This window comes from Diplotaxodon limnothrissa, linkage group LG1 (assembly GCF_057381915.1).
Source record: "Diplotaxodon limnothrissa isolate DT_005_m linkage group LG1, D_limnothrissa_male_GT1.1, whole genome shotgun sequence".
Classification (NCBI taxonomy): Eukaryota; Metazoa; Chordata; class Actinopteri; order Cichliformes; family Cichlidae; genus Diplotaxodon; species Diplotaxodon limnothrissa.
The window spans coordinates 14,238,421-14,299,368 of record NC_140596.1 but is presented as its reverse complement, the minus strand read 5'-3'; the positions used below and the strand labels follow the sequence as shown (position 1 = coordinate 14,299,368).

Genomic DNA, 60,948 nt, shown 5'->3' with positions numbered 1-60,948 from the left:
TAGTTGGTCAGGGGTTCATCCTGCAGTAAGATAATGACCCAAAACATAAGTCGCAGCTATGCCAGAACTATATCAGGAAATAAGAACAAGATGGTAAACTTGAAAACATGGAGTGGCCAAAAACAGTCTCCAGACATAAACCCCATCGAGCTGGTTTGGGATGAACCGGACAGAAGAGTGAAAGCTAGCTATTTTGATGAGTCCAAAATTTCGAATACATTTTGGTCTATAAATTGATTTCATGTTTTCTTTTTTAACTCCAATTGCTTATTTGTAGTATGCTTTCATTTCAGAGTGCAATGAGACATTAAACTGCATAACCGTCAATAAAAACCTGTAACAAATTGGAGTGTTGATATTTATCAAAAACCAATTTTAGTCTCTTTGAAGGAAGTGCCAATATATTAGACATTTAAAACATAGTAGAGAGACCCAAGATTGTATTCATAAGGGGAGATAAGTAAAATAGCTGAAAACCTTAAATTCTATCGGTGTATTGACTTTTAGATTTTTTTTTTAAATTAAGTAAAAAAAATAATCCTGCATTAAAATGTTGGGGAGTAGAAGGGTTATAAGACACAAAACAGGTACAACATTTTTTAAATTTTTACTTTTCACCCACTACATATAGCAGGCAAACAAATTAAAACTTCAGCACACTGGAATGTGGTGTTTTGGTTCCATTGTGGGGATAAAAAAAAGCTGTAGTTCCACCTAAAGTAGGGCACCTGATCACTGTACAACTCTTTGTACCTTTTGAACAATCACATTGAGCGACATATTTTTTCTTGTACTCATGGAAAAAATGGGATAGCTCAAACTCTGTGCAGATAAAAAAAAAAAGGGTTTCTCTGGTCCTGCAAACTTGTAGTGATATATTCAAGTGCAGTTTCTTCAGTCTGTTAATTGCCGACTATGGCATGTCTTAATCAAACTTTGCATTAGTCCTGTGATAGATTGATTGAACATTAATATGCCAAAAAGTCTGATGAAATTGAATGTGCACCCTTATATACACAAGTCTGGTGCATAGACATTCAACTGCCAGCACACACACACACACACATTGCACTCAAATATCATCTCATTAATGGATAGACAGCTCTGATGAGAACTCATCTGCATATCATTATCATCACATTACTGTGCTTTTCCAATCAGTTACTGAATTAGCATTTGGATTAGAACCTCGCAATCATCCAGCGACCTTTCGAAAAACTACATTATAATGCGTTGCTAATGAACATATGCTACAAATGAAGTCTGTGCTTGTTCTGAAGGCTTTTGGATTATCAGAAATAATACTTTATGAATTTGGGGAGAAAAGTATTTGGTTGCTTATTTTAATATTAAAAAGTTTTGAGTTTAAATTTCCTAGCCCACCGTTTATCTGACATTCATAATATCTGGCTTGACTTATTCACTATGTTCACAGAGTATTTTGTGATGTTCAATGTGGCTTAATGGTTAGATCCGAGGTAATGTCCAAGTTTAACTCTGAAGCGCCTCTAGAACATGCACTCAGCTCACTTATTTGGGCACCTAAGGGCAGAGAAAAGTCATGGTGAAATTTAACTTTGCTGAAGAGTCCAAACACAGAAGCCAGAGAAGCACTGAAATAGAACCAAGTATCACTTAAACTGCCAGCATAGGAGTCTATTATGTCAACATGACCTGTTTTCCTCCATTGGAGGGCACACTTGAATAAACAGAAGCAGTGAAGGGAACCCAAACCACAACATGCACATGCCGACCTTTTTACATATTTCTATTTACATTTGAACACATCCCTGTAGATTTGTGACTTATCCCCACCTGGCACTGCTCCCAGAAATTTTCTGGGACTGTGTTTTAATGTTAAGAACATAGTTTTAAGAACAAGATATTCATTTTAATTATTAGGTTTCAAATGATTATTCTCTTACAAATGTCCCTTTAATAGCTTTGCTTAACCCTTTAAGACCTACCATAGAACCAAGTTCGCCAGAGCTTATATTATATTTTTACATGCTGTGGAGCCATTTTTGGGAGCATTTCAAGTTGCTATACATCAATACAACCATTATAGCCCAAACTTTAATAATATGTCTGCATTAGGTGCATAGTAATTACATAAATTGCAAAAAAGTGCAATAAACTACAAAAAAATTGAAAATCGTTTTTGTTTTTTTAACATATATTTCTAGTTAGAGAAATTTAAGAGGCTTATCCCTCAAAACTGTAAATACAAAAAAGTTACACAAACTAGTTTCCCACCACAGGAAATTTATTTTGAGTGTCTTCATAGTTTTATTTTTGAAATACACCAATTTTTATATACTGCAGGAAAAACGAAAATAAATATTATAGTGCAAATTTGCAAAATAACAGCATATGCATCAAAATAAACTATTTCCAGCAGTGCAATATGAGTCTTAAGCATCCCAGAAACGACACAGAAAGTCATAAAGTCAAACATAACTTTTTAAAACACATAACAAGTAAAACACAAGCTCATAAGGCCCCGATCGTAAAAAACTACATTTCCGCAAAATGACGTCACTTCCGGTTTCGGGCAGGTCATGCGGTCATGTGATAGTTCGCGCTGATGGACGTAGGAAGTGTTACAAACAGCTGATGGATCGGCGAAGCGTGTTTCTGGAATATCATGTTTTTGTTGCTGCAAGTGATTTTTATGCAGTTTTTGCAAAGCTATATGTGGAAGGAAACTGTGACCTAGGACAAGCTGATGGCATAAGATGTAAGTACAACTCCTCCAGTTTCATATGCAAAAAAAATTATTGCGCTAGCTTACTTGGTTTCAGAGCTACCGGGATTTAAAAATAGTTACGCAAAACAGAGCGTGCCCGCTCCGATCGGCTGTAAAGGGTTAATAGCCTTTCACTTGTCATCATGGATGTCTTTCTTTTTTTCCCATCCTGCTGCCGATTTCTTACAAGTGTCATTTCTTAATTTTGCAGTTTAACAGCACAAGTACCTAAGATTATTACATCCAGTGAATCAACTCAGTCATGTCAGATACAGTAATATCAGTAATTAGGTTTGATCATTTTAGCAGCCATACATTATGTTACCAATCACGTGAGACTCTTACAGTCTACTGAAATGATCAAGTGTTTGTTTTATATCTTTTACATTGAGGCTGTAGTTTGAATGTCAGGTACTGTAACAAGGGTCCAAAAGTAAAATATATTTCACATTGCTAATGAGCCTTACAAAAAAGATGCCCCCAGAACAGCTTTAATATATCTTGGCATGATTGTCAGGAGCACAGATCTTCTATAGGGTTTTCCCACATTTGTTGTTTTAATGATGCTGTTAGACAGTGCTGTCAGTCCAAAATCTCCCATAAGTGCTTAGCATATGATTCATTTTCATACCTCTTCTGACCTATAGATGGGAACCTTGCATTCCCATCAGGCTATAAATCTTTAACCCCATGATAAAGGTGATCAGCAACTTTATATTGATTTTAAGTGACCCTTTCCGTAAGGAGCAAGCAGACCCAAACATAAGCAGCAAAATACCCCTGAAAGCACAACAGGGTGTGGTTTGACTAATTTTTTAGTCCAACTGTATGTAAGTAGTCCTAAAAAAAAGTCAGAACTAAATTGAAATTGAAATATCTGTTTTGTAATTATTTAAACTCTCTGGCACTCAGCATTGTTTTCACTCTGCACCACTTGGCATTTTGAGTTGCTTTTCACATGTTCATCATTCTTATCTCATAAATGCATGTTTTTTATTTGCTTCGTGCTTCATACGGTTTCTGCTGTAGATGGGAGTGCTGCTGTTAATCAGCTGTTAATGACACGAACTGACCTCTGCTTTCTCTGACAGCTCAACAGGGTCAAACGATTAAAAAAACAATCACTAAGTGGAGAAACGATTGTGAGTTTGGGGATAGAAATGTGGTGCCAGCAGAGAGACAATTGCCTCTCAACTTATTTTTTTCATACTGCTATGTCTTATCTGTTTTTGCATGCAAGCTATTGTTCTTCCATCAATATAAGAAGACGACAGTGGATAAGATGGGTAAGATGGATAGCCTAACTGTTTTTTCCACTGTGCTCTCCTCTTCTGAGATTTCTTAGCTCCTATTCCTATCATGATCTCTCTCTGTGCACTTTCTCACACGTCCCTTTTCTCTCCCTGTTTTTCTAGCAATGATTTTTTATTATATTTCCTTTGATCTTCCTCTTCCTCTCCAGTCGTTGCTCTGCTGAGGCTCTTCACTCACTTTAATTGAGCAACTTAAAGATCAGTGGCTGATGCTATCATGAGCAGTCACTCAAAGGTGAAACCACAGTTGATTATACTTTGAATATATATGCGTTAAAAATATTTGGAATAAACAGACATGTTTGCATGTTTATATTTTCCACATTTGTATGCACATAGCTGCGTTTGCTTCTGAAAGTGTCTGGGGTAGGGAGTGGAATTCAACATGTAAAAAGAAAAAAAAAAGTGGAAAGCTGCTTGCTAATTGTATTGCTGTGCATGCTCTCCTTTTGCACCCACTGTAGTTTCTGTCTGTTTAGCAGCTCTTTGATCAACAGATGAGATAGTAGGAAGGCTGCCTATGCTGGATTCCCCGCCTGATACACGGGTGGCTTCACTACACATTCTGCACACAGTGGGAGGCTGGACTTTTAGTGTGTGTGTGTGTGCGAGTGTGTGCAGGCATAATAAATGTGTGTCAGAGACAGAAAAGGAAAGAGGAAGAGATATTTAACTAAAGAAAGACAGTAAGTGAAAGAGAGGAAAAGACACATAATAAGAAAAACAATTGTGGGGTGGGGGACTCGGATAGGTAGTTGTTACACCCCGGCCTAGGCAACCGGGGTGCAACGCAGAAAAATAAAAATAAGGAAAACACACGAGAAAAAACTAATACGAACTTCCACAAAAATAATCCCCAAAACAAGATTTAAAGCAAGATACCACATTTATTTACATCACCAAACACAAGACGTCAAACTATTTACAACGGGGGGGAAGATCGCGACCATGACATACTGAAACACAAGGCTTAAATACATAGAAGGAGCAATTAGGGAATGGACCACAGGAGGGAAACACAGCTGGGGCAAATTAGAACTGACGAGACAGGGAAAATGTAAACTGAACACACTAAGATAACAACAGACCTTCAAAGTAAAACAGGAAACACATGACAGTCACGCAAAAACAAAACACTGACACACCGAAACGTAACATTTCCCCCTACCCAAAAATCAAACATGTAACCCCAAGTGAAATGTTTTGATCAAAACCGGATGAAGGCTGGTGGAGGCTGGAGTGGTCCCACCGACCCTCCAGCAGACGACGAAGGCTGGAGCGGTCCCACGGACCCTCCAGCGAAGGCGGAGGAAGGCTGGAGCGGTCCCACCGACCCTCCAGCAGACGACGAAGGCTGGAGCGGTCCCCCGGACCCTCCAGCGAAGGCAGACGAAGGCTGGAGCGGTGCCTCGGACCCTCCAGCGAAGACAAACGAAGACTGAAGCGGTGCCCCGGACCCTCCAGCAAAGGCAGACGAAGGCTGGAGCGGTGCCTCGGACCCTCCAGCGAAGGCGGACGAAGGCTGAAGCGGTCCCTCCAACGGACCCTCCAGCGAAGACGGACGAAGGCTGATGAAGGCTGGAGTGGTCCCACCGACCCTCCAGCAGACGACGAAGGCTGGAACGGTCCCACGGACCCTCCAGCGAAGGCGGATGAAGGCTGGAGCGGTCCCACGGACCCTCCAGCGACGACAAAGGCTGGGGCGGTCCCACGGACCCTCCAGCAGACGACGAAGGCTGGAGCGGTCCCTCGGACCCTCCAGCGAAGGCGGATGAAGGCCGGATCGGCCCTCAGACCCTCCAGCGAAGACAGACGGCTGAAGCGGTCCCTCCCTCGGACCCACCAGCGAAGACAAACGAAGGCTGGAGCGGTCCCTCGGATCCTCCAGCGAAGGCGGATGAAGGCCGGACCGGCCCTCGGACCCTCCAGCGATTGGACGAGCCCCCATATGTTACACCCCGGCCTAGGCAACCGGGGTGCAACGCAGAAAAATAAAAATAAGGAAAACACACGAGAAAAAAACTAATACGAACTTCCACAAAAATAATCCCCAAAACGAGATTTAAAGCAAGATACCACATTTATTTACATCACCAAACACAAGACGTCAAACTATTTACAACGGGGGGGAAGATCGCGACCATGACATACTGAAACACAAGGCTTAAATACATAGAAGGAGCAATTAGGGAATGGACCACAGGAGGGAAACACAGCTGGGGCAAATTAGAACTGACGAGACAGGGAAAATGTAAACTGAACACACTAAGATAACAACAGACCTTCAAAGTAAAACAGGAAACACATGACAGTCACGCAAAAACAAAACACTGACACACCGTAGTGCGCATTGTTTTTACTGGCTGCCTGGCAGGGTCCTCTCTGATGTTTATCCTCGCTGTGTATACTTCTAAACACTGCCTACAGTCACCGCTGCTTCACAGCCAAGTTCTGATCTCTCAGCTTGTTGTCAAAGGTGTTTTTCCTCGTCTGTCAATGAGCGTTTGTGCAGCTGAAAACTGCACATTGCTAAAAAGGCATTTGCACTCAGTGTCATTTGACTGACTTCAATCAGCACACAGCAAGTGCAATATATTACACTGCATTACCAAGTGTTTTGCAGAAAGTTCACCGCAAGGAATGATGTGACAGACTCACATTGAAATAATAGGAAGAGTGCGCCAGCTTTTTTTCACTACAGATCTTTAGTTAGTAGTGTTTATGTCATTGCGCAATTATAAAACTTCCCCAAAACTTTGCAACTGTAAATATCACAGACAGACATCCCATAAAAGAACCAGTGTTCAAACTCAAGATGGTGCACAGTGCTTACGCAAATCAATAATGCTGTTGACTAAACTGTAATTGTGTTTTTTGATACACCCCTCACACTACAAGCTTAACAGGCTGCTTGTCTCCAGTCAGTAATAGCCAGCCTGCCTATCTGGGGATGTCATTAAAAGATAACAAAGACTCATTTATGTACAAATGTATTCACATAGATTTCCCATACAATCCATCTTGTAGAGGGCCTGTCTCTCATAATAGAAGTCATGAATCAACTCCCTTTATCGACACATGGGCTAATGCAAGTCCAGCTGGTTAATCAGCATATTGTTTAGGCAGTGATTTGTTACTATACCTATAAACAAAGATATTACATTGGTTACACAAGGGGTATGAAATTTGAGATATTAGATTATACTGGTTTACCCTCAACACATCTGTTTTCTTAACTACTTATCCAGTTCAGGGTCATGAGGGTGCTGGAGCCTGTCCCAGCTGTCATTGGTGAGATGCAGGGTATATCCTGGACAGGTTGCCCGTCTGTCACAGGGCTAACACAGAGAGTGACAGACAATCATTCACACTCACATTCCAAAAATTAGATGTACTGTAAAATTAATGAACCTTCACCTCTGATCGAACTCTGTGAAGATTCACAGATTATCTTCTGCTTCTTTGAAGTGAAAATACATTTTAAAACTTCCTTTGTGACTAGAACTTTCTTTAATGAACAGCCCTTCAAGGAGCCAAGCTGTATCAAGGATGTTCCTCATTGCATTTTTACAGGGCGATCATGTTATGTGAGGAGTAAAGCCTGCAAAATACACAATCCATATCCCTCAGTGAATTAAAGAGGGGTCAAGAGACTGCAAATGCATGTTATCTTACTGGATCTACATGCATATCAAAGATAATCCATAACAAGGGGTACAAGGGTTTGCATGTGACATCACTGTTATGGATATTTTAAGTGAGCTGAATTTTCTAACCCATGCTTGATTTAGTGTCTAATTAATTCCTTAAGTTCTTGTGTTTATTGCAGGGGAGGGGAGAGAGGATGTATGGCATGTGAGGAGAGGTGGTGGTTCTTTGAAGTGGTGTACACCAAATCTCTAGAGGACAGCCAAGCCTGAGGCTGGACTGAGGCTTTGGAGAGAAGCAACAACTGCTTTTTCACTGTGAGGCCAAAACTGGGGCTTGTCATGGCCATGTTTGCAGCACTGAACTATTACCTGTTTATTTGAAATAAAGCATCCCATCAGAAATACAGTATCTTAAGATAGTAAACTGTCAGTCAAAACTATTTAGCTTTGGGTGAGACAAAACTACAAAAAACAACTAATCTGTGCTAGCTATTGTTACATTCTCTACTCGAATAAATGCTCTAAGCAACAGTGAAAAACGAGATTCTGCAATTCTCTGCGGCATCAACCTCCCTGTGCCTACCAAGCTAATGAACTATCATCTATCTATCTTCATTCCACCCAAGGCCCACTTGTCCTTCCCTGCAGAGAGTAGCTACTTCTTGGCAGGTCTTGCTGAGGGGAATTCAAGCCTCCTGGCTCTAACGTAAAGTGTTGTGTTTTTCTGAAAGTCACTTTAAGGTGAGAAACAGAATTCAGTAATGCTACTTCTTGGCACCATCAAGTCACAAGAACATAAAACAACTCAATTCCCAGCAAAGTCTGTAATGATACTTCAAGTCAGCAAAAAAAAAGAAAAGAAAAAAAAGAAAGAAAGAAAGCTTAGTTAAGATTAACTTGAAAGGAAAAAATAAAGTGCACATGCTAATGAGCTAACATCAGCATAAAAAACAACAACAGGTGCCGTGTCTTGCCAAAAAGAGATAAAACACAGGTGTGATTAATAAAAAAAAGGTTTCAGCCAGGGAAAATATTTTTTGATGAATGTGGTTCTGAAATGTGTTATACAAGGAAGTCTGTTCATGAGGATGGTCAAACTAATCACCACCATTTATTTGTATTAAGCCACTGAATTGCAAGATTGATTTAACAAAAGATGGCTAAGAAGTAAGCTTAATGTTCAGGTAATGCTACAAAGAATGAAAAACATTAAATACATAATTTGTAATATTAATCCTGCAGGGAGACATGCATTTTTGTCCACCATTTGAAATTATAAACCTTGAATTTGACTCACTGCATACTTTTGATTTATGATGAAAACATATCATGTTAAATGACAATAATTAGGTGTAGTAGCCATTTATTGCATTTTTCGAGCAATATGTCCCAAAACTTGTTGTAATAGTAACAGTGGTTACTATTAATACTAACAGTTCCTGCCTTGTACTCAATATGAGTATAAGAATGACTTTAAGCCAGCATGTACATTACCATGGCCCTAAAAACCAACTTTTAAGGAATTCAGCATCATCTTCTATTTTCATGCTTTACAAAATGGAGCCAATGACTCAACATTTTTGATCGGGAACTGACTTTTTTTCTCACATGTTTCAAGTACACATGAAGCACTGACTTACTTTTAGCCTATATGAAGCGATAATACTTCTGACAGAAATCACGCAAATCAACTATTCTTGAAATGAAAAAGATTAAAGTTTACTAATCTGATGAACTTTTTGTACTTTTGTGCATGGAGTGAAGCTGTGGAAGCAATGTGTACATATATATGTAAATCTGTTAATATAACTATATCCCTTGATGTGTTACAGGGTTACAAAACCAAACCCAGATAGCAAGGAAACATTGAAACAATGTTGAGTCAATATCAGGCTGTGTCATTGAATCAACGTTGAAGTGTGACGTTGACCTGACGTCACTCTTGCACCCTTTTTTAACGTTGAAACAACGTCGGGTTTTGATGTTGAATCAATGTTGAAACCTGACGTTGATTCAACGTTATATTTTCTAATACTGCTGACATTGAAACAATGTCAGATTCTGATATTGAAACACTGTTGAGCTATGGTGTTGATTTTCCACCTCTTTCGCATATTTGCTTTTTATTAAAACAACAGTTAAATCATGACTGTCTTTATAGGTATTTTAACCAATACTAAACTACTGCATGTTTCCATCAATACTTCAACCACCTAAACACATAATTGTACTTATTCCTTAAATTGGACACCCTTTATAAAAAAAACCCAAATGTCTCACAATGTATCATGTCAATATTATTATCCTAAAATAAGAAAGCATTGCATGTGATGTAACAGAGAAAAAAAATAAACAAAAAAAGGTCAATAGGCATGTTTCGTTTGCTAAATACTTTATTAAAAGACAGTTTCCTATTTACGTTTATATGATTCACATATTAATATATGTAGCAAAATGTAAATAAGGATTGATGATAGGACAGGACACAAACCGGAAGTTAAAGAGATAATTATTATTTACTAAATAAGGAAGATTAATTAATAATAGAGATTATTATTTGCTAAAAGTGGCGAAGGGTGGGATTAAATAACCGCATGCTTCTTTTTACCTCTTATGGGAAGTTAAGTTATTTATTATTATTATCGTTTTCCTTACATTTTGTGCTATTCTAACATCTTAAAAATAAAGCCTTATCTATCTTTTTATCTATCTAGATTTTTAAATTCAGATGTTTTTGTTTGTGTTTTAAATATTCCTTTATAATAACTATGCATACTACAGTTTTAATTTTGTTACATGTTTTTGGGGGCTTTGTTTTGTTTCGTTTTGTTTTTTTAACTGCTACCGAGACGCGTCAAAATATGTCCAGTGAAAAGGGTCTGTCACAGCCTATCACATCATTTTACATTTCTAAGATACATCCTGGGAGGATAACTTTGTTTTTAAGTGAACAAAACACTCTCAGAGACACTTTCAGAGCTCTGGGCTTTTTAACTGTGGTTTTGTCTGGATCATACCATGATAACGCTTCTAAAATGAATTATTTTAAATGAGTCATTTACCGAGTTCAAATGTTATTTCTGTATACACAATGCTAACAATTATTGTGTCGTTATTCCGTGTCCCTTAACAGTTTGTACAAACACGTCAATCTAACTTTTGTCTTTCGTGTTCCTCACACACCTCCCCCTCTCTGCCAGTGGTTCGTTCCTCACTCCAGCTGATCGGCCCAGGATCCCCGGTGGTTCCGTCCGTTGCTGGCTTTGACGGCCCCAGCGTCTTAACGTCGACTTCAACTACTTTAATTTGACGGACTAGGTGGCTGCTTGTGTCGTCAAATTGTCCACCCTACACTGAAACTCGGAAGAATTATCTGGGCAGAGTGACGGTTGTATGCTTATCAAAGCCAAGGGGATCTAAACGCAAATACGAGGCCCTCACTCCATCCACGGATTCACCTGCTACACCGACAGCTTGACACGGGAGACAGACATGGGCGACACGGGGAGCGAGGGCAGCAAGCCTCCGAGTAACGTTAACGTTATACCCCCTCGCTGCCCCTGTGGGTTCTGGGGGTAAGCAGAATAACCTGTCAAACGTCTCGCTTTCTTTCTCTGCCAGTAGCTAGCAGAGTCGATAGCCACTAGCATTAGCAGCTCAAACAGGGATGAGCTGCTTTTCTCCTTATTACCCCCTCCCCATTGTTTTGTAGCATTAGCTACTAGCTAACACCAGTTGGCCTCGGTAACCTTCTCCTGTAAAGGAAGGAAGCAGGGTAGGGAATCTGGGGTAAGCCTTCCAGGTTACGCGACAGGTGTGAAAGTGTTAATCAACTGGATAGTTAACGTGTTAAGTTCATGCATGAAGCAGTTAGTTAGAGACATCAAAGTGTCGCCATGAACCAGACTCTAGCAGAAAGAAACGGGCAACTGGTACTTTAAACTGAATGTGCCGGGGTGGCACAGACAAACTGGCACTGTGCAGTAATCCTGCTGTGTACAATTTGATTCATGTGTGTTGAGGCATATGTTAACTTTGCAACACATATGAGCCCAAATTAGGTTTTGTAATATGGACCGGTTGAAAAATGTATTAGTGTTATCACTCTTTGGCTAGTTCTTCAAATGTCGAATTTTAAAAAGTAGCCCACATTGTTGTATTTTAGGAAAAAATGGATACAAAATATTGTACTTTAGTGGACGTATTTATGATAGGCATTTATAAACACTTGCAGTCTTGAGTTTTCAGCTCAGTGGTAAAAAATCAGAGAAATGTAGCACTTAGCCAGACAAGAGAGGACCCCAAAATTAGTTCTCACAAAGTGAAATGAGACTATTGGAACTCACAAGTATCTCATTCCGTTTGTGTATATTTTACAAAAATGCCACTTTATTCACTAACCTTTGGATTAGTATGGAAATGATGTACAATACAAAACTTGACTTGACTTGACACTGCAATGTCAGTCACCAGCTCTCATCAGAGAATGTGTTTTCCATGACCAAAGGCATCAGTTTTTTCTACCTGACTAGAGTTTATGAAGTATTTAAATATCTGTGGAGTTGGCACGCAAATAATCATATCCATACCGCCTTGGCCTTTGGAGAAGCGTTTAAATGGGTTTGTTACAGTACCAAACTAAGCATGATGGCTCAATATTTAATTTTTTTAGTACATCAAATGTCTTTAATTTTTAAATGTTTTAAGTAGACCAAAGATTTGCTTTAAAAACAAGTTAATAAGTATAAACAATTATGAGTGTGGACTGCATAAGTTCTGTTACTTGGATAGCTAGTATTATTTATTTAGACTCATTTTTTATGCCATCCTCCAACAACTTATCTGCTACCAGTGGTGGTATCCGTTGTAATGGTACCAAGGACACAGGCACATATCTTGGCCAGAAATAACTGTTTGCTGGGCTGTGAGGATGCATAAATTGATTGAAAACGTCTTGCACTGCTTCTGAAAATATTTGGCTGTCATACATAAATATGAGTATTCCAAAAGTTCATATTGGGTAAATGAAAGTGAATACTGTCACAATTAGTATCAGACACTTGCTCTTTCTAAAAAGTTCAAAGTTTTTATTTATTTTTTTTCTCAGACAAATTTGAGAAGGTCAGGTGCGAGGTATTTAATTAAACTGACAAGGAATAAGTCAACGCTAACTTAAGCTTTTAGTACATTTATGGTAACATAGCATGTTGTCGTCAGCACTTCACCCATTTCCGTGACCTCCACTTGTAGTCCGTATGTGAGTAGGTGCGAAAAAGGGCACATTTATTTTGTGCCTTCTGATTATTTTATTATTTTACTAATGAATGATTTTCTGAATTTTGCAGTTAGTTGTCTTTCATTTACTTGCTCATGTCAAGAAAAATTGTTAAAAACTAATTTCTTCAAAACATTTATCACCCTTCCAATATCTCACTCCTTTGTGTCACTCAAGCTGAATCACAAAGGCAGTGGAGCCTGTCTTCCTGTCTGTTCCAATCAGATATTCTCATTAGTAACAGCAGTAGGCCAACTATGAAATAGACATGTTGTGTGCACTCTGTTCAGGCTTCAGTCAGCTTAACAGCCATGGAGCTGTTTTTTCTCCTGCATAGTTTTTCTCACCCTTCTTCACCCTTTTAATTTCCTTAATGAATCTGTAGTTTGATTACCTCTGATTGTAAGGTTGATAAGAGGATATGACTTGATGTTTACCCAGCATTGGCTTCCTCCCTGCCTGCATGTAATGATGAGGTTTCTCCTCTTTCCTAACTTCTTGCTTCATCCTTTCCCTTTTATACCTGAGACTACACACCAGGAGACTGACAGAAAGCCCTCAGGTTGACTGCAGCTGACCCCACATTTAGAAATGAGGACAAAGGTGTGCAATGGAGCGCCCAAAATAAATAGAATGTGACTGATAGCAGTGACCGTCACGCTCAGTGCACAGACAGTAAGGACGAAGGCTGCAGAGGAAATGAGAGGAGCCTTTCTCAGACTAAACCCAGAGCCATCTGTTGTGAAAGAGCTGTGCCACTGAAATCAGCAAGGCTCCATGACAATAGATAACTTATATCAAAAGTCTTTATTTCCTTCAGGAAGGAAAAGTATGTTGAGAAAACTCTAACTACCACACTGATACTTTAACCCTTACTGCTAACCACTAGCTTTGAGTCTGTATCCCCATTAACATACTATGGGGAATTTCATAACAATCAGAGGGAACTAGTTGACTTTTGTTCAGCTCATCTTAAAGTAGTTTTAAGAACCTTGTGATCAAAGTGAGACAGAATCTAAATCCAAAACACAGAAACATAATGTAAATCTGTACTTATATTGACTGTTCAGATTGTTCTGGTAAATACGTTGGAGGACTGGCATGTCCAGTGTGTGTCAAAAAGAATTATCCAATTTCTTTAGGTAATGAACATAAAAGTTTGTGGTACATTTTAAAATACATGACTGACTATAAAGTTTTACATACAAAACCTATGTTTTGTATTCACAGCTGCTCAATATGTCCCCCCCAGACGCACTTATGTCTGTACAATCAAACTGATCAAACTCAAAGATAATTCTGTTATGCTATATACTGGCAACCAGATGAAACTCAGAAAGCCCCTCTCTCTAACAGTACGTGTTTCAATCGTTACTGGTGAACGTCTGCAGAATTAAAGTACTTTGAAGTCAGAAGATTCTTTTTGATACGCCCTGTATTTGTAGCAATAATCCATACTTTAGTTTGTACTGCAACAAATCAGTTTATTTTACATTGTACAGACACTGTGTGACAGGTTTGTTTTCTTGAGTTTTGAAAACTGGATAGTTGTATGAAATGTGTTTAAAATTGATTTAATAAAGAAAAAAATAAATAAAAATAGTCTTTGTAAGTTTTTGTAAGTGTACATGAGCAAAAATATAGCCAAAAAGATACATTTCACCGCTCACTCTCACTTTTATCTTAGCCTCTTGTCTGTTTTATCTTATACCTTTTACTGCAAAACTGTTTTTAACACCCAGACTGCTCTGTTAACACAATTGCGTCGCATTCCTTTTCCTCAGGTCAAGCAAAACCATGAATCTCTGCTCAAAATGTTTTGCAGGTAAGTTATTGTTTTAGTGGGAGTTTGTTGACTGATTTTTCTGTCTTAAAACCTCCAAACAAAGAAAATGTCCTCATGTCCATGTTTCCATAGACACTCAAAAGAAACAGCCAAACGACGACTGTGCTCCAAAGGCCTCTTCAAACTCTAACACCAGTCAAGCAGACATGTTCTGTAATGAAACAAACAACAGCATTAGTCAGTCCCTCATATCAGACGACCCTTTGCCCGGAGAGATAGGAGTGACATCTCTACCTGTTCAGGACGGTAAGACAATCAGCAAGTTTTTCCTTTGGATCTGTGGGTTGTGAACATTTACACTTTAAAATATTATGAACTTAAAGGCTTGGTAATATAATGTGTGTAATTTGTAATGTGCGCCCTACACATGGAAACAATGTATGATTCATAGATTTCAAATTTAGAAGTGAGTTAATGTGTGCCTTTATAAAATTGAGTTGTCAAAACCAGAGCTTTTAGATGAGAGCATTTTTCTGTGGAACACTGTTAGTAGATTCTGCCAGCTCAAGCAGCAGCTGCAGTATCCCTGTCCTGGCTATATTTGTCCTCATGGCACAGATAGAATGATAGGAAAGGGCATCTATTCAGAAGTGAAGGTTTTAAGAGGACACCTACAATTGCCAGGGCATCAGTCATTGCTATACAGTGACAAGGTTATTTGTGGAGGCCAATTCATAACAGAAAAATAAAGTGGCTACAAAACGGATGTGCAGAAATGGTATAAAAAATGCCACACTAACCTGGTCTTTTATTATGTTATTAAAATAATAAAAGACCAAAACTGTAAGGCTAGACCCCCTATGCTAAGTGAGCCTACCGCAGACATGAGCGAGACAGATAAATATGAAGACATGCCGGCTCGGACGTCGCCCGGATCAACAATGTCCACATCAAGTGTTGAGGAACCAGGGCACCCTGACGAGAAGTGGGCTACTTGAACAAGAAAGCATCGGTGGGCAAGAGACGAAAACAGGGCGTTGTTGGAATGCTACTACGCAAGTAACCCTGGCGGAAGGGGTTACATGAATAGGATGAGGGACCTATGGATTCTTCAATACCCAACATCCACAATGAAGGCGAAACAACTAGTAGCTCAGCGTTCCAACATTCAAAAGAAGGGACTGCTCTCACAGCTAGAGATTGATGAGGTACAACATAAATGCTACAGCAAGGGGGAGCCAGGACGCCAGGTCAGGGGGGAGATATCATCACCCCCACCCGAGATTGGGTACAAAGCCCCAAGTACGACAGGAGAAGGATCGTTGAGTGCGAGAGGAACTGACCTGAAAGATAGGATCATGGCCAAGCTTGAAACCTGGATCCCCCGTAGCTGGTTACCAAGATTACGGGAAGTACCAGAAGGTCTGCTCGATGATGTTAATGCAGCACTACGGATGTTACCTACAGCCACGCTTACCGAGACTAACAAGCTGATCTACAATATGGCAGCAGTGATCATTGAGATGCTTGGCTACAAGTTGAACAGCCACAAGGGGCAGTACCCTCCATGGAGAAGGAGGCTAGAGGGCAAGATCAAAGTAGCACGGAGGGAGGTTAGCCAACTAACGGAGTTGCAGAAAGATGCGACAAAGAAGGTGCATAAAAAATACAGCAAGCTGTCCATACCTGAGGCCTTGGAAACTGCCAAGCAAAGACTCACAGCCTTGGCCAGCCGCTTGAGGAGGTACACCAGAGAGATAGAAGGCAGGAGAATAAACCAGCTGTTTTCCACTGAACCAGCAAAGGTGTACTCTCAGTGGCAAGGGAACAATAAGAGAACAGCACCACCAAGGCTGGAGACGGAGCAATACTGGAAGAGCATATGGGAGACGGACACAACCCATAACGGCAATGCTCAGTGGCTAGTGGATCTGAGGGCAGACCATAGCAACCTCCCTGAACAGGGTCCAGTAACCATCACGGTGGCAGAAATCCAAGCAAGGGTTTCTAGTATAAAGAGTTGGACAGCACCAGGCCCTGACATGGTTCACGCCTACTGGCTGAAGAAGCTGACTGCACTCCACGAGGGTCTGGCAGCACAAATGAACCAGCTGCTAGTTGACGAGAGACACCTGGAATGGCTAACCGAAGGTCGGACAGTCCTGATCCCCAAGGACCCCAAGAAGGGACCGGTCCCCTCCAACTACCAACCAATAACCTGCCTCAGTACTACATGGAAACTCCTGTCAGGCATCATATCGGCTAAGATGAACAGGCACATGGGTCAATACGTGAGCGGAGCACAGAAAGGGATTGGCAAGAATACCAGAGGCGCAAAACACCAGCTACTGGTAGACAGAACAGTCAGCCGAGCCTGCAAGACCAGACTGACCAAACTGTGCACTGCCTGGATTGATTACAAGAAGGCCTATGACTCAATGCCCCACACCTGGATCCTGGAATGCCTAGAATTGTACAAGATCAACAGGACCCTGAGAGCCTTCATCGGGAACTCAATGGGTATGTGGTGTACAACACTAGAAGCCAGCTCCAAGCCCATAGCACAAGTCACCATCAAATGCGGGATCTACCAAGGAGATGCTGTCCCCACTGTTGTTCTGCATAGGCCTGAACCCCCTCAGTGAGATCATTAACAAGACTGGCTACGGATACAGACTATGGAATGGAGCAGTTGTCAGCCACCTCCTGTACATGGATGACATCAAGCTGTATGCCAAGAGTAAACGAGACAGGCAAGACCCCAGGTGCAGGCTGTGTAAAGATGCCCCTGAGACAATCCAGCACATAACAGCAGGGTGCAAGATGCTAGCAGGCAGGGCATACATGGAACGCCATAACCAAGTGGCCGGCATAGTATACAGAAACATCTGTGCCGAATATGGCCTGGAAGTTCCGAGGTCAAAATGGGAGAAGCCCCAAAGGGTGGTGGAGAATGACAGAGCTAAGATCCTGTGGGACTTCCAGATACAGACGGACAAAATGGTGGTGGCTAACCAACCGGACATAGTGGTGGTAGACAAACAGAAGAAGACGGCCGTAGTGATCGATGTAGCGGTTCCGAATGACAGCAACATCAGAAAGAAGGAATACGAGAAGCTGGAGAAATACCAAGGGCTCAGAGAAGAGCTCGAGAGGATGTGGAGGGTGAAGGTGACGGTGGTCCCCGTGGTAATCGGAGCACTAGGTGCGGTGACTCCCAAGCTAGGCGAGTGGCTAGCTTGCATTGGAGATCATTGGAGATCTCTGTCCAGAAGAGCGCAGTCCTGGGAACAGCTAAGATACTGCGCAGGACCCTGAAGCTCCCAGGCCTCTGGTAGAGGACCCGAGCTTGAAGGATAAACCGCCCGCAGGGGCGAGCTGGGTGTTTGTTATTTTTTATTTGTTTGTTTGTTTATATATATATATTTATTTATATATTTATTTATATATATTTATTTATATAGATATACATACACTGAACAAAAATATAAACGCAACACTTTTGTTTTTGCTCCCATTCCCCATGGGATGGACGTAGAGACCTAAAATTCATTCCAGATACACAATATAACCATCCCTCCCAAACAGTGGTCACAAATCAGTCCAAATGTGTGGTAGTGGGCACATCTGCTATATTGAGATAATCCATCCCACCTCACAGGTGTGCCACATCAGGATGCTGATCTGACATCATGAGTAGTGCACAGGTGTACCTCAGACTGCCCACAACAAAAGGCCACCCTGGAATGTGCAGTTTTGTCTCACAGCAAAATGCCACAGATGCCACAAGCAATGAGGGAGCGTGCAATTGGCATGCTGACAGCAGGAATGTCAACCAGATCTGTCGCCCGTGCATTGAATGTTCATTTCTCAACCATAAGCCGTCTCCACAGGCGTTTCAGAGAATATGGCAGCGCATCCAACCGGCCTCACAACCGCAGACCTCGTGTAACCACACCAGCCCAGGACCTCCACATCCAGCAGGTTCACCTCCAAGATCGTCTGAGACCAGCCACCCAGACAGCTGCTGGAACAATTGGTTCGCACAACCAAACAATTTCTGCACAAACTGTCAGAAACCGTCTCAGGGATGCTCAACTGCATGCCCGTCGTCCTCATCGGGGTCTTGACCTGACTCCAGCTCGTCGCCGTAACAGACTTGTGTGGGCAAATGCTCACATTCGATGGCGTCTGGCACGTTGGAGAGGTGTGCGCTTCACGGATGAATCATGGTTCACATTGTTCAGGGCAGATGGCAGCTGAGAATGTCCCAGTTCTTGCATGGCCAGCATACTCACCGGACATGTCACCCATTGAGCATGTTCGGGATGTGCTTGACCGGCGTATACGACAGCGTGTACCAGTTCCCACGAATATCCAACAACCTCGCACAGCCATTGAAGTGGAGTGGACCAACATTCCACAGGCCACAATTGACAATCTGATAGACTCCATGCGACGATGTGTTGCACTGCATGAGGCAAATGGTGGTCACACCAGATACTGACCGGTTCTGGGTCCCCAGACCCCCAATAGCGCAAAAAACTGCACATTCCAGGGTGGCCTTTTGTTGTGGGCAGTCTGAGGTACACCTGTGCACTACTCATGATGTCAGATCAGCATCCTGATGTGGCACACCTGTGAGGTGGGATGGATTATCTCAATATAGCAGATGTGCCCACTACCACACATTTGGACTGATTTGTGACCACTGTTTGGGAGGGATGGTTATATTGTGTATCTGGAATGAATTTTAGGTCTCTACGTCCATCCCATGGGGAATGGGAGCAAAAACAAAAGTGTTGCGTTTATATTTTTGTTCAGTGTATATATATACACACACATACACACACACTTTTTTTTTTTTTAAAGATTTGTACATGTAGCATGTACATATAACTCTTCGATCTGGCTATTTAAAGCTTCACAAACTCCTGGTTTTGATCCTTTATCTGCCACTAACAAATTATACTTGTCTGACCAGTGACTGAAAGTACTTCAATTTAATGCCTGAAACTGATGCTCAAATATTTGGCTCCACAGCAGAAAATCATTTGGATGTAATCATAGAATCATATTGCTTAGACTGAGTAAATAATACCACATTACTAGCTAGGAAAGTGTTTAATGTCACCATTCTTGAAAAAGTCAAGATATTTGACTCTGTTGCATTCCTAGTGTTACACACTTTTTACAAACTCCTTTAAAACTATATAAGGAACAGGTGGATCATATAACACATTTGGTGCAACTCTTTATCTTTTTACCACCTTTTTACCACCCACAGCCACACTGCCTCTTGGCTGGCTCCAGCCTGTACACATGCACACTGCGGCCTTTCCTTCACAGATATCTATCATAGTTGCTGCAAGGAGGGAAAAAAACCCCTCATTGCATAATAAAGGATTTCGCACGCCTCAGTCACAGTCTTTTCATCCTGCTTCCATATTGAAGATGGTACCCGAGTATCTGGGCAACCACCAGCAGATTCCTCGACAGCTTTTGTCCTCAGCCTCTTAGGGTTTTAAACTCTGGGCCTAACAGTGTCCCTGTAACACATCACCTAGTCTGTCAATCTAATACAGTTTAAAATTTCATTTACATGTCTAAAGGGCTTGAGATATTTATACAATTAGTAATTTTTGATCTTTAATTGCAGATTTTTTTTTTTTTACATTTTTTTTTAAAATTGCTAAATAATTAATTTTTTCAGTTGAAAAATCACATTAAAGTAAGAAACTAATCTTCTTTTCCTTCCTCTTTGGTTCTTTTACTCATTTTGATCCCTTTCCCTTCTTTTTTTTTTTTTCTTCTTTTTTCTAAAAACTATTTTCTGCCTCAGGAGCATCCAGCAACGACACAGTCTTGGGTTCATTCTCCACTCCGACAAAACGTACATTTGAGTCAGGTATACCTCAGTTCTATACTACTACAATATGCACTGTTGCATTTTGTTTGTATGTTTTAGTCATGTGCACTTAGAAAGTTCAAATTGGAGGACCCATTAGCGTCAATAGCATATAACTGATCCAACATGGCTGGGTTAATGGTTCTTCCAGGACAAGTAGCGGACAGCAGGATATTACTGATGCAACAGAATGTGCCAAGGCAAATGTAAAGCCAATCATGCTGTACTAGAGTAAATGAACACCATGAATATGCAGTATATCCACATGTAGTTGTTGCGCGGAATGATAACATCGACATGCAGTATGGAGATTTAAATGGCAAAAGTCACATAGAAAGAGAATTGTAGCTTCATGGTTAGCAGCATCTTCATTTGATTCTATAGATTAAAAACATAGATTTTGATTAATGAAGAGGAAATGGGTCACAGTGGCACACCACATGTGGATCTGTGAAGGACAGCATTATCATTAGCACTAATGGGAATCTACTGAATGAGGTCTATAAAACAGCCAGACTATTTCCTATTGCAGATTGCTTTTATTGTTCTTTTACCATTAGGTGGCACAACTTGCTAAACTCATGCGGGCACACTCACACACGACAATGTCTAGTACAGAGTAGGATAGGCTCAGTAAAGGTGTGTGAACATACTGATCCCTTGTCTAAAAAAGCAGGATCATGTCTAGTAATACACATACTCACACAGCGTCATTTAAACCTTTTACTGTTGGTTGAGTTGACATTTCACTTTTTACAATCTCTCTAAATTGGGGCCATCTGTATTTCATTTTAGACATTGGATACACTTTGACTTTACCTTTTGTACAATATTTAATCTTGAATTAAAACGACATTAAGTCAACCAACCGCTCATCAGTTTACAGTGCAAATGCCCTGCCTTCACATATTTTCCTCCTTTAACTTATAGTTGTTCACTTACATTTAAATTTGATGTTACAGCTTGCTAAATTGGGTGCCGAGATCTTCTAGGATAACAAAAAGCAGGCAAGAATGAATTTTTTTTCCACAACATGCAATTGCACATGTGCAGACACACATACACACAAAGGGATCGATGGAGCAGACTAGGAGGGGATCTAACTGTTCAGCTTGGCCTAGTTCTCAGAGATTTATTGAGCGCTGATCTGCATTTCGGCCAGGCCAGTGAAAAAGTCTGCAGGATTGATGAGAAAAGCTGAGTTGAAATTCTAGCCAACCAGTGAAACCTTGCTACATTCTCTTGCTGTCTCAGGTGCTGGGCTGCACATAATTTAATGCAGGAGTACTATCAATCTCGCTCTTCCTTTTTTTTTTTTTTTTTTTAAATTTATCACAAAGAAGAGTTTAGTTCCAGTTTGCCATCGTCTGTGCAATCCCAGTTACAGAATAGACCAATTCTGACAATGGTGTATTGGAGTTTTTCTTAGGTTCCTCAGGTTTTGTATTGTTTATTCCATGGTAATAAAAAGTAAAGAAGAATTTTGGCTTCAGTTGCTTTAGATTTATTGTATCAAACCATTTTAAATTTGTTACACTTTGCATTTTTGTGTCTGCCGTACAAAACAGATTAATTTTCATTGAATGAATTTTTACATGTAATGTAATCACAGTCTAGTCTGATTTAACTCAATAGAAGCAGAAAAAAGATGCAAAATACTCTTAAGCTATTACAATATTGCTAGTCATTTTGCTGAAAGTCAGCTTAATGTAGCTCCAGACTTTCAGTGTTTCATTGCATTAAGAGAATCTCTAGGAACTATTTTTCTTAGATGTATAAATTTTATTTGTTTAGCACCATTTAAAACATGGCTACAAAATACATACTAAAGCAACAACAACAGTCTTAGTAACAAGTAAAATAAACAAATAAATTAAGAATGAAAATGTGAAAGTGGGTTTGAAAGAAAAATGAAAAGCTGAGTTTAAGTTCAGTTCCTTTGTTGCAGGGCTCTGGCAATGCCTGATCTAAAAACAACAACAAAAAACAACAATTAAGCAAAACAGTTGTAGCCAAATGTTGTTGTTTTTTTTTTTTTTAACTTATTTTTCTCTCTCTTCTAAGCCTCAGATTCAGAAAGTGATGTTTCACCTGAGAAGCGAGCGAGAGTAGGTGGGATCCCAGAGGGTGAGGAGTCTTCATCATCATCATCGTCTTCATCCTCGTCTCGCAGTGGCTCTAAACAGCGGAGCCGTAAGCGTTGCCATCGCTGCCAAACCAAACTGGAGCTGGTACAGCAAGAGCTGGGTTCCTGTCGCTGTGGTATGATGACACATTTTCATATGTACAGTATTAACATACGCATCACATGAACACTTACGCAAAGGAGCATTATCATTAAGTACATGCATAATACTGTTAACTTAAAGATATCACCTTAGACCATGTTATTACCTTATGTTAATATGCAGATACATACATAAGTACACTTCGGTTAGCTTAATAATAGTTTTGTGAATTATGTGTCCAGCACAGCACCGTTACCTGGACATTTCTTTGTGTGTTGAAAAAAATATATATATATATTTTGCAAGCCTTGAGGGACCATTACAGGAAAGCCTCAATGTTTCACATTGCACATAAAACATAAGCCAATTACCACAAACACTAATGTAGTTCAAACCAATACTTGGCTTGCTAATCAACTTGTTTGCATACAAATTAAAGTACTTGAAAAGTCAGAGCTCTTCACTACTTAAAGACCAATCTGCTTAAACCAATGCAATAATTTCTAAATTGGAAATTGACTTGCCTTTTTTTTTCCACCAGGTGCTGCTTAATACACGGGCTATCCATCCTTAATAGTCCAGTGCTTACTATGAAAACATGCTTTTTACAGATTGAAAGGGAAAATGGTGGCAATTATAGTGATTTCTGACTGTTGCAGTAATTGCAGATTACTTTGCTAATGGTTCTGCAGAATGTTCCACAGTGTAAGCCAAGAAGGTCTGATAATGAGCTGAAAGGATGAATGCTTTTCAGATTGTATTGGGGTGAAAAAATAGCTCAAGTAGTGAATCTGATCCGATGCTGTTAGTCTCAGTAGTTTTCTGCTTTTACACAGTTGCTATTTATCGTACTAGGTATTAATATAACACAGAGTGGAGGCACTGGAATTGAACAGCTAATTATATCATATCTTTTAATGTGGAGACCTAACAGATGAAGGAACCAAAGCATTTCCTTTTAACCTAATAACAGTGGTCCTGCTAATTTCTAAACATTACTTCTGTGATTTTTCCCATAATGGGGAAAATGCGAAATCTCTCTCAATTATATGTGTGGCTAAAATGTAAAATTCTTCTAAAGTCAGAAAGACAATCAACAGACGATGAGAACAGGGAGTACTACAACCTTAAAACTTGATTTCTTGTTGGCCTTCTGACCTTACTTCAAAACATGACAGTAAGCTTTGGTTTAAGTAATTATTAATCTGGGCATACAACACGGTTTAATCACACAGTGGCTGCAGTTTGTTTGACCTTGCTAGCCGGCTGCATGTTGTAAAGCAATGGGGACAATGAAAAAACACTTTGTAAATAATTAGCCTATTAATTAATGTCTGCCATACAATAACTGGTGACTCACTCACTGGCAATTAGATTTAGAGGTTAGATTAGGACGAAGCACCCAAGACCAAGGCATAGATGTTATCCAGAGAAGAACCCCAGAGGTGAAGGTCTTCATCTGCTATGTTTCTAACCAAGGGTGGTATGCTGCAGGTGCAAGAGACAGTTTGGGCCTTGGTAAAGAGGCAGTGCAGCCAGGTCTGTTTTTGGTGTACAGAAGTAGGGATTGACAGGTCCAGACACACAAGCTGTTATTATACTTGCAGTCTGACATTTTCCAGGCATATAACTGGATATGTTTAAGGGTTTCCTTTACAGCGTGTGTGCACACATCAGCTCTTCCTCATCCTTTATTCATTTTTGCCTCTACGTAAAATAAATATTTTAGACATGTTGGATTTTAGCTGTAAAATCTTTGAAACTTACAGTATACTCAGATTGTTTTTTGCATCACAAAATACATTCTCAAGTCACAACGTCTCTTCCCAGTTCATTAATTTTACAGAAGAACTCAGTTCACCATTTTGTTAGAAAATACCAGCAGTGAGCAGAGGACAAAATTTTTGATTTGTGGTTTCTAATAGGGGGAATATTTTGTCCAACGTGACACAACTTTCCTCCCTTCTAATCCACTCGCGTGTGCTGTAATTGTATAGGTTTTAATTGCCTAGAAACCAGATGTTAAACTGGGCCTTTAATCACTACTTATTAAATGCCAGTAGCGTTATTATGTGTATTAATGAATGAATTTAAGATGATGAAAGCTAACGAGCTTCCCTGAGCTTAACGAGCCTCCACCATTGGCAGGGCTTTTTGTTGAAAGTGCTACAGTAGTTAGAGGGAGGAAACACTATCTACTGAAAAACGGAAAAGCATTGAAAGAGGAAGCGATCAAGTAGAATGTCTTCTTTGACACACAGGCACTGTGGCAAGTACTACATGTTATCTGCCCTTGACCATTTAAAAAGTATATCTAAAGACTAAATGTTTATCGACCTTTACTGGCATCTAAAAGTAATGCTACTCTTTTGATTTTATTTCTCGTTAAATTGTTTTAGGTGTGCTTTATGTAGCCATATCTTTTTTCTTTAGTTCATGTATTAACTGCGGTGTGTACAGTTACAACTGCAATATTTGTGCATTTACTTAAGGCAACAAATTAATCCCTCCTTGTCTCTTTTATCCACAACCCCAAACCCGTCCTGTAGGTTATGTCTTCTGTATGCTCCATCGGCTTCCAGAGCAGCACGAGTGTCTGTTTGACCACATGGGCCGTGGACGTCAGGACGCCGTCCTCAAAATGGTTAAGCTAGACCGCAAGGTGGGCCGCTCATGCCAGCGCATCGGGGAAGAGTGCTCTTGAATAGTCGTTCCCTCAGAAGAATCTTTAACAGGGATATTATTTTCTTGTCTTTTTTTTTTTCCTCGAGATTTTTGCTTTTTTTTTTTTTTTTTTGTGAGAGTGGAGATACAAACCTCCACCTTTTTTCTCTTAAAACTATGCTTGCTCTTTTTGAATTCCACTATCGCCTATCTTGGTTGTTTTCTGCTTTTGTTGGCTTGATTATATCCCTGCTGCCTTTTGGAAAAAACCAAACCAAGGAAAGACAAAACAATAAAGAGCAAAGGAAATATACAGTTTGTTCCCTTTTGTTGCAAACTCTCGACTTCATAAAAATGAATCAAGTAAGATGACATGAATAAGACAAGAAATGCAATGCTTTATACAAGTGTATTTCTTGGAAGCCAGACTTTACTCTTTACCTCAGAAAAGGAAAGGAAGAAACTGAGGAGGAGGAGGAGAAAGAAAAGGTTATCTTTCATGTACTCCTTGGCTTTGGCGCTGTTTATAGACTGTGCTCTTTACCTCAAAATCAGACCAGAGCTGCTTTGTACTCTGCGCCAAGCATGGACTTTGTGAAACAAACGAGCAAGCGAGCCTCAGTTTAATTCAGTGTCTTACCCCCCCCTGGCCATCGATCACCCATAACCCTTAACCTCTAGAAACACAAACACCTGTTAAAATCATCCACCTCAGGATACTGAAGCTCAGTCTTCCCTCCTCCCATCAACTTCCATCCTTCTCTCCTACTCTACACAACACAATTTTCTCCATTCATTTAGGATTCTGTGAGGCTGTTTCTGCCACTGTGGATGATAAAACTGTTGGTGGAAGTCTAAGTCCATATATTCAGAACTTGCAGGCTGTCTTGGACTCAGACACACACAGTGGTGGTGGGAACCGTAAACCGTTTGTCCTTGAATAACTGAGACCTGTCTTCAGTGTCAGGATGTGACTGAGGAAGACTTGAAGATTTTGTCTTCCTCTTTTTGTCTCTCTTATCTCTTTATTATGTGCAAACCTTCCACATAAAGACATTTCCTCTTCACATCCATAATCTTTTTCAGGATGTGTACAAACTTCAGCACGACAAAATTTACAGGATGTGAGGGATAAAGCGTTCTTATGATTTGGACTTGGACCTGCATTGCTACACATTACTGTACTTTTGCTATCATACACAGTTTGACTCTGGTGATATTTTATGCGCTCAGCTGTTGTTCACATTGAGCACAAACAGGTAAAATCTAACGTTGCTGTATACATAATTTGATCTGAAGCTGCAGTAGCAGTTTCTGATGGCAGTCTGGGTCTCATCATGTTTTTTAGTTATCTTTGTTCCCAGCTTTGAAGCAAGATTTTGTATGGGCGTATTTGATTCCTTTTTACCAGTACTTTAATATCCCTTACTATAAGTTGCGATTTCTAGCTAGCATGATGAGATCACATGCGTTCTCCTCTTCCTGTGCTTCTCTTTGGTTTTCTCATCTTTCCCTGTATTGATTGCTCTATTTTCTCTCGTTTAATTCGTTATCCCTATTTCTTGTTGCGCTGTAGATGGAGGGCATAGGGCTGGAGTCAGTGTGCTGAAAGTTAAATTCAGTAAATAATTACCTTCCAAAGGTTTTCCAGATGGAGTGTAGAAAAAATGAAAAGAGAATGCGTAATGAATGAATATTTGGTATCCTAAATAAAAAAACTTATTTAACCTTGTTAACATTTTGCATTTCAAACTTACATCGAAGTTTAGAGCTGAATTTTCTTTTGGTTGTTAAGATATCAAGTGAGAAGGTCACTTGTGTAAAATTCTATAATTTTTCTTTTGCTTTACCGCTTGCTTCTCCTCTTCACCCTTTTTTGTTTTATTGAAGAAGAATAAACTGGATTAGACAAAAATAAATCAATCTTTGGTGTCTTTACTGGCTTAGGAGTGTTATATATCAGGTACATCTTGCCTTTTTGCCTTCAGAACTACCTTAATGCTTTGTGCCATAAATTCAACAAGATGCTGGAAACATTCCTCAGAGACTTTATTCCATTTTGGCATGATGGCATCACGCTGTTGCTGCAGATTTGTTCACTCGGCATACAAGATGCAAATCTCTGGTTACACTGCATCCCTACAGTGCTCTATTGGATTGAGATCTGATGACTGTTGAGGCCATTCGAGTACAGTGAACTGTCATGTTAAAGAAACCAGTTTGAAATTATTTGAGCTTTGGTGTTTTTATCCTGCTGGAAACAACCAGCAGAGGAAAACAAGGAACGGACATGGTCAGCAGCACCGCTGTGGCATTTAGACAATGCTCTGTTGGTATTAAGGAGGCCAATGTGTCCCAAGAAAATATACTGCTGCTAGTTTTTATACTATAAATATCTGTTTACTGCTGACAGAGAGCTGCTATAGATCTACACACATTCGTTTGTGTGTGGCTAATGGAGAATTTTAACTAAAGAGGCCTCTGACGGCAGCGGTGAGTCTTGTGGGTTGGCTGAACTAATTAATGTAGTTTAAGAAAAAGAAAACATGCCGCTATGATCAAAACAAATCTTCAGATGTTCAAGTTGGTCACCTGCCAGCCTGAGTGTAATCTCTTATCCTGCTCTCACTCAAAGGGAGTCAAAACTATGTGAGATAGCATCTAATGTGAAGTAGGTGTGAGGAGTTTCTTCTCTGTAAGTGAAACTTTAAAAAAAAAAAAAAAAAAACTGCTTAAAAACTTTATAAATCACTTGCAGTTTACCTCATCTTTAGCATTGCAACATGTTAATTTTACATTCAGTTCTGTATTGCGAGAGCCTTAAGTTAATAGTTATTTTGCTACTTGTCATTATTTTGGATTTGGCTCAAGTACATTGTTTTGATTTGTAATCTTTTAAGCCCCCCCAAAGCCTGGTTATATATTTATGTATTTTTATTTTTTATTAAAGTTTGGCAGGGTCTATACTTTTCTTCTTGTTTTATATTGTGCTGATTATATCCTGCACCCTAGATAGAAAAAGTTCCTGGATCGGGTGGCAACAAGGAGCATAAAATCTGTATTCGCTGCAGGCTGCCTGGTGTTAGAGAGGGATTTAGAGGATAAGATGTTGTGGCCGGTGGTAAGTAATCTCCTTACAGCTCACCAAACAAGGAAGCCTGCAGTTCTTTCCACCTTCATTGGCTTCCAACTGTTATATACACCATCCTTGTATTGACTATTGCCTTGTTAAATGCTTGCTCTCCACGCCTCTCCCTGTGTCTTTATGTTTCGACTGATATCACTTTCTCTATGTGTCTCAGAAGCACTCACAAGTTAGGAAAGCGCTGACGTGTTTCTTCCTGCTTTAAAGAGCAGGCACCAGTTTGAATAAGAGTTTAGTGAAAGAATAATCTCAGATATACAGTAAATGCAATAAAGGATAATGAATTTAATGTCCGATGAAGCTGTTTTCCAGGCAGAGCTGGTTATTCAATATAATTGTAAAGTCACTTATTAGTCTGATTACATTTGATGAGCACTCATTGGTGTGAAAGCATGTCTGTAATTACATCTGATGCATTACAGCCACTTAAAGACAGAGGATTCCTTATTTATAATTCAAATAAATGATACAAGCGGACACCTCGTGTCAGATCTTTGAGGAGGGAAATTATATACTTCATATACTTTTTAAAACAAGTTTTTTTTAAAAAATGCATATGTCCAAGATATTTTAATTTAATAATAATTTAATTTAATTTCTAAAGTGCTCCTGTGCAATAGTTGCACAGGATTTCTGAAGGCTTTTTGATGGTTTTCTTTGGATACTGGCTGCTTTTCATGACTTTCTACAGTCATTGGTCTAGCCCAAGGGTCGGCAACCTCCGGCTCCGGAGCCGCATGCGGCTCTTCAGTCCTTGTACTGCGGCTCTGCGTGGTTTGGGAAAATAAATTAGAAGTATTTAGCTGAAGTGTATTTTATTTATGTTAGTTCTTTTTTAACTTGTACTTCTAAATTGGAAGATTATTGTGATATTGAAATATAAAAATAAAATTATATTTTATAATTTTTTCATCGCTCAAAATACGTGTCACACTCACAGAAGCCTAAATGCCGTGCCTTTATCGAGACTTTCAACCCCAGGTAGGCCAATTATAGATCTTCGGATCCACATTATGTCAGCAGCTGTTCTCCACCGTGAACTATGTTAAAAACAAACACCGCTCACGCCTCACAGACGACAGCTTACAGTCCTGCGTAAAGATGAAAGTGACTTTGTACAGCCCCGATTTGCAGACGCTGTGCGCAGAGGTTCGGGACCAGAAGTCCCATTGTAAACATACCACGGCAGCAGTGGGTCATTTCGGACCACTTTTCACACACGGTTGCTGTACGCATACAGCTGGCTGTAGCTTTTCAGCTCACAGCCCGACAACACAACAGCATAGATGGCACAGACTTTAGGGCGGCGAGGCGTGATTGCGGGTGCTGCTCAGGTGCGTCCGCCTCCCATGCAGCGGCGCTGCAGACCACGCCCCGCCACACACATTAACCAGGTAAAATATATATTTAGGCAGAATTTTGCAAATATCTAATTTTTTAGCAGCATAGTGCTTTTTTCCCAATTATTTTTTAAAAGTCAGGTCAAGGCTCCAAAAGCCCAAAGGCGATATGAGGGTCGCGGCTCACAACAGTTTTTGTTTGCTACATGGATCATTTTAGTTCAGCTTGGGTGTCTTTCCTTTTGTTATATTTCTTTAGGAGTTCAAAATGTGTTAGTTACATAAATAAAATGTAATTTTCTCTGTAGCACTTCATGGATTTCATAAGCAACACACCTTAGTTGCTCTGTGGATTCTTTTAAAAAGCAGTTGAAAACCTTTCTGTTCAAACAAGCCTTTTGTTGATCTACGTATTTTATATTCTTTACATTATTTCCATTTGATCTTTTAAATTGTGTATAATGTCTATTGATTGTATTGTTTATTTTAATCTTTGTGTACAGCGCTTTGTGACTGCCTGTCTGTGAAAAGCGCTTAATAAATTACTTACTTACTTTAGTTGTTCACACAAAGCATAAAAGTAAAAAACAATATATACAGTGTTATCTTCATTTTAGATGTGAAAAAGTATTTGCAGCTCCCAGTGTTTTCTTTTGCGTGGAAACCGGGTCCAAATGGCTCTTTGGGTGTTAAAGGTTGCTGACCCCTGGTCTAGCCCTTGTACCTCAATATTTTCAGAGTATTTATTTATTTTAGCCATTTTGTTTATTTGGTTAGCCTTTTTTTTTTTTTTTTTTTTAAATTTAGGGACAGTGGAATGATGTTGAATATGGAGCTTCCAGGAGGAGAAGCGGAATACTCAGAGGATAAAGTGGTAATGAAGGACATGCAGAGGGCTGGTGTGACAGAAGAGGCAAATAATCTGCTGTGGTGACAGATAAAGGGAGCAGCTGAAGGAAGAGGTTTGTTTAACCACTAATTACCAAACGATCAATCTAACTCAAGAGATGAACTACTGTTTTGTCTACAGATAAAAGGGAAACTTGGCAAAGAACCTGTTTCAACCTCCTAAGACCCGAACTCTTCCACGGCATGCATTTTTAATTTCTCTTTGATATTTGGGCTGATTGGGAACTGAGAAATGTAAAAACGAAGAATTACCAGATTTTTTTTTAACTTAATTTTTCTTTCCAAGAAAAATGAGAGCCACATATATATTCATTTAAAATTTCGACAGAACAGTAGCAGTATAATGTCCTCGTAAGTGGATATCAGGCCCTTGTAGAGCAAAATTTAGTATTTTGGTCTATATAACCCAAAATGTGATGTCCACATATGTGGACGAAAGGTCCTAGGAGGTTAATATAGGAGCTTTTGGCATGCTGTTATACAACAGCCTGTTGCAACAACACACAATTTGTTCCCATTTATCTAATCTACAAAAAATTGCATTTTGGGAGTATTTTAGTATTATTTAGTAATTTATCACCAAAAAGGTGATTCAGGCTGGGCAGAAGAATGAAAGTAGGTTGTTTTTTTTTTTGCCTTATATACTTTATTTCCATGTATCTTTGCATATGTTCCAATAAATTGCTGTAGCTTTTTCCCATTTTTCTAGCAAAATATAATGAAATTAGGGCAATCTCAAGACCTCTGCACAGTAGTGCAAATCTGTGAGTGAATACTGATTGTGTGGCAATGTTATATATTCTACTGCAGGGTAAATAACAGATGTTTACTTACACATTTGCCTTGTAGAGTTAAAAAGAATATGACAAACACAAAATGTGGTTATGTGCCTCTGAGGCAGCAGTATAAAGCATATGTGTCTTTATGTTTGTGCTACTTAACTAGTTTCTTGTTGCTGTTAAAAAGGCAACATTACCAATCCCTTTTAGCACCCCCAACATATTTCTGCTGATGTTATTACAGTAAGCCATCAGCATGAATAGGCCATGTATTGAAAGCATATGTTTCCATTCTTTGATTGTTTAAGTTTATACAGTCACTATCCCTATCAAGCCATAGACTCCAGCACCGTCCAATGATTTTTAACCACCACAAAGTGACTTTATTCTGCAGAAATCTCAAACAGGCATGCTGCTGACATTTGGTCAGGTTTAAGAGGAAATTAGCAGCAACGGTGGCAGATTCAATCCTAATATACCCATAACTGTCTGTCTGACTTTTTTTTTCCATGTGACCTTTAAGGAAGAAGCTGACAGCACACTTCTTTTCAATTGCTGGCTGACTTCAACAAAGAAAAGTAAAGAGTAAGAGGATGGGAATTTAATGAAAAATTACCAGTGAATTTGGAGGTCTGTATTACACTGAGAGCCTGTAATAGATGGCAAGCAAGAGAGGGTTTCAAATTTTTAAACTGATCTCAAACATTAATCATAGCCATACACACTCATTAATCCATGATGTCCTCCAGTGCGCTCAGTTTCACAAACCTAAATTTATTAACATGACTACCTGAAATTATATGACGTTTTTCAAACAGAGTGGTTTGCCAAAGAAATGCACCTTTGTACTGACTATGTAAAAGAGCATTTCATGGCCCCGGAGAGAGTGGTGTGTACTCTATTGAGAACTTTCAACTCACCTATGTCAGTGTCCGTTGAAGAAATAAGTTTGACTGCAAGTTTTAACTCTACATTCTGCTTGGGATCTCTTGAAAATTGATTTCATTTTTTTTTCTTCAAACACTCATTCTTTTGCATCCCTGCTTTTCGTTCTACAAATAGCCCACAGCATAAGATAACATCTACTTAGTTCAAAACAGCTCTTTTGCTATTAATACATTCATCATTTGTGCTATTCCACTATTGATTTTCACTTTCTCACTTCTTTTTAAACTGCCAGTTGAGTAGCTTTTCTGCATCGCTCCACTCTGGTTCTGCCTCTTGCCCGGTCCCATAACCTATCCTTTGTCTTCCTTTAACTCTAAACAATCCCTTTCCCACTCTTTGTTGCTCAGTGTAACACAGATGGGGAATGTAGTGTTCTGCTCTACTTCTGAGTCTGTTTCCAAGACACAGAGGTCAAATATGTTTGGATTTGAGAAACTGCTTTGGCATCTACAGCATTCTGACCATTTTGTGCTTCAGTGGATTTAGGGCTGCAGTGTTTTTCTAATGGGAAATACCCCCTTTTTTTGACAAGCGTGCATGACTGGTATATTCAGTTAAGAGTAGCCACATTTCGCAGCAACCCCACAAAAGATGAGATATACCAGTCTAAACTAAAATAGGTGGCCTGCCATGGCTGCATCACCAACAAGCTGACTATAATTAAAAAAGAAATAACTAATTCGAGTGAAAATGATCCACTTAAATTTAATTAAGTGGTTTATCAGTGCACTAAACCTTGAAATGTTATTTGTTGAACATCATTTTATTGAGATCAGGAAGGTGTACCCAAACAGAGGATACCACTGATGTAGGAAGTATAAACAAAAGCAACTTTAATAGAAGCTGTAGATGAAACAAAGACTGGTAGGATCTGAGACTTTAACACACAAAAACACCCGCAGAGTCCAGGCAGACACAATCCTGCGAGCTTTGAGCTAAGTTAAGCTGTTCAATATCTAGAGAAGACACTTTGTTGTGGAGCTCTGACAGGGGCAGGATACAAACATCATGCTGTTTGTTGATTTTGACACGGGTGTCCAAATTCACAACCCTGAGAAAGCATGACAGATATTCAGAGTGGAAGCGTGGCAGTGCACACAGAGCCATAGCCTTGTTAAAAGAACATCACCAGCTGACTGGGAACACTGGCTCTATGCTTCACACAGACTCCACATTCTTGGATTTCTTAAAATAACGGAAAACACACATATATGAATGTCATGTGTGTGGTTATGATCCCATACTGCAAACTGTTTCCCCCTTTTTTTAATAGGATTACTATTTCCTAAATGCATTACAAATATGCATCTGGTCATGAGTTACATCTTTGTTACCGAGTTGTATACAAAATCAGATATATGTAACCACCATCACACTTTACGTGAGTGATTGTGACTGAATTACAATGTTCCACCTACATATTCTACCGAAACTGTTTAGATTCATTACATTCTTATTTTACTTAATTATTTGGTTTATACATTGAACTTCAATACATAATTCAAATTCAACAGCCTCCAACAAAAGCAAATAGATAAACAGTGGAGTTATTTATTAGCATTTCTTTCTTTCTTTCTTTTCATCGAAAACATGCTCCTTTTTACACTGGTGTGCAGCATTCGAGTCACACAGAGATGCCTTTTTATATTCATGCAGCTCAGGGAACATGTTCCTTTAGTAGTAGATGAAAAACAGAACAATGAGAAGTTGAAAAAGTTGTAGAGGAGAAACTATTGTTATCAGAGTCATTATATTACTTGGTAAAATATGAAAACAGTGTGTTTCTGCTATAATATTAATTTCACTTTAAATTCCATTTACCAGTTCCTCAAAACACAAATATTATTCAATATTATCTTGATTCTGGCTTAACAAAAAGTTAATGTCTTTATTTCGGGTGGAATGTGGTAGCCTTCTCTGACTTTTGTTATTCACAAAAATCTTTTTTTTTAAAAATCTCATATTAATAAATAAATAACAGCTTAAAAATATTAAAACTATTTTGCATTTTACTTTGTCTGGGGAATCCTGCTGGTGATTAGCAAAATATCAGCACTTTCATGTCAAAGTCCTGCGTTTTGTGTGGGGAGCTACTGAGTGGGAAAAAAGTCCCTTTTCAAATTAACATAACTCATGTGAAGCTGTGAAATAAACAAAAGCAATTCTTACATTTACTCTTTCTTTAGACAGATGATGTTACTTTACAGCTAAATCCAATAAGTTTGACTCAGACTACATACACTCACACACAGCTACATCAAGAGTTCTTTGCTATTACCAGCACTTTTTTTCCCCAAGATACCACAGCGATAAAAAAAAATACTTTAACAGAAATAAAAAGTTTTAGCTAAGGAAGCCACATGCAGGTATTTATTAATTATTATTGACTTACGTTGCTTTCTCTACCAAATAGGTAAACATAATCATGGTAAAGTAAACAAGTGTGATCTTACATTATCCAGAATGAACTTCACAGACTCTTTGTCCATGTATTGTATGTGCACCTCGATGTTTTGTTGTATGTAAACACATGTGCTCTTTTTGTATATATGGTCTTCAAATTTTTTTATGTCTGCAAATATCAGCTTGAGCATTTCTTTTTTTAGATGCTGCTGCTATCTTTCAAATGTAAAATTGTCCTAAAACTACACCTCACAACCTTTACTGTACTATTCTCAACCATGCACACATTTAGGTATTAGTAACACTTAATATTATAGCTCATGAGCAATGTTGTCATTTGCTAGCTTTTACTATGTCATTTTTCTGAACTGATGTTGTACTTTAGGCCAGGGCATGACTCCCACTTACATTTCAGGTTTGAAGCCTTCAGGGTCATCCCTTCTGAATGAGAAAGCTCCCCTCTTTGGAGGGGATCTGTATATGTACTGTACGATTGTACATACAATACAATGACTAACATCTATTACACCATGCTTCTTAAAAGTATTGTGTAATTACCATGAAAGGATGAACAGATTTTTTTTTTAATACATCTAAAATACTATGAAGGAAACTACATGAAAATACTTGAAGTATAATGTGTGTTTACTTTCTTTGATACATCTAATCATTATCCCATTTCTTTAATAGTAGGTATTGCCAAATACTATAAAATGACACTCTACATTCAGAAAACTGCTTTGTAAATGTTCAAGGTTCAAGGTTCTTTATTTGTCACATGCATAATTATACAAGTATAACACACAGTGAAATGTAGCCTGACACGCTCCTCGACATGTGCAAAGATTTTGGGGGGGGGGGGCTGTAGAGGAAGAACATCATATACAGTATATATATATATATATAGTATATACATTGGGTGAATGTGCAGTAGTAGCAGCAAGCAGGTGAATTCTGTACATTAATAAGAATAGACATCTGACTACATCGGAAGTTTGATGGTATAAGAAATGCTATTTGACATTTTACAACACATCTAAGCTACGTACACACACACACACACACACAGAGCGCGAGTGAGAGAGAGAGAGAGTTCCTCTCTTTTCTGTTTGCACTATTTCTGTTTCCACTCTCACCATCTCTTTGCCCTTGTTGGCATTTCCATAATCTCTCTCTCACACACTACTATCCTTATCTGGAGCTAATCTAACCACTTTAGAGGACAGAGAGGCTACCACACACACACACACACACACACACACACACACACACACACACACACACACACACACACACACACACACACACACAAAGTAATATATAGATCTGAAAACAAAGCTTCACACCGAGTTAGTATTTTTGATCAACAAAAACAGAGCTTTTCATAACTACTAAGCAGAGCAAATATTTGTCAAGATAAAGCAACAGTAAACATAGGTGACATGTGCCTCACCAGTGATGTTAGGGAACCATCTTTATGGACTTGCTAAATCTCTGTTTTTGTTTGTATAGTGCAGGTTTATGTCATTGACATATTGTCCTTTATCAGCTGCCTGCACAAATGTTTGAGAATAATCGAAGGTCATAAATAATAACATCCCTCTAATCACCTCAGGAATTAGTCAGTTGAGCAGGTACCATTTATGACCCCACATTATTAGCATATTAAAGTGCTTTGGCAATATGCCCATTGTTTTCACTGCAGATTACACTGCAGGATATTTTTGGGCTTTTCCTCACTTTTTCTGATGCGAGCATGGTACAAATGAAAGAACAAGCCTCACGAATGGATAGGAGAAAATGAGAAGATGAAGACATAATTTTGGAGTTGGTAAAGATCTGATTTTGTTCTTTACCAATTCCTGAGGAAAATACCTGGCATCTTAGGTGCTAAACTCTTCACTATGTTCATCATCTTTCTTGCTAACTGTAAACTAAAATGGTAAAGTTGCAGGCCACAGAACTAAGTGGAAACTAAAATTCAATCATAAAGAAGAGCAAAGAGATGCACATAGGTAAAAATTCTCTTTCTCTCCACCCTCATTAGAGCAAATGACACTCTTTCAAATTGTTGAATAGTTTTCTTAAACATTGTTAGTATATTCTATATTACAATAACAGAAGATCATTTATTGTTCTTTAAAAAAATTTTAATTTGTTGTTCATTTCCATATCTGATCATTCTCAGTGCTGTTTCTGTACATGTTTTTTTATAGACATTACAAAATTCTCTTTCCAGATAGTTAATTATGAGAGAAGTCTTCTAAGCTTGTTTGTCCCTTAGCCTTCCACCAAATTTTAGTAAGAAACTCATCAAAATTCAGTGGTATTCATCTATAAAGACAATTGAACAGACTACCAGACCAGCGAGCTAATTTAAACTGTAAAATATTAACTATGCAGACTCATTAACCACAACCTTATTACACAGTCCAATAAAAGCAAAAAAAAAGAAAGAAGTCATTTCTGCCAATAAAATAAAATATACATTTTTTTGTTCCAAGAAAATATACAATAAAGCAAATGCAAAGAATTCGATACATCTGTTGACCAATTTATAATTCAATAGCACCTTGGAAGAAAAATGAAAATCATTTCTGTGCCCGGAAGGCAGAAAAATATATTAGCACATGCCAGAGAGCCAGAGAAAAAGCCGTTTGAGCAAAACATGAAAGTTATTCTTAATAAATTGTCATTTTGCTTTATTTTTTTATTGTTCTGTTTTAAAATGTTTTTTAAACCCTGACAGAAATTCAAAAGATCTAATCATTGTCTGAATGATAGCTCTGTTGTGTGTAATTGCTTTTTCAATAATTATTTTCTTCCAACAAAGCTCATTGATCTGAAATGGAATAGGGATCAGGAGTATGGGGGATTAGATGAGAATGTGAAGGGTCTGCAAGGAAAACCGGAGCTCGTCTGTCAGGAAACTCTGACAACACAATCTCTCAGACCACTCCTACCTTGCCTCTGATTCCATTACAGAGGCAGTGATAAAATTTCCCAATGACACCCAGCACCATTGCATCTGCAAGAGGCAAACACAGAAACATAAATTCAATGTAGCAGTACCGGAATTGTTAATTGTTGTAATATTACACCGCAGCTGGTATGTTTGCACTGTCTGTTTGGTAACAGCACTGAGAGGGAAGCAAGTGTGAAAGTAAATGTATTTATCCAGGATGATCCATATTATATTAGACAGTTCAGGTTGGGTTTAAGAGAGAAAACCACCAGTTTATACAGTGACTAAAGGAGACTGACATTTCTCAGTTTTTATATCCTTGATACCTTTCTCCTCCTTCTCTCCTTGCATCCTAGTCCTTCCCAATTTAAACGCAAGTGAAAGAGGCAAGGAAGAAACAAACAGAAACAGAGCCTTGCTGCCCTGCTTCTGCCATAGTTTTTTTTTTTCTTTAAATATTGCAGCTATGTGTTATATCAACACGTTCTCACTCCCAAAGCGTAACATTTTACGCTAGGTGACAAATCGTCAACATATTACGTTTTCGGCTACCCACCACTTTCCTACATGACGACCTCGGAATAAGTCATATTTAAAAAAGAATTCTCCAAAGGCTACACCTGTGCATCACCACTTAGAGTGCTCCCAGCAACCTTCCACCTCTTTCAAAACACAGAATGATGATCTCTGGGTCACAAGTAGGAGAATGGAGGAGAGAGGAGCAATAAAATAAACAAAAAGCAAAGGGTCCCTTCATACGTATCTAGAACTTGATTTTAGTTCATCTGTGCTAAATAGACGTATGTAATTATCACAGGACAACCATAGTACAAGCATATGATTGTATAGATAGATTAGAACGAATATAAAATGTTTATAGTGAGCTCAGTCTCAAACATCTGCAGCAGTAAATAAAGCAATTTGCCAATAACACAGTTTTTTGTGTAGTAAGATGTTTCATAGTGTTTTATTGCTACTTTTGCTATAGGAATGTTCTAAACCACTAGGGGTCTGACTGTTCCCAGGACCACAGTGACCTCAGTAAAAATCACAGATATTTGAAACCACCAGGACTCCTCAAAGAGTTGTTTGTTGGTCCAAAACTGAGTAACAGTAACAATTTTGATCAGAGTGACAAGCAGGAAGACGAGATGGTACAACTCACCAGCATTTTATTATTTAGGCTTTTTTTTGGGGGGTAAAGCAGCTAAGTGGAAGCAACTTGCAGTGAAAGACATGAGATCCCTGGGATATGGGGAAAATGATTCTCTGATTTGATGAGACAAAAGCTGACCACTCTGGGCAGAACTACAGTCACTAAATATGTTAAACAACAAGGGACTGTTCATCAGCTATTACATCAATGATGATGATAGCATTGAGCTATGTGAGTGCATTGCCAATGTCAGGGACATGGACACTTGTCAGAACTGAAGATGTAAGGAATTCAGATACCAAAAAGTTCCTTGAAGAAAGTCTGCCCCAGAGCGCACACAAACAAGTCTTTATTTGAGAAGTCCACCCCATATGACTTCTGTGGGCAGACTTGAAAATGGCAATTTACAATTGCTACTCATGCAAACTGACGAAAGTTGGGATAAACTAAAACTGGGCTTGTAAGGCCTAGAGGGACTTACTTCTACAGATTACTACATTGCAAGTCGGAATATGATGGGAAGATTTCAGTATTGTTTTCTATTTTCCATTTGCAAAAATTTGCCAATTTTTTCACTTTGTGGTCGTGGCTTGGTCAACCTGACTGGTCTCCAAATATGTTTGTAAGTAAACCTATTCTTGTAAGTTTGAAAGTTTACTTGTTTATGCTTAACAGAACTCTGGAGTTGATCTCCACGTTAGGCTTGAAATAGCTTTATAATCACCAGATGAGTCATCATCTGGTGAAAAATTAACTAGAAAGCTGAGTAACTGAGTAACTGAACAGTAACAACTTTGATCAGAGTGACAAGCAAGAAGACAAGATGGTACAACTCACCAGCATTTTATCATTTAGGCTTTTTTTTTTTTTTTTGGCAAAGCAGCTAAGTGGAAGCAACTTGCAGTGAAAGACATGAGATCCCCAGGATATGGGGGAAATCATTGAAATGAATGAATCTGATGTGATGAGAGAAAAGCTGACCACTCTGGGCAGAACTACAGTCAGCATATATGTTGAACAACCAGTCATTGTTCTTAAGCTAATACATTAATAGAGTCATGGTGATGATAGCATGGAGCTATGTTGGCAAATTCTTTTCCACAGTTTTGTTTCTTGTAGCACAATTTATAATGCTTATCTAACAGAACAACACTACATGTTGAACTAAGCATTTTATGCCCATATTTCCTACAGATTTCCGTGAACCTGTTATGAGATTGGGATAGTCTATTCATTTTTAATGCCCACTGAGACACTGTTGAGCAATTTCTACTAAATCTTTAGAGAAAGCAGGTTTAAAGTTACCTTGGAAACTAAATGACTACTCAAAAAGGAAAACAAGATTTCTACCTGCTGCTGCGACCTGCATGTCTCTCAGATGCAACTCTGTTCTCTCTCCCTTCTTTTTCTTTTGTAGGTCACACACACACACACACACACACACACACACACACACACACACACACACACACACACACACACACACACACACACACACACACACACACACACACAGTGAGAAGTGTATATACGTCATCTAAGTATAGAGTCAGCAGGGAGTGAGTGAATAGCTGTTTTGAAAATGAAGAACACCTGACAACCTTCTCTGCAGCCTCTTACACAGTGCAGTGAGCGGCTAGTCAATGCTTCGTCTGTCTTAAATAGGTCTTTCAGAGAGGAGTGAGGACAAAGACAAAGGGCAGTTGTTCTTACATTTTTAGTCTGAATGGAAAGTCCTAATGAAAAATTAAATAATTACAGAGTTGTCATTTCTTTTCTTTTTTTACCTTTGTTTTTATTGTTTATTTTATTTTATTTTGACTTGCTACACACGGGACAGATGTGACTCGGGGAAAGAAAAGGGAGAAAGAAAGAGGTAGGGGAGGAAAAACAGCGGGGAAGAGGAACGGTGATAAAGGGCAAAAAACAAACACCAAGCAAAAAAAGAGAGCAATATAATAAACAACATCATCACGATGATCTATGGGAATATTACAGTAAATACTAAATATTGAATATTATTGTGCAGCACGTAGGATCAACAGCGCACAGTGTGCTTTGAGGTAGGAGCCAAATAAGGTGTAGTTTGTGTCTGTGAGCACCTATGTGTACACCTGTGAGCATGAGCTCGCTTGTATTTAAAAGGTTCCTTCATGTAATGATCTGCTAGAGGGTGTGGGGGGCCATAGCCCCGTCCTCCAGGGCATGAAGCAGGTATGGAGGAGATCCAAGCTCCAGACATCCAGAGGCCCTCAAAACACAAGAGACCAAGGCAACCGTGCCACTCTCCCGAAAAGAGCTGAGGAGAGCCCCAGATGAGGGGGTCACTCAGCAGCCGCGGAGAAGAAGCCAGGGGGGGTTGCAGTGACGTGCCCGTGAGCTCCGCCGGCAGCCAGCTGTGCCACAGTGACCGAGCCCCAGGTCTAGAGGCCGAGGACACCCCACCCCCCGAAGGGGCCCGAGCTTCAGGCCCCGACAAGCAGCCACCAGGAGTGAGCCTGGACGCCCATCCCCGGACACAAAGAACCACCAATGCACCGATGTCTGAGGATGTCTGCCACTGGCAGGGGGAGTGGTGGGGGGAGATGTCATTTCTATGACATAACACCAGGGAGGAGACATAAAAACAATCATACAATATGTAAGGTGGGGTAAGGTATGGTTTGCTGCTATGCTGCCAAGCATTCTACCTGGTCTGCAGAGAGGTTCCACCTTTGTAGCTGGCTTCTTGGTTGTCCTCTCAAACTTTACTGCAGTTTCCCAATTCATCACACTTTTTTAAAAAAATTCCACAATCCCAGTAGGTTCATCCTTAGTTTTGATAGATTGTAAACCTTGTTGTCAAGATCTTGTTTTATAGTGTAAGCCTGTTTTTGGATTGTGTCTTCCCATGCTCACAATGTTCATCTGCCAGCCTGATTCTACCATTCAATTTGATAACCTTTTTCCAACCTTAAATAAACTTCTGTTCAGCTTTTACCTGCTTCCATGCCTCAGGATATTTGGACTGAAACATGACATGAACACACATTTTTCCTTGCTTTACAGCGCTAACACTGTTTCCAGTTCATCTTCATTTTAAATCATCAAAATTTCCATCATGTTCTGATCAATGAAGTTATATTTTTATTACTCTATTTTTACAATGTGTTGTTTTTCCTCAGTGATTTTTCTTATTAAATGGGTGTCTTTATTTTAAGAAGCTATTTTTACTTAGCTGGTAAATTCAGTAAATTGTATTGTAGGTAATAAGTGTAATACACACTCACTGGACACTTCATTAGGTACATTTGTACAACAGCATGTTACCACAATATCTAATCAGCCTAGAACATCACAACAACTTAATGCGTTTAGGCATGTGCATATGGTCAAGCTGAGCATCAGAATGTTAAGTATTTTCAGAAACTGTCAATCTACTGGAATTTTGCCACATAACCATCTCTAGGGTTTACAAAGAATGGTCCAAAAGTGAGAAAATATCTAGTGAGCAGCAGTTCTCTGAGTGAAAATCCCTTTTTAACCCACAGTTCAGAGGACAATGATCAGACTGCTTCACGCTGATGAGAAATCATCAGTAAACCTCATAACCACTTGTTGCAGGCAAGGAATGCAGAAGAACATCTCTGAATGAACAACACACTGAACCTTGAGGAAGATAGCTGACAGCAGCAGAAGACCACACTGGATGCCACTCCTATAAGCTGACAACAGAAAAGTGAGGCTATAGTTTGCGTGGATTCAACTATAGAAGAAGTAGAAGATTTAAAATGCATCACCTGGTCTAATGAGTTTTGATTCATGCTGCAACAGATGGAAGAATTAGAATTTGGTGTAAACGAAATGAAAACATGTAGCGATCATGCCTTTTATCAATGGCTCAAGCTGATGGTGTTTGGGGGGTATTGACTGGCCAGTTGGTAATAGAAGCCTCTTAATACCATCTGAGCATCATTAAATGCCACAGCCAACCTGAATATTGTTGCTGATAATGCCGATCCCTTTAGGACCACAGTTTACTCATCATCTGATGGCTGCTTTCAACAGCCAGCTCGAGATGATTTGTCACAAAATCATCTCAAAATGATAATGGCAGTGAGTTTACTGCACGTAAATGGCCTTGACAGTCACCAGATCTTATTCTAGTGAAGCACTTCTGAGATAACAGGAGACTTGCATCATGAGGTTTCAGTCTGCAGCAATCGTGTCATGTTTCCAGCACTTTGCTGAACCTGTGGCATGTGTTACAAGTAACACTTTACTGTAATCAGATTACTTTTTTCAAGTGATGAGTAAAGTAAGGGATTACTATTGCAAAAAAGTAATTAAATTACTGTTACTTTCCCATAAGCTTGCTGTGTTACTGCGTTGGAAGACAACAATTAAACTTCAAATCTGAGCAAGCACCTAATCATTAATTTAGTAACTAATTACTTTTTTCAAGTAACTTGACCAACACTAGTCTTAACCAAGAAGAGGACCCACACAAACATGCAATATAAAGGAATAATAAATCATGTCAAAGAGTGATGACAAAGGTTAATTTCACCCTTTCGGTAATATATATGGATGCTGTTGGTACCATAAAATGTTAGTTGATTGTTAAACAAAAGGAATTTCTCCCTCTGCTCTCTTCTTTCCCTGTCACTCCAAACCAGTTGAAGCAGATGGCTGCCCCTCCTTGAGCCTGGTTCTGCTAGAGGTTTCGTCTTGTTAAAAGGGCCTCCCCCCCCTGTTGCCAAGTACTCGCTCATAGGGAGTCAGTTGATGGTTGGGATTTTCCTCTCTATTATTGCAGGGACTTTACCTTATAATATAAAGCACCTTGAAGTGACTATTGTTGATTGGACTAGTGTAGTGGTGCCGTATAAATAAAACTAAATTGAATAAAAAAAATAAACCATTTGTCCTCAACATTTTGCTTTTTTTTTTTTACATTTATTTAAACCCAGAAACTTCTTTCAAAGTTAGTTCTAAAAAGAAACCTGCTTCCAGTCTTCGTGGATGACATGTTCCCACCAAGAAGCCGAATTGTTTATAGTTCAAGTCAAATAAATGCAGGCGATATTTGAGAGTAGCACTGCATGTGGTATGTAATTCATGCAGCAGCAGAGAATAGTTGCTGGCAGAATGTGTGCGTGGGCTTAACGGTGTCTGGATCATTTACAGGTCACAGAAATAAAGAGAGAGACTATTAAAGTAGACAACTTATTCAAAGCTGCAACAGCTCCCAGTAGATTCATCTCTCCTTCTCTCCAGTCCTAATTGGAGAAAGAGATGTCACACTGTGATTGCTATTGGAAATTGAGACTCTCAGTCGATTCTCATCACTCTCCCGTTGCTGATAAACGCCTGAATGCGAACGTCTCATCTGACACGTGCTTATTTATTGTAGTGCTCAATTAACACATGCTAGGTACAATCTCCTGGGTGGTTTTACATGCCTTGTATTCCTATTGTCCTTACATCCCTCTCTATCTGTGTAACATCTGTCTATTTTGTTTGGTTTAAATATATATCTGTATTTCACAATTTGGTCAACATCATTTTTATCCAAAGTATTTCAGTCTTCTAAAGCTAGCTTTTAAAAAGTAAATTAAAACTGGCATTCAAAAACTAGCATGTTGAACAGAGAATAAACAAATAACAGGATTATTTGTAACATGCAATATTCTAGACATTCAGGCTTTTTTGTTTTGTTAGAGGTCCTGGAAGGTCAGGAAAAGGCAAGAAAATGCAATATATTTTGATTGTTGACTTGTTTTCATATATACACTCAAAAATGTAATAACATTAATTACTTTAGTATGGCATTTTTTGGTATAGCTAGGCTTTTCCAATAAGTAATGTATCATTTGGGGACCCAACACTGCTTGTTGCTTTAGGATTATTCAGTTATATATCATCTGTAGCAGCTGAATGCCTCTATTGTGTTAAAAAAAAAAAGGGTCCAGGGGGGAAAAAAATCTGGTACTACAGCAATCTGGTTTTTGTCTCATTCCCACCTGATAAGACTACCAGAATAATTCATGAGTCAGACTCCCAGGGCAAGATTAAAAAACTAATTTGGAGCTCCAGTCTGCAGAAGTATGACCACCCCTGGGATAGGCTATATTATCCTCTGGACATTGTGCAATGAAAGTCAGTGTTGCTAACCTGCTTCACAACTATGTGCATAGTTAACACTGATCAACCAGTACCATAGATGATGCCTCGTGGGATATTTAGCAGGAAATAATTTGAACAAAGCAGAAGCTGAAAAGCAACGGTAGGCTTGGGATCTAATCTGTTCCAAATAAAAATGGAAAACTGCTCTCCTCACTTGACCTCAGTTTCAGTGTCAACTGCAGACAGGCCCAATATTTGAATTCCTATTTTCCCAAATAAAGGAGCCGTTTCAAGAAAAACATTCATGCCTAACAGACACTCTGGGCAAATAGCCAGCTGTAGCACAGACTATCTGGAAGATAACCCTTCTTTCTGTGAGGTAATTGACTGTGTGGATGACTATTGCAAGGATGCCATTGACTTGACTACCATCAATAGAGGCATTTTGCCGAAAGTATGTCTCTACTAGTAATCACACACACACACGCATGCATGCACGCACAGAGGATGATGGCGACTGCACATCTAAGAGATGGGAATGTAGAAACCTAGACAGAGTCTTTGCGGCAAACGATTATTTATTAATGCCTGAGTATGATTCACACTCATTTGACATTGATGCAGTAATGGTGCTTTGGGGGCATGATGGCTTTTCAGTCCATCACTGAGCTGATACAGAGAGTAGTTTATCTGTGAGGTCAAAAGACGTGGACCGACATGTCTCACTGATGATGATTTTTTGTGTAAATTCTGCTTTGTGGACACTCTGCCCTTTAGCTGGCTTATCTCTGGATCTGCTAGCTGGTCGCTCAGGCTTTGAGGGAGTTTGTGTGTGTATGTGTGAATGGCGGTGTTGAACTGGGTTAGATGGATTGAGGAATGCATAGCTAATCAGAATAATCAGTCTCTTTTCTCTCGCTTTCTCATGCTCCACTCGTTACTATTCAGGATGCAAAGAGCTGACCCTCAGTGTGCCACAGACAAAGGATTATCCCCTTAGGAGCCGCCCTCTCCAATTTACTGCCTTTCCTCCTTCTCTTCTGCTGTGCTAACAGGCCTATACAGGGATAGGAAGTGTTAGAATAGGCCCATAATTGAAAGAGAGTGAAGAGTTTTGACTGCTTGTTTGTTGTCAAGGAACAAGGGCAGAGAGGGCATCAAAGACGAGGTAGGGGTGGAAAGCGCGGGCAGGAGAGAAGTAACCATTTTGTTTGTCCGGACTTCTCTGCTGTCAGCGTCAGCACAAAAGGAAAAGAAAAACAGTTTGAGGAGCTGAAGCTGATGTGTTTTTTTTTTTCTTTTTTACAATATCTCATCTCAGCTAAATGGGTATGATTCATATCAAAGCAACAATCCTCCAACCGAATAGAGGTTGAAGGTTGGGTGTTTGTTTCTGCTTTCTGAAGTGGCCCTCAGAAGCATTCCTGAAATAACACACAGGAGTCTAAAAGTTGAAAACGCTGACAGAAAGTCTACATTATGACATGGTGGTGGCACAAATGCGACTTTTATTCATTCGAACAATGGAGAGGCAGCATAGACACACTGGAGCGAAGTCCTCACAAGAAAAAAAAAACAGCTCTTCACCGGCTGTGATGACACCATGTGTAGGTTGAAATCAATCGTAGCTGAGGTCACCACAAAGAAAAAGAAGCAGGGATAAAGGTCAATGATAAAAAGCATTAAGGAGAAGAATAAGTAATGGCTGCAGTGCAACTATTTCAATTGTTTTTAACATTCAGTTTCACTTCACTAATGACTTCTCTCTTCCACATGGTAGGTAGGTTTTAAACTCACCAAGGTAACCTCAGGTCTCTCCTGCATGAACACATAAAATGGGTTGTGTTGACAACATTGGTCCAGTGACAAGAAGTATTCTGGCAACAGAGATTCGCTGATTATATAAAGTAATATGTATTCTATATCTGCTGGTGAGAGTGTGTGTGAGAAGTACTGTACCAAAATACCTTTTTTATACTGTAGTATTAAAAAGATATGAATGTGTCATGTAAAGCAATAAAGTTATGTCTAATAATGTATATTTGTTATTGATGCTCATCAGGAAAACACAAAGACGTTAGAAGTCACTGAAAAACTTAGACCCTCCAACTGCACAGAGGTTCCAGGAATCTTCCAGGAATGTTTTCCAGAGAACTAAATGCTCAGAATTCATTTTTATTCAGTTCAATTCAATTGTATTTACATAGTGCCAAATTACATTAAATCACAAGGTAAAACCCTGTAATAATACAGAGAAAACCCCAACAATCATATAACTCTCTATGAGCAAGTGCTTTTGCAACAGTGTGAAAGAAAAACACAGTTTTAACAGGAAGAATCCTCTGGCAGAACCAGACTCAGGGAGCATGGACAGAGTGGGGATGAACTACCATCACTAGCAGTTACCCATCACTGAAGGAGTTTATCAGCCTCTCAGTGGCAGGGCCCCTTGAGTGGATGAGATTCACCTTGCGTTTCTCAAAGTTCTGGATGTTCTGGGTGGGTCCGGGATGGGCGTGAGGTTCTGGGGGCGCTCCGTCTCTGGGCTGGGACCCGGACCGGGCCTCGGGGGCTTGGGTCCTGGTTGGTGTGTTGCCGGGGTTGTGGGCGGGTGGGTGCATAGGGGCCCAGCCCTGGAGCAGGGTGCCGCCGGTGCATCGAGCCACCTGGGGGGCTCTTCAACTGGTGGGGGAGATTGTCACATCTTGCAGGAGCTTTCCTCTCCTCAGGAGCTCCCTCTGCAGGAGGGGGAGATACAAGAGAGGTGGAGGAAGATCTCAGCCTGGGCGTCTATTGTCTTATGAGTGGATGGTGGGGTGGGTGCAGTTTTCTCTGTGGTGGGGTTGGGTGGACTGTCCCAGGCTCTGTGGGGCCGGGAGGCGCTGCTGCACTGGGCCCCGGTCTGGATGGGCCTGGGCCCCCTTTCCCTGGCGGGTCGCGGAGTATGGGGGTGCCTACTGGGGTCAGCGGGGGAGCTGGCCCCAGGGAGGGGTCACTTGCCCCTCCCTTCCTTCCCTCCCCATCTCCAGCTGCCTCCCTCTTCCCGCTCCACCACAACCACCCACACATGCAGGACCTTGGAGTAGGGGTATGTCACCAGGGTGCAGAGGAGGCTACCCCCCCCCCTCTGTCCCCTTCTGGCTGCCTCTGCCTCAATTTTATCCCACAACTTAGACATTCACATTACTCACACTCTCATTACACATACATATAGGATCTTGGGGGTGGGCACGATACACGGAATCCAAATTACCATCAGGGTGTACACCCCACCCCTGGCGTCGTTGCCCACCTCTCAATTTTAAATACACGTAGACATTGAGGGCTAGCAGGAGGGACCATGCGCTTACCTGCTGCTCTCTGGCAGGTAGCTCCATGCCCTCCTGGGTTTTAAATGCACCTTAGAACACACATGCATCAACACTACAATGAGCGGGTGGAGGGAGGTTTGGAGTCTTCTCTCACCCCCATTCTCTGCGACCTGCTGGAGCGGGGGGGCTAGGAGGAGGAGTTGGCCGTCCGACTGCAGTCTGGAGTGTGGGGCCTTCCTGCTGCTGCGGAGTCGGGGCGGTCTGCCTCCCCCCACCACAGGGAAAAGGGTAACACCACCTGGGTCTGGGTGCAGTTCCCCCCTCCAGGAGCAAGGGTACCTAGACCCGGTTTGTAGAGTACGCTTGGGGAGTGTGATCGTGTGTACAGCGTCTCTTTATGTCTGTCTCCACGTTGGTTGAGTGTGGAGTAAGTGCATATGAGAGCATGAGGGTGGGAATGGATGTTTGTGTCTGTGTGTGCCTGTATGTCTGTGTCTATATGTCAGGTTGGGTGTCAGGCGCCACCTCTCTGGGGACATCTCAGGCCATCCAAGGTATGGAGGGCTATCTCCCCCCACCACCACTTCCCCTGCCAGTGGCAGACGCCCTCAGATATCGGTGCGTTGGTGGTTCTTTGTGTTCGGGGATGGGGGTCCAGGTACACACCGGCTCACTCCTTGGCGGCCGCTTATCGGGCCCTGGAGCCTGGGGCTCGCTCGGGCCACTTCGGAGGTGGGGTGCCCCCGGCCTCTCGGCCTGGGGCTCGGTCACTCAGGCGCGGCTGGCTGCCAGCGGAGCTCACGGGCGCGTCACTGCAACTCCCCCTGGCTTCTGCTCCGCGGCTGCTGAGTGAGCCCTCATCTGGGACTCTCCTCAGCTCTTTCTGGGACAGTGGTGCGGCTGCCCCTCTGTTGGTCTTCCTTGGTCTCTTGTGTTCTGGGGGCCTCTGGATGTCTGGAGTTTTGATCTCCTCCATACCTGCTTCATGCCCTGGAGGACGGGGCTGTGGCCCCCCCACACCCTCTAGCAGATTATTACATGAAGGAACCTTTTAAAAAAACAAAAAAACAAGCGCGTCCATGCTCACAGGTGTACACATGGGTGCTCACACACACAAACTACACCCTTTTTGGCTCCTACCTCAAAGCACACTGTGTTCTGTTGATCTTATGTGCTGCACAATAATGTTTAATATTTTGTATTTACTGTCATATTCCCATATATCATTGTGATGTTGTTTATTCTATTACTCTTGTTCTCTTCTGCTTGTTTTCTTTTTTCTTTCTCAGCAGGTGATCCAGGTGATTGATATATGCATTTTTTTTTCTCTGCCCGTTCTGTTGGTTTTTGTCTTTTGCCCTTCTCCCCCGTCCCTCTTCTCAGCTGTTTCTCTTTCCCTCTTTCTTTCTCCCCTTCTTTCCCCCAGTCAAGTCTGTCCCGTATTCAGTAAGTGAAAATAAAAGAAACAATAAAAGGTGAATCAAATGGACCATTACGGCAAGGCTGGGATGGTCAATTTGGTAAAGTAAATCCGTTGGGCATCTTTCTTTGCCTTTAGACAACAATTCTGATGGCAAAAGAGCCAAACGGGACAGGCAAAAAAAAAAAAAAAAAAAAAAGTTCTGGATGTTGTAGCGTTGTAGAAGCTAACAGACCTCTGTAAAATTGCATGGAAGTTGGGGACAGTACCTCTGGATTCGCATGTCCAACAAGGGAACTTGGGAGGATATTTCAACTTCAGGAGTTTAGTGCTCCTTGTTCTACCTGGGAAGTTCTAAGCCACTGAAGAGGAGACTGTTAGTCGAAGCTTTAATTCTGGAGGAACAATCCGGTTGTTGTCCTGGTCGTGGAATACTGGACCAGCTAAAACTTACAGAGGTGTATGGTAGTTACTGAAAAATTATGCTTATATTTTAAGTGTCTTATGAAATTTTATTTTTAATATTTTTATAAATTCTTCAAAATAAAACTGTTGCGCTGCCAAGTGGGTCGCATGATATAGCCAACTGTATTGTGCAGTATGCCCAGTTGGTCCTGTGCTGGGCCCAGCTGAATAAGCTGTCTTATTTTGCTCAAGCGTTTGAATTATTTGGCCGTGGCCTACTGTGATGGACCGAGTTGAAAAACAGGAGTCGTCCCAGGAATTATTAGAAAAATATGGTTTCCATTTATTTAAACCCCAAAAATTAGATTTACAAAAGTAATAAATGTTGAGCTCATGAAAGAGGTCAAAGAAACAAGACTGAACAAACTGACTGACTTAACAAACACAACTGACCTAAACATGAAATGACATACAAGGGTATATATAATGGCTGATCAGACCATTGTGACATATGAGGGGGTAACAACAATCATAAATCACAACACAATGCAGTACAATCTAGTTTTTTAATAAACTAAACACTAAAGAAGAAAATCAAAACCATTAAACCCTAAACTCAAATATTTAATTAGATACAAATACTTTGTTTTTAAATGAAAGAAAACACACATTCCCCCCTTCAGCAGGAAGTGGTGGTGTGGTCCAATTATCCCTCTTTGCATTTAATGGTTTCAAACCCTGGCTACCATCTTTTGTCCAGTAACTCCCAGGGATGATGGCAGGTAAGAAATAAAAGACAAAGGTTAGTCAAAAATCAAAGTAATGAAGTGGTATGAATACATAAGTAAACTAAATGTGCGCACTTACAAATAGAACAAATGTATCCAAACCAATCAATAAAGTGATTGGAAACCAAAGTGTGTTACTGTGTTCAAATGAAGAAATGAAAATATAAGAGTTACTGACTTTAGAGTGTGGCCACGGGTTTGGCCATCACACCTACCGATGCAATGCATGCCAGAAGACTCTAAATCTTACGTTTCGATTATGACAGGAGGCATTTATAAAGTGCTTAATTAAATCGTAGTTTTTTAAGTGAAATTTCAGCCCAATGGTAAACTCTTCTACTCTTCTTAAAGTTACAGTGTGGAAAATATTCACCACTAGATGTCAGTAGATTGCAGATTGCAGGAAACTGAGTTCTAAGTGCAGGTTACAATGCTAAATTGAGTTACATCGTGAAGGCAATGTAAGCTAACTATCGATTGTTATTTTTTGCTGTTTGTGTACAAAGGCAGATTCTGTAAACCGGCAGTCTGTGGAGTGGACAGGAGAAGAAGATGTGGCAGGCTGTCTTTGGTAAGAAGCTCATTTGTCTGATCTGAACTAGTGTCTGATAAGATAGTCAAGGTTGTTGACATCACTCTGGTTCCTGCCCTAGACCGCAAACCACAGGAAAACACCACATATCTATCTGCTGTCTGTTGTCACTGCTCAAATATTCCTAGCACAATTTTCTTTCCTTCTTTATTTTACATTTTTGTTTGATAAGTTTATGTATTTGTTTATTTACAAATCTTAATAGTGTTCACAAAGAGAACAACATTAAAGTGCTGTTTCTGGTTGGTGCTTAGATCTGTAATTATTAGTAAAATGATTGTTCACTGTTTCAATAAACACTGAACAAATGCTCTGATCAAATTCTGATTCTTATATAAAAGTAGTAATACTGCAGTAAATTCTGTAAAAACAGATTTTTACTGTAGTAAAAGTACAAATGTTTTCCATTATATACTTCAAACACATCTTTAATCATTAAATTGTACACCACAGCTGGAGCTAATTCACTGTAGCTAAATCACACTTATGAGTTGATTTATATTTTATATGAAGCTAATTCTGCTAAATAGGATTAGAGTAAAATTGAGTTCATTGTGAAATACTTGCCTTTGCATAGTTAACTTTTTAATGAATAAGCCAAAAAGCACTATAAAAGAGTGACCTGTGCTGCAGTACACATCAGTAACTTGCTGTGAGGTGTTGTCTCTTTCCTTCATATTTTTGTTCTTTTGTAAAGGAGAGCTCTTCTCCAATGATATAACACTGGCATGATCCTTCATATTAAGTCCGAATCTACAGGCATAAATTTAAATGTCCGTTCATGGAAAGTGGATGCTTACAAGTTCTCTTCCTCTCTGCCTTTAGCGTGCTATGTATGTGGCTGCTTTCTGTATATGGGGGGAAATTAGCTGCAAACCTGCTGTTTGACTGTAACTTTAACAAACTTCAAAACAATTTTTCAGCCCACAGTGAGAGCTTTTTTAACAAGTGGTGACATAAACTGGTAGTTCTGATCATGTTTGTTGGTTGATCAGTATGTGTCTGTCCAATATGTTTACCAGTGTAGCATGCACATAGAACAACCAAGAGAGGGCAAGCTCCGTGTTCAGTCAGGTTTTCTTATTACTCGTGGTTGTTGTCAGTATTCATACTGCCACACTGGAAGTTGCTTTACTTGAAAATGCAACAAGGTTATGATACCAACCTGCAGTTACCATCTACTGGATTGTTTTCCGATGAAGGAAAGTCTCTGTGTAGCAGTAGTCAATATCACGGATTGTAAAACGCACAGAGTAATGGATGTGCAAAAGTAAAGGATGCTCACAGTAATCATTATTTAGGCCAATGAGTTAGTAAAATGTAAGATAAAACCTGAAAAATACTCTTGAGTATGGTACATGTTTCGGTGTATTAATGCACTAAGGATGCATTCATCTTGAAAAGTGCTGACAAATCCATGCTTACAGCCACTGAAATCATTTGACCTTCACTACAATAAATTGTGTAATTCATGACTGAATAAAAGATATAGTAACATGATTATTTTGGAGCGCATACAAGATTTATATACATATAGCATGAAATAAACAGTCATACATTGCAATTTTTTTTGTGTATATATTTATTTATATTTAGATTTCTTCATACATTCTTATATAGTTCTATATTGTGTATTGTGTATTTTGTTGTACAGTTATTTTATTTTCAACTTTAATTTATATATTTTATCTTATTCTTCCCAGTTAAATTTACCCTTCATTCTAATTTGTGTTGTACAGTTATTTCATTTTTAACCTTAATTTATATTTTATTCCTTCCTAGTTAAATTTACCCTTTTTAATTTTTCATATTTATTTCCTATCTTATTCATAGCCTTTCCTTTTTTTGTTTTCTTTAGGTCACGAGTAGTTGTCCAAGCATTTCACTACATATCGTACTGTGTATGACTGTGTACGTGACAAATAAAATTTGAATTTGAATTTGTCACTTTTAATTAGTTGTCAAACTTTATATGAAGGCAGCTTCACCTAAAATTAATCTGGCAAAATCCATGTGTGTAGTGTTCAGTTGATACAAGCAACTTTCCTTTGGGACCTTCGCCTGATAACTTTCATCTCTTTATTTAGTTTTTGTCTGCATCTAATTGTTAATCCAGATGAACTGAAAGTAACAGTGCATGTTAGCAGCACAAGAGAAGGAGAAGAGCAAAATAGTAAGTTTACTGGGGTTAAAGCAGTTCTCAGACTTTTTCAGTTATGCCTCACTTCACATTTTCTTCCAATCACAAACAATAAAAAAAGCATCAAAGTTTTGGGGGTTTTTTTAAACCAAAAAAGATCAACATGATAGCATCAGCAAACTCCTGGTTTTCTATAAATAAATCATACTCATTCAACTCAGTATCACTTTTTATTTTTCCCCTGAGGTTCCACACCCCACCTACAGTTGCTCAATGCCCAACCAACAGATGCTATCACACAGTTTCAGAACTGCTGTCTGTTTTTTATTGTAAAAAATATATTAAAAATTAAAGTTGTTGGTGGTGACTGTTTGTCAGGTGAGGATAATAAGCCTTCGACTAAATTCATATCTCTGGCAGGTCTAGTGAATAAATTCGTATAAGTCAAAATGTTCCAGTTTTGATTCTACAATAACGGCAACAACGGTGATTCAACCATGCTAATTTCAAAAGTAGATGTTACATACTATTACAAATATCCACAGTAGGTATAATATTAAGAACGTGATAGCAATTTGTCATACCCATCTCACACACAGTTGGAATCTTATGCAAGTTGCAAGTACCTAACACTTTTGCTCATGCTGTACACCTCTGCTCAGCTATTTTTAAGCTTGAGGTAAGAGGTAAAGAGGAACACACACCCACACACATACATACATACAAATATACATGTCATTACTGTATGTCCTGGTGGTGTGGATCAGTGAAACAATGTCTCATTCACTCTTGGCATACAGCTTGATGTCATCCATGTAGAGGAGGTGGCTGACAACTGCTCCGTTCCGTAGTCGGTATCCGTAGCCAATCTCGTTAATGATAAGGGTGTTCAGGCCTATGCAGAACAGCAGTGGGGACAGAGCATCTCCTTGGTAGATCCCGCACATGATGGTGACGTGTGCTGTAGGCTTGAAGTTGGCCTCTAGTGTTGTTTGTCACGTCCCTCTTGAGTTTCTGATGAAAGCTCTTAGGGTCCTGCTGATCTTCTATAGTTCTAGGCATTCCAGGATCCAGGTGTGGGGCATCGAGTCATGGGCCTTCTTGTAGTCTATCCAGGCAATGCAGAGGTTGGTCAGCCTAGTCTTGCGGTCTAGGTCGACTGCTCGGTCTATCAGTAGTAGTAGTAGTAGTAGTGTAGTAGCCCATTCTTTTCTTAGCTCCACTCATGTATTGAGCCTCGTGTGTGTTCATCTTAGCTGCTATGATGCCTGACAGGAGCTTCCATGTGGTACTGAGGCAGGTTATTGGCTTGTAGTTGGATGGGACCGGTCCCTTCTGGGGGTCGTTGAGGACTGTCCATCCTATGGTTAGCCATTCCGGGTGTCTCTCATCGACTAGCAGCTGGTTCATCTGTGCTGCCAGACGTTTGTGGAGTGCAGTCAGCTTCTTTAGCCAGTAGGCGTCTAATTCTGGAGACTCTTCCTTGGATGTCCTATGTAATTAAAGGGGACAAGGGACTTCTTCCAGGAGAATAACATCACTCTTTTGGACCATCCTGCATGTTCCCCTGATCTAAATCCAATTGAGAACCTTTTATTGATGGATGGCAAGGGAAATTTACAAAAATGGACAACTATCCGCCCTTCGTGCGGCTGTCTTCACCACTTGGAGAAATGTTCCTACTCTCATCATGAAAACTCCTGCATCAAGCATGCCGCAACAATTTTTTTGAAGTGATCAACAATAACGGTGGAGCTACTCATTACTGAGTTCATGTTCAGAACTTTGATTTCTGTTTTGGGGGGTTTTACAGGGTTTTTTTGGAGGTGTGGTCCTAAACTTTTGATCAGGTGTAAAACAGTATGTTTCAATTTAAGTGTTGTTTTCAATAGATTGCATGCTCAAATGTTTTTTGTCTCACTCCTATTTCTTCTTGTTGCATGTTGAAGCTCTACTTCAGCCATGCAAAATATAATTTTTTGCCATATATATATATCGCTCCCCTGCGACCCTGAATTATATAAGCAGAAGAGAATAAATAAAGGAATAGATGTTGATTCTTGACCCAGATGGCATTTGAAAAAGAATTGAAATTTAATGACGGGTTTAACTTACCTCTGTCCCAGCAAAACACAAAACAAAACAACATTTCAGACAATTAGAACTGCCAATTGACTCGATTTATGGCCAGACTTAAAAAAAAAAAAAGTTCTTCAGCAGCAAATACAGACTTGGAAAATAATAAAATATTTGATTCTCCAGTTGTTAGTTTGAAGCAATTTGATCAGGCAAATTACCTTCTTATAATAAAACCTCAAATTTGGAAAGAGTCAAGGAGAGAGTAAAGAGAGAGGGAGAAAGAAGACATTAGAGCTGGTCTTATACCACAGTTGCAGTAATGATAATGTTTGCCGGTGGCCAAACACACAGAGAGCGCTGTGTGTTAGCAGCAAAGAGAGGATAATAGCACAGAGAATTATTAGACAGATCCAAGCAGTCTGCTTTGAGTCAATTCTTTAGTCTTATTACACACTACAGGGGGTGGAGGATGAGGGGAAAGGGAGATTTGAACAAGTAATAATGCATTACACGCATTAAAGGGTGACAGTAATTACTTATACCACTCAAAGTGAGGCATTAAGACAGCAAAACACAAGCTGTGCACTCACTTTCATCCTTTCTCCTGATTATTTTTTTCCTTTTCCGCCTCTCTCCTTTCCTCCCTCTCCACTCTCATCTTCTCTAATGCTTTCTTTTACCCCTCCTCTCCTGCCATCCTCCTTTTCCTCTCCTCACTCTCTCCTCATCGTGTTTCACTGTGTCTTTTCTCTCTTCTTTATCAGGGCATTGGTGGCTGCCTGGGTAATGAGGATCAGTGTTGTATTAAACATGAAATGGTGAGGGAGCCCGGTGGGGCAGAATCAATAAGAGCCATTACCTCTCCTCTCTAATGATGCAGCCACCCCCTCCTCTCTGCGCTGTGCACACCACCCCTTGTCTCAGCCCATTTCTACTAGCTATCCAATATCGGATGGGAGGAGGTTATGAATTATCGAATCCCAAGGGCAATGTGCCTCGCCGCCAATTACCCAGTGAAAAATGACCCTTTCTTGGACGTATGTGCATGTGTGTTTTGCACACAGATGTGTGGGTATTGGATGGGTGGAGAGTTTGACATGGACCGGCTAGTGTCGCACAGTTGTGGACAGATATACCCACACTCCATGTCTCTGTCCCTATACACGCACACACATTTGTAAATTGTGACTAATGACAACATTTTTTTTTCCTTTTTTTTTTTTGGTGACTATGTTAGTGAAACATGCAAGCCATCAGCTTTAGGGGACTACAGAATTTCTGTTGTTTCCACACACGAATGAAAGCCTCTTTTGCTTGGAATAATCTGCATAGAGCAGAACAGCTTTAAAAGACAATATATCAAATCAAATCAAATCACTTTTATTGTCACATCACATGTGCAGGTACATTGGTACAGTACATGTGAGTGAAATTCTTGTGTGTGAGCTTCACAAGCAACAGAGTTGTGCAAAATACAACAACGTAAACAAGCAAAATACAAGAATGGCTAAATCTGAAACTAATAAATATATGTACAATATATAATAGTATATGCATTTCTGGATGTGTATACTAAATATTTTTCTACGTGTGTGTGTGTGTGTATACACATATTTTACAAATTAAATAGAGTAAACAATAAAATAAAATATATAAAAATATACAGAGTTGAGACATGTGCAAAACAGTGGCATTACTGTACAGTATGGAGTGCATAATGTTGAAGTTGAAGTTCCAGTAGTGAAGGTGAGGTGTCTATGAAGTGTTCAGCAGTCTGATGGCCTGGTGGAAGAAGCTGCCTCTCAGTCTGCTGGTTCGGGACCGGATGCTGCAGAACCTCCTTCCTGATGGAAGTAGTCTGAACAGTTTATGGCTGGGGTGACTGGAGTCCTTGATGATCCTCCACGCTTTCCTCAGGCACCGCTTCCTGTAGATGTCTTGGAGGGAGGGAAGCTCACCTCCAATTATCCGTTCAGAGCACCGCACTACTCGCTGGAGAGCTTTGCAGTTGTAGGCGGTGCTGTTGCCATACCAGGTGGTGATGCATCCAGTGAGGATGCTCTCAATGGCACAGTGATAGAAGGTCCTGAGGATGCGGGGGTTCATGCCAAATCTTTTCAGTCTCCTGAGAAAGAAGAGGCGCTGCTGCGCCTTCTTCACTGTTTTGTTTGTGTGTACTGACCACGTAAGATCCTCAGCCAGATGTACGCCAAGGAACCGGAAGCTGCTCACTCTCTCCACAGCAGCGCCGTTGATGGTGATGGGGGTGTGTACTTCTCTGCACCTCCGAAAGTCCACTATCAACTCCTTTGTCTTTGCGACGTTGAGGGTGAGATGGTTGTCTTGACACCAGTGGGTCAGGGCGCTGACCTCCTCCCTGTAGGCCGTCTCATCACCGTTGGTGATAAGACCCACCACTGTAGTGTCGTCCGCAAACTTCACAATGATGTTGGAGTTGTTAGTGGCTGTGCAGTCGTAGGTGTAGAGTGAGTACAGGAGAGGGCTCAGTACACACCCCTGTATATACCAAAGCAAGAAAGCATACGTCTGCCACTGGTCCACTTTTCTATGGTGCTGTTGCCATTTTTTTTCTTTATTTCGCTACTTGGTGTGTATTTAAATGAACATTTAACGAAAAAGACTTCTGAAATTGCAAGACAGGCATGCAGCCTGAGAAAACAAAATAAGATACAAGCGACATGGACGAGGAACTGCAAAGTAATGATAAGACTAAATGGCAATCCCGAAGAAGCGAAAGTTGTGATGATAAGAGAACTCAAAGACTTAGAGCAATATAAATAATCAGGAATCTGCTATGGAATCTATTGGAAAAGTGACGATTGGATAATGAACAATGGGTATGGAAAGTGTTTCTGGCCTTACGGCTCAAAAACAATGGAAACAACAACAACAAAAACAAAAACACATAAATGACAAGTTTGGACACAGATTATAGGTTTCCATTCAGAGATATTGAAGAGGAAGACTTTGATTATGAAAAGGACTGTCAAGGTGGTTATTTTGCCACACACACTGAGAAAACGAACTTCAAAACGTTTAACTATGCAGAGCACAACATGAATGACCCTGAAAGTAACATTGACCCAGATACCCACTTCTACAATAACACCAATAATACTTGTGAGTACTATACAGATGACCAATTCAATGTGAATATTAAAATGGCAAATGCATTGTCGGTCATACATTTCAATAGTAGAAGCCTGTATAAAAATTTTTCTAAAATTGCAGAATGTTTAAGTAAGTTAAAAAAGTTTAATATAATTGCAATATCAGAAACATGGCTCGATAATGAGAAAGTTAGTGCAATGGGACTGGAAGGATACGAATTATTTACAATGAACAGGGTGAATAAAAAAGGAGGCGGTGTTGCTTTATATGTACTGTAGATAAAGTTTTGAAATGTAGTCTGATTGAATGCATGTCAAGCACCATAGATAACGTATTGGAATGTGTCACTATTGAAATTCATGTTGAAAAAGCTAACAATATAATTATAAGTTGCATCTATAGGACACCAGGTTCATGCCTTGAGATATTCAATGAAAAACTTGCTGCTATGTTTAGCAACCTAAATGATAAAAAAGTGCAAATAATTTGTGGTGATTTTAATATAGATTTGCTAAACCCAAATGGACATCAGAAAACAACAGATTTCATAAATACAATGTATAGTAACTCCCTTTTCCCTGTAATTATAAAACCAAGTAGAATAACAATTGATACAGCTACATTGATAGATAATATATTCACAAATAAAATTGACCATGAAATAGTAGGTGGACTTCTTATAACTGATATAAGCGATCATCTTCCTGTTTTTGCAATTTTTCAAAATTATTTTGGGATTAAAACGAAACAAAAGAATCAAATATTTGATATGATACGACATAGAACAACAAGAGCCATTGCTGCCCTCCAGGTGGACTTAAAGGAACACAATTGGAACGAGGTTTTTGCAAATGAAGATTCAAATAGTGCATATGATGCATTCTTATCAACTGTAATTTCACTATATGAAAAACATTGTCCTTTAATGAAGATCACTAGAAAGCATCACAGATCAAATAAGCCATGGATCACAAAGGGGATAGAAGATGCATGTAAAAAGAAAAATAATCTATATAAGAGATTCATAAAACAGAGGACAAAAGATGCTGAAATAAAGTACAAGTTATATAAAAATAGATTAGTAAATATTATAAGAACAAGTAAGAAAGAATATTACCACAAATTATTGGAGCAAAGTAGAAGTAACACACAAGAAACGTGGAGGATATTAAACAGTATAATCAAAAAGGGCTCAAAAAATAAGAATTATCCAGATTATTTTAAAAAAGATAAAGATATTGTGCTTGATAAAACTAAAGACATTGCAAATGAATTTAATGATTTCTTTGTAAATGTTGGCTTTAATTTAGCAAAAGAAATTCCAGAGTCAAGAAATAATAACGACCTAAATAAACATATTACTCAGAATGTGTCCTCCATGTTTATTGGTGCTGTAACTCATAGAGAAATAATTAACATTGTGAAGACATTTAAAAATAAAAAGTCCACTGACTGTTTTGGTATTGACATGATATTAGTTAAAAGTATTATAGAATATATAGTGCAACCTTTCGCATACATTTGTAATCTGTCCTTTCAAACTGGTGTGTTTCCCTCACAAATGAAAATAGCAAAAGTTATTCCAATCCATAAAAACGGAGAGAGATGTCAGTTTACCAATTATAGGCCAATATCACTACTCCCACAGTTCTCAAAAATTTTAGAAAAGTTATTTGTTAATAGACTTGATGAATATATTGAGAAGCATAATCTCCTAAGTGATAACCAATATGGCTTTAGAGTGAAAAGGTCCAC

The 60,948-nt window shown here is 39.7% G+C and overlaps 1 protein-coding gene across 1 annotated transcript; it reads left to right on the top strand.

Moving 5' to 3' along the window:
- Positions 1 to 10,936: 10,936 nt before the first annotated feature.
- LOC146639522 (AN1-type zinc finger protein 3-like) lies at positions 10,937 to 25,712 on the top strand. Its single transcript, XM_085367810.1, has 6 exons — positions 10,937 to 11,287; positions 14,772 to 14,812; positions 14,906 to 15,079; positions 20,616 to 20,681; positions 22,746 to 22,943; positions 25,459 to 25,712. The coding sequence occupies exons 1-6, from the start codon at positions 11,205 to 11,207 to the stop codon at positions 25,611 to 25,613; spliced, it is 717 nt and encodes a 238-aa protein (XP_085223936.1). The 5' UTR covers positions 10,937 to 11,204; the 3' UTR covers positions 25,614 to 25,712.
- The last annotated feature ends 35,236 nt before the right edge of the window (positions 25,713 to 60,948 follow it).

Coding starts and splice junctions, on each gene's coding strand:
- LOC146639522 (XM_085367810.1), top strand. CDS start 11,205: ATGGGCGACACGGGGAGCGAGGGCAGCAAGCCTCCGAGTAACGTTAAC. Junction 14,813..14,905: donor CTGCTCAAAATGTTTTGCAG/GTAAGTTATTGT, acceptor ATGTTTCCATAG/ACACTCAAAAGAAACAGCCA. Junction 22,944..25,458: donor GCTGGGTTCCTGTCGCTGTG/GTATGATGACAC, acceptor CCCGTCCTGTAG/GTTATGTCTTCTGTATGCTC.